We start from the raw sequence: 71,507 nt of genomic DNA on the forward strand, positions 1-71,507 counted from the left end.
AAATGTTATTAAAAAAGAGAGAGTGTGAATGCTTCTGAGCATGTGCAAGATTCATATCCCTCCCTGGTCATTACCAACTCAAGACTTTGGGGGGTGATCAGTGACGTGGGTTTTCCAGGAAATTTTCTGATGCAAATTACTTTGAAAGTTTCCGAAGCCACAGAGAGGGATCCAATCTGTCATGTGTTGTTTACTTGTATTTAGTAAACATCCCTTAAAAACATTGGAACTGATAAGCTTGCCTGGTATTTATTTGCAATTGACATCCGCAATGAACTTATGGAATGGATTCTTTTTTTCCCTCACAGAAAAAAAAAAGCACTTTGGAATATTTTCCACCCCACATTCCTGGGGGATTGAAGGCAAGAAAGCTTTCTGTTCTGTCTGATTTCCGGGCAAATGTTGTTCTGGAGAGGTCACATCCAAGCAAGATAATTTGTGTGGCCTCAGTTTTAGAAGCAGGAACCTCTGTGCAACTCTTTCTCCTAAACAGTATTGCTGACATCCAGTGTGTGGAAAACCTGTTCTTCTCCTTCTCTGTCCAACCAGCTTCTCTCTTTTGCCTCATCCTTTTACTCTCACACCATGCCTAGTTCGTGGCTCCAGCTTTACCCTTCCTACCCTTCTCCAGGGGCATATGACTTGACTCACTTGCTCGAGTCCTTTGGAGCTATTTATTCATTAGATTTCTTTCCCACCCTTCCCCCCAAAGGAGTCCAGGGCAGCAAACAGCAACGTCATAAAACAATGCATTTTAAATTAAAACACAACATATTATGAAAGATCTAAGAACATCAAGAACAAGTAAAAACATGTAAAAGCGCCAGCCTCTGTCTCATCTGAGAAGTAGACTCAAGGTTTCTTTCCTCCAGCCCTTTTCTGTTTAATTAGGGTTTTAAAACCCTAATTAAATAGTAGCCCCATCCCTAAACTTAATTACAACTGGATCTGAGGCAGGGGCAAGGTGGGGGCGGTCACCAGGTTATTACACTGTGAGCAAACTAAGACCCCTTGAGTCAGAGCCATGGGGCAGATTGGGCAAATGTCTACACATGCTTATTTAACAATTTGATTCCTCATTGTGTACTTTATTTGTAGCCTGTTTCACGACTTGGACGCACAACTTATACACACAATTTTTTCCTTGTCCTATACTACAATAAATATGGATGCATGGATCTGATCATAATCCCAGGCATGCACACTGGTTGTTCAGTGGGCAGTGAGGCTGCAATTTAACAAACCGAAAGAATGTCAGTTTGCCGGCCATGCAGGTCAATGTTGCCAGCTTTACAAGTGAACTTGAACCATTTGCACTGTTGGTTTCAGCTGTTGAGTGGCAGGTAGCTGGGGAAGGGCTGTAGCTTAGTTGTAGGGCATCTGCCTTGCATGCAGAAGGTCCCAGATTCGATCCCAACCATCTCCAGATGGAGTTGTGAAAGATTCCTGCCTGTAGAACTGCTGTCAATCAGTGTAAGCAATGCATACAGATGGAGCAATGGGTTTGACCCAGTATAAGACTACTTGTTCCTAAAGCTGAGTAGACAGCCAGGGCACCTTCTCAAGTCTTGTAGCCACAACGGTTCCCTGCAGCACCTGCCCTTATATTCAGGCCTGGCCTGTTGCATGCAGCTGCATGGAAGAGGAAAGTTCACTGCAAGACTGCGAGTTTCTGCTAAAGAACTCTCTTGCAAAGAAACTTCTGGTTCTCCTCTTACGTAGCCAGAGATTGATGGAAGAACTTTCACGCGGTTCGCAGATTGATGGAGCCAGTTCCAGGAAAACAATTGCAGGTTGATGGCTCAGGCCTTCGCTCGGAGCCTTACCCTCTGGTCTCCGCAGCAAAGATTTAATTCCTCCAGCTGGCAAAGAGGGGCCAGATGGGCAGGGCCAACAACCTTTCCCTCCCTGGCTTCAGCTGGTGCAGGACCTGCCCAATCCGAGCTGCCAAGATCCGACACTTTGCCCCTTGACTTCCTCTGACAGATGGGACAGACTTTTCCAAGACTGGCATGCTACTTGCCAGAGGAGGGGGGAAGCCATTAACCCCGAGGAAGCACCAAGATTTCATTTCTCCAGATGGCAAAATGCTGCCAGCTGGGCAAAGGCAGCAACCTTTCCTCGGATTTATTGCTCTTGGGGCCAGATCTTCCTCCCCCAGCTGCCCTCTGATCCGAGCTGCCAAGATCCAATACTTTGCCCCCTTGCCTTCACATGACAGATGGGATGGCCCTTTTGGAGAACAGCATAATGTCCCTTCAGCGCATGCCAGAATCTACACATGCACGCACAGACAGAAGAGATCCTATTCATGAAATGACACTGAGATCCCTCAATCAAAGATAGAAACTCAGGATGAGCAAAGTTTGCTCAGAAGGTGAGCTTCGCCCATCTATCCCCAGGTAGACAGGGCAGAGGTAGGTTTGGATCCTGCCGTCAGGGCAGGTCATGAACTAAGATATGCAAAGGATTATGGATACAGATACACCACAGGTGGGGAGACTCAGGCTGCAGGGCCAAATAAGCCCTCCAGACCTCTCTGATCTTGCCTTCAGCACTCTCCATTGTCAGGAGTGAGCCAACAGTACAGTGGTACCTCGCAAGACAAATGCCTCGTAAGACGAAAAACTCGCAAGACAAAAGAGTTTTTCGTTTTTTGAGTTGCTTCGCAAGACGAATTTCCCTATGGGCTTGCTTCGCAAGACGAAAACGTCTTGCAAGTTTGTTTCCTTTGTCTTGCAAGTTTGTTTCCTTTTTCTTAAAACCGTGCATTCAGGGGGTGCAGTTGTGACTTGACTTTGAGGAACAACTCATAGCATGTGGTGTGGTAGCCTTTTTTGAGGTTTTTGAAGACTTTGGTGATTTTTTAAGCTTTTCCAAAATCCGTGCTTCGCAAGACGAAAAATTGCAAGACGAAAAAACTCGCAGAACGAATTAATTTCATGTTGCGAGGTACCACTGTAATTCACACCGTGCGTGTTGAAGTTAGCTCTTTATTAGCAAAAACCCCGATTTGCACAGGAGTGTCAGGCCTAATGAGCACAGCAACCCATCTCTGGTAGGTCTTGCCCCTATGAAGCAGGTGCTGAGGCTGAAGGTCCCCCCCTCTCCAGGATTCCCCCCCCCAAGCAATCGGAGACTGCATCTACGGGTCGGCAATCTCTACTCCGCACTTTTCATGCCTCATCTGGTTCTGGGAGGCAAGTGAGGAGGGAAGCTTGTCACAGGAGGGGGAAACACTCGTGACTCTTTACCAGCCTGGTCCATCTCTGCCTCTTGGCCTCTCTCCTCCCACCCTCCTGTTTCACCTTCTGCCTCTGACTGGACTTCTCTCTGCCACTGACTCTACCAGCTCACTAAGACCTGTTACCTCTTCACCTTCTGAAACCTCCTCTTCCCAGTCTTCTCCCTCTGACCACTCATTGTTGTTCTGCCACCACTCCCTGGGTTCAGAGCCTTCTTCCCCTGGGGGTTCCCTAGCTGGTTCCTGCCACCATTCCTCTGCATCCAGCCAGTCCATGACACCACTGTTCCTTCTCCCTAAGCCCTGTCCATCACTGGTCCTGCTCCACCCACTCAAGTGCTTTTGTCTGGCTGGAATCTGTTTGTAAACTTCAAGGGCCTCTTGCTTGCATGGATAGAAGGGTGGGTGGGTGTATTTGGCAAGAGGGAGAGGAGAAAGTGGGGGGGGTAGATAGAGAGGTGCACCTTGTATTTGCATGGCTGAAATGCAACCTATTTTACATATCCTTCGCTCTTCCCTCTTTTCCCTCTGGCCCTGCCCATCTCTGCCATGTGGCCCTCAGAAGGTTCCCCATGAAGGAATGTGGCCCTTGTTTCCCCATCACCCACACCACCACCCACCACCACAACAACCCTGTTGACAAGTGACAAGTGTGCTGCTGTTCAAATCTAAGCATCCCACAAGTTCTATAACGATGGTTTTCTGGGAGAATAAGTTAAGGTTTGCAATGGTACAGGTTAGATTGCCAAAGGAACAACAGGGGTTTGAGAATGGCATCAGGGGTCCAACAAAAGCTGAGATGTCTCAACAAATGGTGTAGTGTGGTGTGTCCCAGAGTTGAGTCTCCAGCTGTTGTTGGACTACAACTCCCATGATCCCTAGCTAGCAGGACCAGTGGTCAGGGATGATGGGAACTGTAGTCCAAAAACGGCTGGAGGCCCAAGTTTGGGAAACACCGGTGTAGTGGTTAGAGTATGAAACTAGGACCTGGAAAACCAGGGTTCAAATCCCTGTTTGACCCTGGGCTCAGCCTAACCCACCTCACAGGGCTGTTGTGAGCATAATATGGAGAAGGGGAGAGCCACCTTGTGTGCCATCTTGGAGGAAAGGTGGGGTGTGGATGTAATGACAAAATAATAAATAACCTTTTCTACTCAGAAATAAGTCCCACTGAATTCAATGGGGCTTCCAGGTAAAGGAGTTAGGCTTGTAGGCAATTGTGTTTAAGGTTGCGACCCGAGAGCCTGAAAACCTTTTGAGGATGTGCAATGCGGGCTGGCAGGAACTCAGTACGCAGGAAATAAAAACTGTGTCTCTTGTGATACCAGCCCAGGAGATCCTGGAGGCAAAAGCTGGACTTCCGCCCTTCCAGTGGAGGCTGAGGAGCAGTGTGATTAAGCAAGCCACTGACTGGATAATTGTGGACTGTGCATGGTGGAGCTCTCCATGTTGCTCGTTCAGCTGCAGCAGAGAGCCATTACCCGCCAGAGCGGCTCTGCAATAACACACCAAATCCCGAGGACAACAGCCACCATGTGCAGCCTGCAATTATCCAGTCAGTGGCTTGCTTAATCACCGGCTGCCCAAACAACATGGGGAGAACCAGGAGGCACAGAAGGACTCTGGAGTTCCAGAAAGGTGGCTCCTAACAAGAAATGAAAATTCCCCAAGCAGAGCCTAGTGAAGGCATTGAATTCCACGCTGATGGCAGCGAGCGAGGGCTCAGCTTGCATGTCCTAGTCTCAGGTTCTGTGCTCCTGGTTGGGAGCACCAAAATAATCAAGGCACCTCTCAGACTGATGAGACATATCGTCATAATGTGAATAGCAACTGTCAAGTTTGGTCTTGGATGGCTTTGAAAATGGGTTGGACAAATTCACAGAAAACAAGGGTGGCTACGACCCACAATGAATATAATGTCTCTGAATAGGAGTTGCTGGAAACCATAGGAGGGGAGCGTACTGTTGTGCTCATATCCTTGTGAGCTTCCCACTGGCATTTCTAATGAGAGGTTGGATCTGTCATAAATGCATTAGTTGAGATTCCTGCCTTGCAGGGGGTTGGGCTAGATGACCATCAGACCCGCTTCCAGCTCTACAGTTCTATGTTTCAGTGATCTGGTTGGTCACTGTGAAAACAGAATGCAGGGCCAGATGGCCCACTGGCCTGGTCTTATGTTTCTTATGGTCCTGTGAACATTTCGACTGGGTACACCTGACATTTTATTCTAGCATCAGTAGAGACTGAGTATTTAGGTTTGTTGTTGTTGTTTTATGTAGTCTGCACCCAATTTAGATCTACTGCATATTTTTTGCCCCCGAAAAGCACTTACAGTGGTACCTCAGGTTACATACGCTTCAGGTTACAGACTCCGCTAACCCAGAAATATTACCTCGGGTTAAGAACTTTGCTTCAGGATGAGAACAGAAATCGTGCTCCGGAGGCAGTGGGAGGCCCCATTAGCTAAAGTGATGCTTCAGGTTAAGAACAGTTCCAGGTTAAGAACGGACCTCCGGAACGAATTAGGTACTTAACCCGAGGTACCACTGTACATGTTTACTACCTGCAGCTCCACCTCCGGAACAAATTAAGTACCGTGTTTTTCACTCTATAGGATGCACCTGACCATAAGATGCCCCTAGTTTTAGAGGGGGAGAACAAGGGGGGGGGGGAAATCACTCCCTCTCTGCACAGCGCCCCTTCAGCAAAGCAGCAGGAGAAACTGAGCCCCTTCCATTTCTTCTCCCGCTTCGCTGAAGGGGCGCTGCGCAGAGAGGGAAAACTGCGCAGCGCCTCTCCAGTGAAGCAAAGCCAGGAGAGCAAGAGGGGTCGGTGCGCACCGACCCCTCTTGCTTTCCTGGCTTCAGGGATAGCCGCCTGCTGTACTCCGGAGGCTTCGCATTGCTTTCGCTGAAGCCATGGAGCCTGCATTCGCTCCATAAGATGCACACACATTTCCCCTTAATTTTTGGAGGGGGAAAAGTGCATCTTATAGAGCGAAAAATACGGTACTTAACCTGAGGTACCACTGTATTGAGAAACTGGCTCCATTCCAAAAGTAAAAACTCAATTTGAAAACAGATGTAGGTGGCCCTAGCAATGGGTGAGGGGCTATATCTAATAATAATAATAATAATAATAATAATAATAATAATAATAATAATAATTTATTATTTATACCCCGCCCATCTGGCTGGGCCTCCCCAGCCACTCTGGGCGGCTTCCATGGAAACCAAAAATACAGTAAAATATCACACGTTAAAAACTTCCCTGAACAGGGCTGCCTTAAGATGTCTTCTGAATGTCAGGTAGTTGTTTATCGCTTTGACATCTGCTGGAAGGGCGTTCCACAGGGCGGGTGCCACTACCGAGAAGGCCCTCTGCCTGGTACCCTGTAGCTTTGCTTCTCGCAATGAGGGAACCGCCAGAAGGCCCTCGGCGCTGGACCTCAGCGTCCGGGCAGAATGATGGGGGTGGAGACGCTCCTTCAGGTATACTGGGCCGAGGCCGTTTAGGGCTTTAAAGGTCAGCACCAACACTTTGAATTGTGCTCGGAAACGTACTGGGAGCCAATGTAGGTCTTTCAAGACCGGTGTTATATGGTCTCGGCAGCCGCCCCCAGTCACCAGTCTAGCTGCCGCATTCTGGATTAGTTGTAGTTTCCGAGTCACCTTCAAAGGTAGCCCCACGTAGAGTGCATTGCAGTAGTCCAAGCGGGAGATAACCAGAGCATGCACCACTCTGGTGAGACAGTCCGCAGGCAGACCTGTCCAATAACATTGTGGGTGGGCATATAGCAAGATCACAATCCCCACTTCCTACTTCATTCGTCTGAGATGTGCGTAGGGAAGAAAAAGGTGTGGGTAACCTAATCGAGGCGTGGGGAGATTTTCAAATGCTATCAAATGGCCCTACCCACCCAGAGGCGTACCTAGACGGTGACCCCCACAAAGGGCACAAAAATCACACCTCTCCACTCTGGTTAGACATCTGCCCACCCGTCCAAGTGTTCCCTGGGCCACTCCTCTGATGCCCTGGGTGGCTGGGCAAAACACACAGGTGCCTCAATACGCCTCTGGTCACTGGTAGAGTTTCTCATCCATGGTCTCTCCTGGCTTCAGAGCCACCGATACATCTTGCCAAGGGTGCAAGAGAGGCTAGATATGCCTCTGTCCTCACTCTTGCAGAAAGCAGGATCTAGAATCAATCTAGATTGAAATCAGCATGTTGAGGATGCAGGTGAACCATTTCAGACTGAGGAAAAACTACGTTTTTGCACTGCAAATGGGTTAGTGTGTATGCAGGCTGACTTTGAAGGATGTGCTTCTGAGTTCATCATGTACAACAAGGATGGGGAGGGGCATCCATTGACCATGTTGATGGGAGCTGAAGTCCAGCAACAACATCTGAGGAGGACAAATGATAGCTATCTTCAAATATCTCAAGGGCTGTCAGATGGAGGGTAGGACTCAAACACCAATGGCTTCAAGTTACAATGAAGGAGATTCCAATTAAACATACAGAAAAACTTCTGTTTGATAGTGGAATGGTCTCCCTCTGGAGGTTGTGGACTCTCCTTCCTTGGAGGTTTTTAAGCAGAGTTGATGGACAGCTGTCATAGATGCTTCAGTTGAGATTCCTGCATTGAAGGGGGGGTTGAACTTGATGGCCCTTGCGGTCCCTTCCAATTCTACAATTCTATGATTTCACAAAGAGCCACTTGTTCCCTACCTCTGGCCCAAGGTTATGACCATCAGTAGATTTGACTGTTCTGGGAGTCGGCTCAACTGAATTCAGTGGGACTTACTTCTGAGCAATACATGTATGAGAGTACGTTTCTCAGTTATTTTATATCTCAGGTCCAGAGTGGTTCAGTTTCTACTGTGGGACTGCATAATGTCCTTTTCAGAATCATTATCTGGACTCCCTCCCCAATCCCTGCTGAAAGCAGAGTCAATACATCTGTGTCAAATAATTTGGTTCATCCGTATCATCCTATTGAAGAGCTATTAAAAGCTAAACCACTCTCCTGTTGTCATATTTTATTTAGCGGTTTGTTTGTTTTGATTTATATTCCACTCAGGGCAGCAGATCTGAATTGTACAGCAGTGTCCACATCCTTAAAGGACTCTCAATAAATAAAATGTCCCCATAAATATATGCAGGAGTAGAGAACACAAGGGGGTGGTAACAGGAGCAGGGGAGGGAAAGAGAATTTTGTAATGTTGATTTCAGAAAAGGAAAAAGATTTCCAACACACAAAGCAGTTAGCAGCAGCAACCAAAAAATAGATTTTTACCCCACTGTGCTTATTAATCTATGACAAGTTGGGCACATTTTTCTCTAAAGCTTATGTTAATTCAACTGCAGAAATGTTGGGACTCAACTTCAAGGAGTCCTGCTTTGATCTAGCAGCTCAGTTCTTGCAAAGCTTCCTTTTGGGCTGCCACCACTAATGTCTTTGAATAGAATCAAAGAATTGTAGAGTTGGAAGGGATCCTGAGGATCATCTTGTGTGGGAAATGTCAATGAAGAAGTAGCATAGCGTGGTTTGCTGGAGCCCGGGGCAGGTGCACAGGCACCGGGGGTGGAGAGTGAACATGCCCACAACGCTAGCCCAGCCCTTGACGCTGACACCGCAAAGAGGCTCAGGGCTGGCAGAGCAGCATGAGCAGTGCCACCCACAAAAATATGTCCTGGGCCATCGCCCTGGCAGTCCCCATCACCACGCTATGCCCCTGCATTGAAGGAATAAATACCTGTTGAGAATAAGTCAAAACAAAACAAATTCCTTCCAGTAGCACCTTAAAGACCAACTAAGTCAGTTCTTGGTATGAGCTTTCGTGTGCATGCACACTTCTTCAGATACGATGACGACAGCTCCACCTTTGTCCGCTTCTTTAATTATAATGTCTGGGTTGTTTCTGAGATTATCTATGGCTCTCCTTTCAGCATGGTTTAGATTTTGTTGTAAGCGATGGTGTTTTCTGGTCACATCTGTTTGGATTCTGTGGCGGAAGCAGTCAATGTACAAGTCCAGTGTGGTATTGCGTCCATCAGGAGGGGTCCATGTGGAGTCCCTTTTTGTGTAACACTTTTTCGGTGGTAGTTGGTGGTCAGTGTTCTGTTGGGAGGGTGGTTGTTGTTCTCCAGTGGGTTGAGAGGTGTTGTGTTGTGAAGCTGTTGCTTGTTCTGCTTTGTCTGGTTGTGTGTGTTGAAAATACTCCTTCAGGCGTAAACGGCGAAAAAATGCTTCCAAGTCCCCGCAGAACTGGATCATGTGTGGGGATTTGGCAGGGCAGAATGACAGTCCACGTGAAAGGACTGATTCCTCAGCTGGGCTGAGTGCTTGCTGTGAGAGATTGACAATATTGTTGATCTTGTTTTGATTTGTAGCCTGTAGGTTGGAAAGGTTAGAGAGTTTCTTGTTTTTCTGTTTTTTCAGTAGCTCCAGTTGAGAGTGGTAAATGTTTTGTTTTTCCTTTTGGAACTCTTGCCAAGCTTGGTGGTTCCTGATAGAGTTGTCCAATACAAGAAGTTCCTCCTTTATTAGCTTCTGTTTAGAGTAGAGAACGCTGATCAGATGTTTGAGCAGCTTCTTAGAGAAAGTGTTGCATAGTTTTCTTGCATATTCAGTGGGATACGTGGATTGTAGAGGGTTCTTAATTCTAAGACCCTTGGGTATAATGTCCAGGTTCTTGCATTTAGTAAGAAAGAAGATATCAGTCTGTACCTGTGCAAGTTTCTTGGTGAGGTTGATGGACTTCCATTTCATGCGGCTCAATGTGGTGCCTTCCATAGTTCCACAGATACTGAAGAAGTGTGCATGCACACGAAAGCTCATACCAAGAACTGACTTAGTTGGTCTTTAAGGTGCTACTGGAAGGAATTTGTTTTGTTTTGACTATGGCAGACCAACACGGCTACCTATCTGTTGAGAATAAGGTTACTTTGAAGAAGTTTGGGTGTACAGTGGTACCTTGGTTTAAGAACAGCTTAGTTTATGAACAACTTGGAGTAAGAACGCTGCAAACCCGGAAGTAGGTGTTTTGGTTTGTGAACTTTGCCTTGGAAGCAGAACATGTTCCACTTCCTGTTGAGTGTGTTCCATTTGTAAATTGAGTCCCCCGCTCTTATGGGAAAGCACACCTTGGTTTAAGAAAGCTTTGGTTTAAGAACAGACTTCTGGAATGGATTAAGTTCGTAAACCAAGGTACCACTGTAACGGGCTACAAAATATTAGATGAAGGTGGCCTTTGCTAGAGAGAACACCAGTCTGCTGCCCAGTAAATATCAGGTCACACCTATCCTCTCAGTACAATAATCGTGGCTGATCCCACCTGTTGCCATGATTTGCGGTGAGAGCTCGGAGGAAGAAATGGGTCTCAAAACTCTCTGCACTCCACATGACCACAATATTATCTCATTTGAGTGTTAAGGTGAAAGGGTCCATCTGCTGCACAGATGCACTCTCCCTGACACCTCGGGGAAGGTGAACTGGCCTGTAGTTTGATGGAATCTGTAACTTCGTACAAGAAGGAGCTTGTGAAGATGTGCAGCCATCGCCAGCAAGCCCTTGCACTGCAGTAAAGCCTGGCTCACTGTGGCATGGGTCCCATCTGGCTTTCGCCACACTCACACACAGCCTGGCCAAACAGGGCCGTCTGCTCAGACCAGCTGGCCCCAAACAAGGAGGTGCCAGCAATGTGGCAGCGTGATGGAGCCTTTTGAATCCCCCCCCCATAGATGCGTTCAGTGATACCAGCCAAGCATCCATGTAGGCAATGCGCATGGTGAGGTTCAGATGGAAAATAGCTACCATGTGGCCTAGCCATACTTTCTCTGGGCAAGTCACTCGGGTAGGAGATCACAGGGTAAATTGGTGTTCAGACTAAGTTGCATGTTTGAATGCTCCTGTGTCGGGAAGGGGGAACCCTGCATTGAGAAAACTACTGTTTTAGGGAGAAGGCTCAGCCAGAACTTTGATTCCTAACATCCAGTGCAGGGAGATTAGTTGCAGACCCTCCACGTGACCCTAGTTTCCAGGGACACTCCTGGATTTACAGATGCCATCCCAGTTTCTGATTTGATCCCGGAATGTCCCGCCAGTGGCGTAGCGTGGGGGGTGCAGGGGGGGCCGGCCGCACCGGGCGCAACATCTGGGGGTTAGGGTGTCAAATCCACAGGTTAGGGGGCGCAAATCCATGGGTTAGGGGGCGCAAATTACTTGCCTTGCCCCGGGTGCTGACAACCCACGCTACGCCACTGTGTCCCGCTTCCCCTATTTTCATTGGAGAAATGTTGGAGAGTATGGTTATGCAATCCCTGAGCCAAGGAGATAAGTAACTATACAACCTTTTGACAACAGCTGAAGACAGCCCTGTAAAGGGAAGCTTTTTTGTGGTTTGATGTTTTAGTATGTTGGCGCTGTGGTGTAAACCACTGAACCTTAGGTTTGCTGATTGGAAGGTCGGCGGTTTGAAGCCCCACGACAGGGTGAGCTCCCGTTGTTTGGTCCTAACTCATGCCAACCTAGCAGTTAGAAAGCATGTCAAAGTGCTAGTAGATAAAAAGGTACCGCTCTGGCAGGGAGGTAAACGGCGTTTCCGTGCATTGCTCTGGTTTCGTTTAGCGGCTTAGTCATGCTGGCTACGTGACCCAGAAAAAACTGTCTGCAGACAAACGTCGGCTCCCTCAGCCAATAAAGCAAGATGAGCGCCGCAACCCCAGAGTCGTTCACGACTGGACTGGACTTAACTGTCAGGGGTCCGTTACCTTTTTATGTTTTTATATATGCTGGAAGCCACCCAGAGTGGTTGGGGCAACCCGGTCAGATTGATGGGGTATTATCATTATTATTATTAATATTATTATTATTATTGACGTGTCCCTATTTTCATTGGAGAAATGTTGGAGGGTATGTAGATGGGCATTAAGTCATGTGAGCCCCTTAACTCTGAAGTAGTACCAGCCCTCATTCTCAGATTTAAATCCCCTACTGTTAAATGGGAGCACTGGTAACCTTTCTCACAGGGCCGCTCTGAAAGTCTGCTTTTAACTGGAGCCTCTATGTGGGCTATCAGTCAGAGCAAACAAACATAAGCGCCCATTTTAAACTTTCGGGCACAGCCAAAAAAGAAGGCCCACCGCTGCTTCAGTGGCCCAGTTTATACAGTCAACAGTGTCAGTGATCCAGTAACATGAGCCATGGTTTACTATGGCTTAGTTGCTGTGGTTTAGCACATGGGCCAGCAACCTTTTTGGGGACTGGGGGAAACATTTGGAATTCTGAGGAAGTGCCATGGGTGCCAGTCACAAAGTGGCCATGACACAAAATGGCCATCAAAGCTAAAAGAGCAGAGAAACAGAAAGGACCACAAAATAGTGTGGGCATGACCCCCCAGCCCTGAGCAGCTACACCATCAATTGGGGGGGGAGCACCTACATCAGCCACCACCACACTTGCTCCCTTGCTCTTTGCACCTCTCCCCTGTTCAGGACAGGTGAGCATCCTGATCTTGCCATTCAATGAATTCTGTTCAGTGTAGGAGAGACTGAGCCAATGCAAACAGGAACTGAGCAGGAAGAGCAATCAGTCATAGGAGGTAGTGGTGTGCATATTGGTGCCTGCAGGCGGAGTCGTCTTTCCCATAGGGCTTAGTGGTTCGTTGCGCCAGGGTGCCAGCCTCTCAGGGGCGCCCTAGCAAGTGGGGGAGCTGCGCGGCCTCCACTTTCCCTGAACACCCGCCAGCTGCGCCTCACCAACCATATAACTGGCGAGCGCACAGCTTGCCTTCCAAGCCTCCGCGGGAAGAGCGCGATCCCTGCAGAGGCTTAGGATAGAAGCTGCACCCCGCCAACTATATGGCTGTTGGGTGTGCAGTTTCCTTCCCAAGCCTCCCTCCCTCCCTTACCCCCAGTCTTCCCTCCATGAAAGTAGCATTTATTACTACTCGGGAGGAGGAGGTGGCAGCAGCAAGATGAATATTTGGGGGCACTAGGCGGATCTTTGCACCCCGGCGCCACATATGCTAAAGACGGCCTTGCCTGCAGGTGTGGTGAGCCCCGGTTTCCCATTATCTGTCAATCTAGTGGCTTAACTATGGTTCATTTACTGCCAACAAACCACAATCTGAAACCATGGTTTGTTGTTGACTTATGAACCTTGGTTTTAAGTATATGGCTTCCAGGAATTCCCAGAGTTCCCCGTGAAGAGGGATTGATTGTTAAGCCACTCTGAGTGTTGCAGCTCTGTGACAGGAATAAAGGTAAATGTAAAGGTACCCCTGCCCGTATGGGCCAGTTGTGACCGACTCTAGGGTTGCGCGCCCATCTCGCTTAAGAGGCCGGGGGCCAGCGCTGTCCGAGGACACTTCCGGGTCACGTGGCCAGCGTGACAAAGCTGCTCTGGCGAGCCTGCACCAGCGCAGCACACGGAAACGCTGTTTACCTTCCCGCAATAAAGCGGTACCTATTTATCTACTTGCACTTGAGGGTGCTTTCGAATTGCTAGGTGGGCAGGAGCTGGGACCGAACGACAGGAGCTCACCCCGCCGCGTGGATTTGAACCGCCGACCATACGATCGGCAAGTCCTAGGCACTGAGGTTTTACCCACAGCGCCACCCGCGTCCTGTGACAGGAATAGGGGTCTACTATCAGTTCTCAGCGCCCTTAGCAAACTATAGCTCCCAGAACAGATCTCTAGTCCCAAGGAGTTTATAGTAACAAAGGAAGAGAAGAAGAAGAAGAGTTTGGATTTGATATCCCACTTTATCACTACCCTAAGGAGTCTCAAAGCAGCTAACAATCTCCTTTTCCCTTCCTGCCCCACAACAAACACTCTGTGAGGGGAGTGAGGCTGAGAGACTTCAGAGAAGTGTGACTAGCCCAAGGTCACCCAGCAGCTGCAGGTGGAGGAGCGAGGAATCGAACCCGGTTCACCAGAGTATGAGTCCACTGCTCTTAACCACTACACCGCACTGGGAGGCAAGTGTGATGGGATGAATGTGAGCAAGACCCAACCTTAAATACATACATTAATCCCACAACTTAAGTGGGGGTTATGTTCCAGGGACCACGCCTAAAGCCAAAATCATATATAGTCAAAGCCCATTGAGTTCAATGGCGAGTGAGATCGCCAAAGTCATTTTTCCCCAGAACCCTGTACACTTTTTTAAAAAAAAAATTGCCACGCATGTGAAGCTAAACATGCACAAATTAAATGCACATAAGTTGCGGGCTAACTGTATATATTTGAGATGGGGGTGCAGGACTCGGGTAGCATCATCATTCTTATTAGTTCAGTTTAAATATCAGGGTTGCATTTCCAGGCTTCCTCGTTCTGTATGACATGAAGAACGAGAAAAACAGTAAATCAAATCCTTTAACTCGCCTCAGTAACAAATTGAAGGCAGGCAGAGATGATAGATAGATATAGATGATAGATAGATGATAGATAGATAGATAGATAGATAGATAGATAGATAGATAGATGATAGATAGATGGATGATAGATAGATAGATAGATAGATAGATAGATAGATAGATAGATGATAGATAGATAGAGATAGATATAGATAGGTAGATGATATAGTTAGTTAGTTAGTTAGTTAGTTAGATAGATGATAGATAGATAGATGATAGATAGATAGATATGATAGATGATATAGATAGATAGATAGATAGATGATAGATAGATAGATATAGATAGATAGATATAGATGATAGATGGATGGATGGATAGATAGATATAGATGATAGATAGATAGATGGATAGATAGATAGATAGATAGATAGATAGATAGATAGATAGATAGATGATAGAGATAGATAGATAGATAGATAGATAGATAGAGAGAGAGAGAGAGATGATATAGATAGATAGAGAGAGAGAGAGAGAGAGAGAGAGAGAGAGAGAGAGATGATAGATAGATGATAGATAGATAGATGATAGATAGATAGATAGATAGATAGATAGATAGATAGATAGATAGAGAGAGATGATAGATAGATAGATGATAGATAGATAGATAGATAGATAGATAGATAGATAGATAGATAGATAGATAGATAGATGATAGATAGATAGATGATAGATAGATGATAGATTAAACAGATAGATAGATATAGACAGACAGACAGATAGATGATAGATAGATGCTGGATGAATACTGCACTGCCAAATGTTCTTCTGATGAGCATTTTCACTTTAAGCCCAGTGACTGGCAGGCTAGAGGAGGATAGGAGCAGCCTGGCGAGACGAGGCGAGCTGGCACTCAGTGCGGGGCTGGCCACAGAATGCTGAGCCAACAACCCCTTCTGTTCACTTTAGTGCCAGGCCTGGCATCAGAGGCACTAATGAGAGGCAGATGAGCCAGCCGGATCGAAGACTTAATTAGGTCCCTATCAAGCCGTGGTCTCTGTTTTTTAGCACTGTGCCGCGTCATCATCCTCCATGCTGGGGCTCAGAAAAACATTTTTTATGTCCAAGTTACGACGCCCTCAGCCTACCCACCAGTGCATAGACGCACACACTCATGCACTCTCAGCACACATCCATGCGCTCCATGCTAGCCTGAAAGCTGCTGACATGGGGCTCTGCGGGATCTTAAAGCACTCTCTCAAGATACTCCAACTCCTGCTTAAAACCCAACAAGACTCTTGTTGCTTTTTACGGCATGAGGCCCCAAGCAGCTATAACAAGCAAAGGCTTATAGCGGCAGATATTTCTTGCTGTATCTTCGCTTCCGCTGAGCGAAACCTGTGCAGTGCACCGTCAGAATTAACTCTGGCCAAAGCACATAAGCAGGGGTGTGTCCTCTGGGGGTCAGGCTTATGGGTCCAAAATGGTAGGCCTCTCTGCCAGCGCCCACAAGGGTAGCAGAAGTTTGAAACTCCCATTGTTCTAGGTGCATTTTGCAGCAGGGAATTTCATTAGCGCCAGTAGTTTCTGAGCTCTGGGCACAGTGCCGCGCCTGAGATTTCAGATTAAAACTGCAGTGTGGAAGGAAAGGGGGGCCCTTTTCTGCCTCTCCACTTCCAGCCACTCTCTGAAGAATGGAGAAGAGACCATCTTAAAAATATGAGGGGGCTGGGCAGGGGAAGCATGGCTTTGGTGGTTGTTGTTGTTTTGTTGTTTTTTGAAGTCTTCAGATGAAGACTAAACCATGTGAAAAAGGAACTTTTAGCTGCAGTTCATTCATTTTCAGCTTTGTATTCTTGTACAGTGGACGCTCGGGTTGTGAATGCGATCCATGCGGGATGCACGTTCGCAACCCGCAGCATTTGCAACCCGTGTCTGCATGTCTGCGGGTTGCGATTTGGTGCTTCTGCGCATGTGCAAAGCACGATTTAGCGCTTCTGCGCATGCGCGACTGCCGAAACCCGGAAGTAACCCATTCCGGTACTTCCGGGTTTTGGCAGTCCGCAACGCGAAAAAATGCAACCTGAAGTGGACACAACATGAGGTATGACTGAGGAGATTTCACCCCTCCCATATCCAAGAATCTCCTGATGAGTCTGCTGATTCTCCAGAGAGGAGGAGCAGTGTTCTGCTTTCTACTTATTCAGCCCCAGCAGCAAGTCAGTCAGTCAGTCAGTGTGTCGGGGGGGGGGGGGGAGAGAGAGAGAGACTGAGTGTTAGAGATCGTGTGTAGAGATAAGGTTGCTGCTAAGAGCAGCTGCAGACACTCAGTGCAGCATTCATTTATGCTTAGACCTATTTAGCTCTGTATATAGTTTTGTATTATAGTTATAGTTATAGAATAAAAGAAGATATTCTACAGAGCTGCTCTCCGAGTCGTGTATACACTGCCAGACTCTGCTATACTCTGCTGTGCGACGACTGTATTGTGGAAGTGAATCCGGTGCTCACAACTCTAAGCTGTGAGTCCGCAGCACTTCGACCTGTTCCTGTTTAAAAGGTGGTCTCTGGAAGTGCTACCCAGCTCGCCTAGCCCAGTCAGGGTTGAAGTGCATGAGTCCAGTTGGTGACACTGGCTCAAGGGCGATGCTGACAATGACTGTACTAAAAAAGTGTGCCTAGACACACAGATTGTTGTACCCATAACCTAGGTTTAAGGTGCCATTTAGCTCCTAGCTTTCATATCTCAGTTTCTAACACTGGGTAGCAGCTCCTGTGCAATCATCTAGTCTGGATGCTTCTTCCAAGCAGTTCTGAAACAACAGGAGTGCTGTTTTTGTGCTGCCATTTCTGTTTAAAGCTGCAGGATGCTTCATCAGCCCATCTGCCTGACAGGAACCAGCAGGGTACTCATATGCCCCAGCATGGGCATGGCTGAGATTTATGTTAGAGGGACAGGACGACACCCACCCGTTATCATCCTCTGTCTGGCTCTGTCCAGCAGATTCAGAATGAAATGTCTCAACAACAGTTGCTTTAGATTACTTTCTTTTGACCCCAAGCGCTCAGAAAAATCTGTCAAAGTCTTTCTACAATTCCTACTTTTAGTTAAGTGTTTTTATTTGTTTACTTGATGGGGGGCGGCTCCCACCCCCCTACCCAGCTACATCCATGTAGCCCAGTGAGATTCAGGACAGAGTGCACGGCACACCGGTTGTGTACTGAATTCTAACAACAAACGAAGACCCAAATTCTGCATCAAGGTTCGCGTAAGCAGCAACATCCAAACACATTCTGCAATCTGCATAAATTCAGCCAATTAAACAGATTTGTGTTCGTTCCCTTTATTTTGTATGATTCTGCCATTGTTTTGCACATTATTCTGTTTTGGAGAGAAGTAAGGGATGCGGGTGGCGCTGTGGTCTAAACCACAGAGCCTAGGGCTTACCAATCAGAAGGTCGGCGGTTCGAATCCCCGCGATGGGGTGAGCTCCCATTGCTCGGTCCCTGCTCCTGCCAACCTAGCAGTTTGAAAGCACGTCAAAGTGCAAGTAGATAAATAGGTACCACTCCGGCAGGAAGGTAAACAGCGTTTCCATGCACTGCTCTGGTTTGCCATGCTGGCCACATGACTCGGAAGCTGTACGCCGGCTCCCTCGGCCAATAAAGCGAGATGAGCGCAGCACCCCAGAGTCGGCCACAACTGAACTTAATGGTCAGAGGTCCCTTTACCTTTACCTTTAAGGGAGCCTCAGATGGATGGAAATCATATACAAGCAGCTACTTCTTGAGCTTTTAAGATTTCACCAGACATTACACACATGGACCACGCATACTTTTAAGTATATATTTGCAGCCATAAGGACTAGAAACTTGTTTTGTTTTTGTTTTTAAGCAATGAAACCTGAGATCCCTGCAGTCAGTTAGTCTCATGGTTTATGGTATTTCTGCATTTCCACAAAATCACAGCATGAATAAGCTGGCGCAGGAGTGTTAGCAGGGAGGAAAACAAGCACCTAGGAGGACTGAAAAACCTGTCACCTTAAGTGCAGGCAGAATCATCTCTCTATCCCTTTGCACCCTCTAAATTTATGTGTGTGATGCCGGCCACAGCATGAGACAAACAGTCTGGGGATGCCTCACGGAAAAGTCCTTGCAGAGCCACTTCTTTCAAGGATGTAGCTGACAAGGCCTCCCTCTCGCCCCCACCTAGCAGTGCCGCCAATGTTTAGATTGGCTCTGCTTTCCTGCTTTAGTCAGCAGCCTATCTCACTGACATTTTCCAGATGACATTTTTCCTGGCATGGAAGCTTAATGTTCGCCCTATCTTTTGTCAGGCTTCTATTAGGCAAAGGAGCATGGGTGACCTCGCTTCCTCCTCCTCCTCTCACTGTTGCTGGATTGGTAGCAATGGTGGTAGCTCCCCTTCACAATAGCCAGAGAAAAGCGGGAGGAGAAGGAAATGAACCCATCCAGTAGGGTTTGGCTAATAGAATGAGTATCAAACACTGATGCTGGGAGTCGGGTTGCTGTCACTCATGATAAGGATGGAAGGGACATCCTATATGGCTCACATTTAAAGGTTAATCTACCTGTTTGGCACTTTCTGAAACACAACGTGAACGGAAGTGCAGCTATCTTTCAAAATTCACACTTTTTCGAATTTTGCAATGCACTGCAAGTAACGTGCACCAAAATATACCAAGGTGACATGTGCCTAGAATATGTATTAGTGGAAATAACTTTAAAACCATGTGTTATATCAGGGGAAATATAAATCTTGGGGGAAATCCACTTTGCAAAAAAACGTGTACATTGGGGGAAAATGTATACAAATATGTACGTATTAGGAGAAACACGCGTTAAATCGCTGAAGAATTTTCATGAGGACTTTTCGAAACAGAATTTGCAAACTGATGTGGAAATGAGGACAACTGAATTGAAGATTAGAAAACTGAGAAAATATGAGAAACTGTAAAGGACAGATTCATCTGTCCCTAATCATAGATACTCTCCCTTAATTCTTATCATGCTAATAATAATAGCAAAAACACCAATAATATAAATCCTGCAAACCTGAAGTCTTTCCAACTCTCTCTTTGTGTGCATGTGTGAATGTTGTTGTGTTCTAGTCAACATCCATCTTGTAGGAGTACAAAACCCTGCTTTCACCTTGAAATCCTTATCCCCTAGCTTCTAGCTAATTCTGGTGACTTTCCCCGTCATTGAAGTTGTGTCAAGACCTGGTCTTGCCAAATCAAAGCAGTACCATGCAAGAGCTCAGCTCCTCCACAAGTGAACTGAGCTTTGCAAAAACCCAAGTTGCCACATTCAGCAATAGGTCCTGGGACATCCTGAGCCCTTTAGCAAGTTAATTTAGATAAATGTGGGCAAATTGCAGGACTTCCCAGGGCTGGGGGCACAAAGTTGCAATGCTTGGAGCATAGATCAGAAATGTCTAGGGTACCAAACCCCTGCCGTTCCTAAAGCTACACCAGGCCAGGAGGAGAAAGAACTTGAAAGCCAGGAATTCCAAGGAACAGGGAACAGGAAAACCAGAGACCTGAAAATGGAGAAGGGAACAGAAAGCAGAAAGGGCAGGGGAAACTTGTCTGAGGCTTTGAAGGCAGGCAACAGCTTTTGCATGAAACACCCAGAGCTTTGCATTGCATACCGCCCATCTTTTCCTATCAATTACACTAGAACAGGTGCACTGTTTGGCTCTGGCGATGACTCATCACACATGGCACCGACTTCCTGTGCACGATTTCGCTCTATGCGGGTTTTGCACGGTATATGAGAATGCCTCTCTAGAGAGTTTCGCACACCTGCGGGTGCACGCGCATTTGTTTCTGCTTATTTGTGGAGGCGGCTGCAAACCAGCTACTCCCTTTTATCTCTGACTGCTTGGATAAACTCACCACTCAGTGGATTTGTAACTGGCTGACTGACCGAACCCAAAGGGTGCTCATCAATGGTTCCTCTTCATCCTGGAGAAGAGTGACTAGTGGGGTGCCACAGGGTTCTGTCTTGGGCCCGGTCTTATTCAACATCTTTATCAACGACTTGGATGATGGACTCAAGGGCATCCTGATCAAATTTGCAGATGACACCAAACTGGGAGGGGTGGCTAACACCCCAGAGGACAGGATCACACTTCAAAACGACCTTGACAGATTAGAGAACTGGACCAAAACAAACAAGATGAATTTTAACAGGGAGAAATGTAAAGTATTGCACTTGGGCAAAAAAAATGAGAGGCACAAATACAAGATGGGTGACACCTGGCTTGAGAGCAGTACATGTGAAAAGGATCTAGGAGTCTTGGTTGACCACAAACTTGACATGAGCCAACAGTGTGACGCGGCAGCTAAAAAAGCTAATGCAATTCTGGGCTGCATCAATAGGAGTATAGCATCTAGATCAAGAGAAGTAATAGTGCCACTGTATTCTGCTCTGGTCAGACCTCACCTGGAGTACTGTGTCCAGTTCTGGGCACCACAGTTCAAGAAGGACACTGACAAACTGGAACGTGTCCAGAGGAGGGCAACCAAAATGGTCAAAGGCCTGGAAACGATGCCTTATGAGGAACGGCTAAGGGAGCTGGGCATGTTTAGCCTGGAGAAGAGGAGGTTAAGGGGTGATATGATAGCCATGTTCAAATATATAAAAGGATGTCACATAGAGGAGGGAGAAAGGTTGTTTTCTGCTGCTCCAGAGAAGCGGACACGGAGCAATGGTTCCAAACTACAAGAAAGAAGATTCCACCTAAACATTAGGAAGAACTTCCTGACAGTAAGAGCTGTTCGACAGTGGAATTTGCTGCCAAGGAGTGTGGTGGAGTCTCCTTCTTTGGAGGTCTTTAAGCAGAGGCTTGACAACCATATGTCAGGAGTGCTCTGATGGTGTTTCCTGCTTGGCAGGGGGTTGGACTCAATGGCCCTTGTGGTATCTTCCAACTCTATGATTCTATGATTCTATGTGCATGTCGGGGGGTGTATGTGTGCGTGTGCATGGAGCTGCACATTTTTGCACGCCTTCCTCCGCTTATTCCTTCCTATTTGTCTGTGCTCCATCGTTGTGCTTCCACGTCTCTTTTCCATCCGTGCAATTTGCCCCCCACGAACCCGCGTGTAAACGGCTTGCAATGTTCTTAAAGCACCCAGGCCAGAAGCGGGGCCCCTTACTCCACAAAACCTTCTCAGGATTCCTCTCTTGGGCAACTTGAGCCCCCTTCTGCATTATCTCCTTCCAGCAAACTGCGCCCGTGCCCCCCCAGCCGATGCTGCTCCCTGGAACTTGGAGTCCCCGGGGCCCCATCCTCCCCTTGTTTCCCCGAGCCTTGGGACTACGAAGCCCACAATCCTTAGCGGTCTCCCCTGCCTCGCGCGGCTCTTTGGGAGATGTAGTCTCTGCGCTGCGCTCCTGCCCATTTACGAGCAGGCGGAGAGGACTACAATTCCCAGCAGCGCTGCGAGCCCAGCCTGCCTCCGCCTCCCCAGCTGGCTTGAAGGCTGTTATTGTTGTTGCTAAAAGGTTAGTGGAACAGCTGGTCGCTCTCTGGGTAAGATACGTCTTCGGGGTTGGGGAGGGGGACGTGGCTACTTTCTCTCCTCCTCGCCTTTCTTGGCTGCTCGGAAAGCGGATGGCTCAAACGGACTCGGGGTGCAGTGGGGCGCAATCCTCTATTCCAGGAGCTTTTTAATCCCCCCCCCACTTCCTGCGAATGCTGTGAGCAAAACAATATGTAAGCAAAGAGGGGGAGTGACTTGCCTCCCCCGCAGTCAAAGGAGTCGTTTGCATTGATTTCCACTCCTTCGTCGCTGAAATGAATCTGGGGAGGGCTGGGGAAGGCAAGAAAAGCTCCAACGGGCCTTTAATCCTGAGCTTGCGGCACAAAGGGTTGAGGTGGTGATGGGGGAAAAAGATCAAGGGAATCTCTGAAGCCCTGTCCCAAATGCTAAGGTCTTTCCTGGCTACTTTTACTTTTCTTTCTTTCTTTCTTTCTTTCTTTCTTTCTTTCTTTCTTTCACCCCCCTCTTTGCACACACAAGCCTCCAGAATCTGTCAGTTTGGAGACAGCCCAAGCCCTCCTGCCTCCATACTTAATAGGCCTGGGATATTCTATGCCTGCCATTCCTCCCTCCCCTCTGTTCTTATTATTACTCTCTCTCTCTCTGTCTTGGATGATATTCCTGTCCTGGGGCCTCCCAGAAAATGTATTAACTGCAAATGAGATGCGAGGTCCGCTGCGCGAGAGGCTTGTGTTTATTTGAAGACAGCCTGGGACTTCTGGTTTCTTGAAAACAAAGTTTCCCTTTGTTTGGCTTCCAGCCGCAGGACTCCCAGCCCTGACGCCTGCTAGGAGGACGCTTTTACAGGAGAGTCATAATAGCCTTTCCCAAAACAAGGTGGGGATTGAGGACTCCAAATGGCAAGCCATTTCACCATCCCCTTGTAAAGGAGGAGGATGGGCTTCTCTTGCGTAAGCCTTGCGGCAGGCCAGCCAGGTCCTCAAGGCTTCTCCTTGAGCCTTCCCACGCTTCTGCCTGTTAGATGGAGAGATCTGATTGCTGGTTTGTTTTGCTGTACCCTGCACAGACATGTCTGGGCTCTCTGCTGGGCTCTGATTGGTGTTCCTCTTGCAGAAGCACCACCCAGATGCTCCGGGAGAAGGGAATTTGGCCAAAAGTGCTGGGAGCTGCCAGGCGTTCATTACCCATGTGGTTTGGCCGGGACTCTGCCTGGGTCATGGGGCATATTGGGATAAGCTTGTTGCCTTGACTTGTTGTGCAGATCCGAAAGCATCTCGTGTGACAAGGTTTCATCACAGGCTTCCCCTACTAAGAAAGGTTGGAAGGCCTATTTAGAATCGATCTGAGAAAAAGTGGACTGGTGAGGTTGATCAAATTATGTATGGTGTGTGGCAAGTATACAGGGAAAATGTCCCCCCCCCCTCCATTCTCTCTCTCTCTCTAATGTACAAAGGGACACGGGTGGTGCTGTGGGTTAAACCACAGAGCCTAGGACTTGCCGATCAGAAGGTCGGCAGTTCGAATCCCCGCGACGGGGTGAGCTTCCATTGCTCGGTCCCTGCTCCTGCCAACCTAGCAGTTCGAAAGCACATCAAAGTGCAAGTAGATAAATAGTTACCGCTCCGGCAGGAAGGTAAACGGCGTTCTCGTGCATTGCTCTGGTTTGCCAGAAGCGGCTTAGTCATGCCGGCCACATGACCCGGAAGCTGTACGCCGGCTCCCTCGGGCAATAAAGCCAGATTAGTGCCACAACCCCAAAGTCACTCACAACTGGACCTAATGGTCAGGGGTCCCTTTACCTTTACTCTAATGTACACACTACCTCCAAGGAAGCTGAGAGGTGGGAAATCCAAACAAACAAAAGGATGTACTTCTTCGCATATTAATGGAGGATAACACTGGCAGTCTGGTCACGGTCATAGGGCTATTTCTCTCTTGCTCTGCTGTATGGATTTCCCATATGCCCCTGTGAGAAACGAGATGAGGAACTAGATAAGCCTTTGGTCTTTTCCAGCAGGGCTGCTCTTATGTTTCTGTACACTAAACAATATGTTTGTATGTGTTAAAGTACCGTATTTTTCACTCTATAAGACGCACCAGACCACAAGACGCACCTAGTTTTTGGAGGAGGAAAACAAGAAAAAAAAATTCTGAATCTCAGAAGCCAGAGGTGCAAGAGGGATCGCTGCGCAGTGAAAGCAGCAATCCCTCTTGCTGTTCTGGCTTCTGGGATAGCTGAGCAGCCTGCATTCGCTCCGTAAGACGCACACACATTTCCCCTTACTTTTTAGGAGGGGAAAAGTGAGTCTTATAGAGCAAAAAATACGGTAATTGTGATGGGTCCGTTTCATGCGCTTGCAAGCACCCAGCCAAGAGATCTGCGCTGTGCACTCCCATCCCTGTGCAACACGCCTGCTACTCCAGCAGCAACATAGAACTCGGTTATTTGATCCTTAAGCTACGCTAATAAGAATCTAAGAATTGCCTTGCCCTTCCTGGGTGACAGCAACGTTCATATCACTCCGCATTCCCTCTTCCATCTCATTGTGCTAGTACTAATCCTTGCGCTAGCACAACCATTCAGTTGAATATCACCCCTATTTGTGCAGAGTTTGGGGTGACAAAACCTTCCTCTTTCTAAAAAAGCTATTGTGCTACCATGAGGACTGGAAACTTTTCATTTAAAAAAAATACTCCATGCTGCAGCATGGCAAAGTGTCACACGAGACCTCTTCATTCCTAGTCTGGGCAGGCTCTAAGATTTGCAGGCGAGGGAGCAGGGAAGTATCAGATATGGTTATATCATTAGGAAACAAATCAGTTCCTTGCATTGTCTCAAGGCCCAAGTTAATAATAACTGCTGTATATGGTAAAAGCCAAGAGTGCTGGTATCTGGACTACATTCCACCGTAGATGACTGATCTTCAAATTTACGATGCTATGAGCCTGGGTCTCAGTTTAACCGCTTTGCGGCTGGTCTTTATTGTTACGTTTTGTTTTTATAAATGTATAAGTTTGAGGTTCCCAGTAAAACGTATTTTTCCTGGTGCAGCAAATTCAAAGCAAAATAAATAAACAAGACCGGTAAAGTCACAAAACTAGCAGGCCATAGCCAGATGACAAAACCCTAGAAAAGCCATCCCATTAAAGAAAGAAAAAGTTGGAATGTCTGGGCAAATAAGCAAATGTCTCATGCCCTAGTACCATCATAAGTTTGGGTACCAGACAAGCTTTTCTGGGGAAAAGGTCCCAAATATGCAACACCACAGCCAATAAAGACCTTTATCTTGTTATCTCCCACCTGCCTTTTGATGTTCATATGGTGACCCCTGAGGATGCATATAAGGGGACTCGTATAATGGCCTCTACCATGCGCTCGAAAGCACATCAAAGTGCAAGTAGATAAATAGGTACTGCTCCGGCGGGAAGGTAAATGGAGTTCCTGTGCGGAAGTGGACGCCGGCTCCCTCGGCCAATAAAGCAAGGTGATTGCCGCAGCCCCAGAGTTGGTCACGACTGGACCAAATGGTCAGGAGTCCCTTTACCTTTTTTTACCATGCGCTCAGTGCGTTCCAGCAGCTCAGTTTGTCAGTGGGCTCTGCTCCCTTGTAGGCAGAGGCCAATAGTTAACACCTGGGAAGACCACGAATGAGGGCAGGAAATGCCAGCGAAATAATCTGGGCACCCTAGGGATGCTGTGTTATTTCTGTTGCTGAAACCGGACATGAATGTTGTTTTTATTCTGAGAATCTTCTGTGAGGCTCTTTGAGAGCCTCTCAGCTCTATGATGCGGGAAATATTAGTGTTCTAAAATAAATACATATAGAACAGGCTCATATTGTAGGAGCAGTCCTTTATATATGGTGTGCTCTGGGCAAAACTAAAGAGAGTGCTGTCTGCCAGCGGCCAACAAAAGAAAGAAACCTCCAGTTCCTCGATTCTTTAGGTTAAGTCAGTGGTTTTCAAACACTCTGCAGGGAATTTTTCCTCTGTTGACTTCTGTGCTAAGGAAATCCTATACTGTACATTTGCCACAGAACCAATTAGTATTGCAATGCATTATGGGATGTGTGCCAGTTGCCCAGTAAATTTATATGCAATGCTAACTGGGCCTGTTGGGTCTAGCTGTTGCCCCACAGCAAGAGTGGCTACATGTGACAGGGGGACACAAATAGTAGTGGGTAAACTGTCTTTCAAGGAAATTTGGTCACCTCTGTTGGTGTTTTGGATGAGGAGCCCACAGTGAGCTTTTAAGGAACCCCTGAATTTCTCCTCACAACACAATTTGAATACCACTGGGTCCAATGAAATCAATGAGTGTTTGATTTCATACTCATCTCTAACTCATCTCTAACTCATTTCATACATCTCTTATGTATGTTTTAATAGATTATGTCTGAATAGGATGAGAGTGTTGGAGATACGTGCAAATGTGTATGTGAATCCGGTCTTGGGTGTTTGATTTTCGTTGTTGTGTATACTGTGTATATACGGACAATGACAATAAAATTTATCTAATCTTATCTAATCTAAGCCAAGTCTGTACGAGTTTCTAGTCTCTTGGTTTTCCCAGCTACAGTGGTGCCCCGCAAGACGAACGCCTCGCAAGACGGAAAACCCGCTAGACGAAAGGGTTTTCCGTTTTGGAGGCGCTTCGCAAAACGAATTTCCCTATGGGCTTGCTTCGCAAGACGAAAATGTCTTGCGAGTTCCTGCGGGGTTTTTTCCCCTTTCCCCCCCTTTTCCTAAGCCGTTAAGCTGCTTATCAGCTGATCCGCTAAAAGCCGCTAAACCGCTAATAGCGCTAATCCACTAAGCTGTCAATGGGCTTGCTTCGCAAGACGAAAAAACCGCTATACGAAGAGCCTCACAGAACGGATTAATTTCGTCTTGCGAGGCACCACTGTATATGCCATGGCACTGCTACCTGGGTCTGGAAATAAAACTTCATGGAGAACACCAGCAAATCATTCTCACCCACCTTGGTCACTGGTCTTTCAGTTCCAGTTATGGGCAGCACTGGCAAAACCTGAACTCTTAATTTCTTTACTCCCAAAAGCCTTTTCAGCCGTGCCCCACCCACTCCTGACAATGGAAGTGCAGCAAATCTATGTGAAGCAGTGGAGACTTATCTTACTATTACATAATATTATATAGCATTTTTGTAAGATGAAATGGAGCGTTTGAGCAAAACAAGCAGGCCAGCAGCTCCAGTGAGCAGAGGAAACTAATGAGTGGGCAGGTGGGTGGCCCAGGATGGCTTTCTCGTGTTCCCTTGGTTGTTGCCGCCTCCACCCGCATTAATAATAATAATAATAATAATAATAATAATAATAATAATAATAATAATAATGCCCCGTCCATCTGACTGGGTTGTCCCAGCCACTCTGGGCAGCTTCCAACATACAGTACAGTGGTATCTCGGGTGAAGAACTTAATTCATTCTGGAGGTCTGTTCTGAACCTGAAACTGTTCTTAACTTGAGGTACCACTTTAGCTAATGGGGCCTCCCGCTGCCGCTGCGTCGCCAAAGCATGATTTCTGTTCTCATCCTGAAGCGCTTAACCCGAGGTAATATTTCTGGGTTACCGGAGTCTGTAACCTGAAGCGTCTATAACCTGAAGCATCTGTAACCCAAGGTACCACTGTACAGTCATACGTTGGGTTACAGACGCTTCAGGTTGCGTTTTTTCAGGTTACGGACGTGCTGAAACCTGGAAGTACTGGAACAGGTTACTTCCAGGTTTCAGCGGAAACCTGCATGTGCAGAAGCACCAAATTGCAACTCATGCAGATGTGATGCTGTGGGTTGCGAACGTGCCTCCCACACGGATCACGTTTGCAACCCGAGCGTCCACTGTATATGAAAACACAACAAAACATTACATGTTAAAAAGCTTCCCTATACAGGGGTGCCTTCAGATGTCTTATAAAGGTTATACAGTGGTACCTCGGGTTACATACACTTCAGGTTACAGACTCCGCTAACCCAGAAATAGTACCTCAGGTTAAGAACTTTGCTTCAGAATGAGAACAGAAATCGCGCAGCAGCGGCAGCAGAAGGCCCCATTAGCTAAAGTGGTGCTTCAGGTTAAGAACAGTTTCAGGTTAAGAACGGACCTCCAGAACGAGTTAAGTACATAACCAGAGGTACCACTGTAGTTACTCATCTCCTTGACATCTGATGGGAGGGCGTTCTGTACTTGTTTGCACGCAAGCACAGCAAGGTGAGGGAAGTCTGGGGTCCAAGAAATCAGGCAGCCCAGCTGAGCGAGCGAGCAGGCAGGTATTGTTGTCACCAAGGCGGGGGGAGTGTTTTCCCAGTTTGAGAGCCAGTGTGGTGTAGTGGTTAAGAGCGGTAGTCTCGTAATCTGGGGAACCGGGTTCGCGTCTCCGCTCCTCCACATGCAGCTGCTGGGTGACCTTGGGCTAAGCACACTTCTCTGAAGTCTCTCAGCCCCACTCACCTCACAGAGTGTTTGTTGTGGGGGAGGAAGGGAAAGGAAAATGTTAGCCGCTTTGAGACTCCTTAAAGGGAGTGAAAGGCGGGATATCAAATCCAAACTCTTCTTCTTCTTCTTCTTCTTTCCCGCTTTGTCTGCCACCAGCACCATCAGAAGGAAGCATGCATTTCAAAATGCACCCTTCCATATGTCGGGATCAGCACAGGGCGAAGGAGAGAAAGACTTTCTCTTCGTTCCCTTCTCCATGAGTGGTGTCAGCAGTGGGATCCTGGGAATGGGCAAGTTGTGAGGGGATGGGGGATTTGGAAGAGGGTAGGGGATAGGCGGGGTTGGTGAGCAACACATACAGGGGCGCTAGCCCCTCATAAGAACACAATACAAACCCTGCTAGATCAGGCTAATGGCCTATCTATTCCAGCAGCCCGTCCTCACAATGGCCAGTCTGTGGGCAGCCTACGCGCTGGACCTCAATACATCAGCACTTCCGCATTTCTCGGCAATTGGTATTCAGAAGTCTATTTCCTCTGACAGCAAAGGGAGCTGTCGTGGAAGATCCTGCTTCAAATCTCTGCTCATTCAGTAATGAAACTTGCTGCGTGGCTCGGAGGCAATGTCTCCCTCAGCCTATCCTCCTCCTATCATATTGGTTGTGTGAATCAAATATTTGGATTCAGCCATGTGCCCTTTCCACTGAAGGTGCCAGCAGTGGCGTAGCGTGGGTTGTCAGCACCCGGGGCAAGGCAAGTCATTTGCACCCCCTAACAAGTGGATTTGCGCCCCCTAACCCTAACCCCCAGATGTTGCGCCCGGTGCGGCCGCCCCCCCCCCCTGCACCCCCCACGCTACGCCACTGGGTGCCAGAGAAATTGTTACACTCAATTATAATAATGCCAAACGAACACCGATAAAGGTGGCCAACCTGTCTGGGTGTGGCTGTTCACTCCCTCCTACAACTCTGCATTGCACAGTTGTTGTCATTTGTTTTCAGGAAAGGAGCATGACCTGGTTGTGTCATTTCCTGTAACCAACATTGGTCTACCTCTGTGATTTTACAGAGGACGGAATCCAATCTCATGCTAAGAAGTCTCTTCTTCTGCTGGTGCGAGGATTTCTCCTTACCCGACAGGGCATTAACCCCTCTCTCCTCTCCCCCAGTCTAAATCTGCTGTAGGGCTTACCTCAACCCTCTAAAGCAAATTTGGGGAGGGTGTGGCGTGCACGATTGGGGGGGGGGGCGGGTTGGCATTTGTGCTGCACAAGCAAAAATCCTTGCATTGGCAAGGCGCAGTTGGTGAAGAATCCTGAATCTCATGCAAAAAGTGGATTCCAGGCGTGTTCGTTTTCTAAATCCCTCGCTCGCAGAATATCAACACATTATCGCCTCTCTCTTTCTCCCACCAAATTCCCCACTGCCACCACCCCTTGAAGCCTCTTAGCTGCATATTTCTGCACTGATTTTTAGGGTCCCTTCCAACTCTATGATTCTTCTGCCATGTCCTTAACTTAACCCGTTAGCCCTACTGAAACAACACCTTATACGCAATAGCGCTGAATCACATTCATTAAGTCTTTATCCTTGCCTCTCCTCTCCCTCTGTTGACTTTCCTCATTGTCTCAGTGTGGACTGTAAGCTCCTTGGAGCAGAGACTTGCCCCCCCCCCACTGCAATGCAATGGTATAAATCAGTCGTGACACTTCATAATGAATAGGTCCTCGTAGTTGTGGAAATACAATCTGCAAAAGATCAAGGGGGTGATATTTCTGTGTCCTGCGTAGCTCTGACCTTTCCTCGTGATCTCTATCAACGCTGCTCTGCAAATGCACCCCCCACTGCCCATTGCATCCTTACATTTCCCCTGCCTGCCTGAAGGCAACATTTTGCCGAAAGTTTCCTAGTTGTGCAGAACAAAAACACAAAACGCAGTTATTGGATTGGGAATGAAATGCGTCAAGGGTGGGGGATCTCAGGCCTGGGCCCAGAATGTGGCTCTCCAGGGTTCGCTTTCTGGCCCTTAAAACTCTCACCAGGCCATGCTTCACAACTTCCTTGAGTGCTTTGACTGCCGGAATGTCTTCTTGCTTGCCTGGGTGGGAGGTTAGAGAGAGATGTGCAGAATCTAGCCTACTTTACAAAGGTGAAATTCGTGTTTGTTCCTCACCTGCTTTTGCATACTCTCCAATATTTATCTGATGAAAGTAGGGATATCCTATTCCATCGTTATCATCATTTTACTATTTATACCCCACCCATCTGCCTGGGTTGCCCCGGCCACTCTGGGCAGCTTCCAAAATATATACAGACATAATATAACATTAAGCATATTTTTTTTAACTTCCCTATACAGGGCTGCCTTCAGATATCTTCTAAAAGTTGTATAGTTTCTTCTTGGCTTGGGGGTCACATAACTCCAGACCCTCCAACATTTCTCTGATGGAAATAGGGACATCCTTAGGAAAAGCGGGACATTCCGGGATCGAATTGGAAACCAGGACGGCTTCTGTAAATCTGGGACTGTCCCTGGAAAATAGGGACACGGGTCTTTTTTGCCTCCCATCAGTGGCATTTGGCCCTTGAAAGATTGCCCAGAATGTGGTCCTCAGGCAGGAAATGGTTCCCCACCTCTGAAGTACATGGGATTAAGTACACATGCATAATATGCAGATAATTGCACTGCAGTCTTATTTTGATCCACGGAATTTGTAATTTGTTGGGGTAAGGGAGGATAACAAGGTCAGGCCAGAGCTGCATGCCTGATGCAATCACATCATCCAGATGTGGAAACCGAAACTGTGCTGAGAAGTTTGCATCTGAAGAATCAGCATAGTGCAATCCTGTTTATTATTACAACCGTACCTCGGATGTTGAATGGAAATCCGTTCCGGAAGTTGGGTTGACTTCCAAAACGTTCGGACACCAAGACGCGGCTTCTGATTGGCTGCAGGGAGCTGCAGCCAATTGGATGTTGCTTTGGACATTGAGGTTCCAAAGAACGTTCAGAAACTGGAACACTCACTTCTGGGTTTGTGGCATTCAGGAGCCAAAACAGTTTTTCCGGGTCATGTGGCCAGCATGTGTGAACCAGAGCAGTGCATGGAAATGCCGTTTACCTTCCCGCCAGAGCACTACCTATATATCTACTTGCACTTTGACATGCTTTCAGACTGCTAGGTTGGCAGGAGCTGAGACTGAACAACAGGAGCTCACCCCGTCATGGGAATTTGAACCACCGACCTTCCGATTGGCAAGTGGTTTGGACCACAGCGCCACCCGTGTCTCAGGAATAAATTCCATATTATTCAATGCAGCGTACTCCCATAAGGGTTGTGGCTTCGGTGTCCCCTGCCCCCCACCCCAGCCTGGGCAGATATTTCTGTCGTGGAAGACAACATTCCAGCCCACCCCCCTAAAAGAGAGAGAGATACTGGTCCCTGCCCCACTGAGCTTACAACCTCGATTTCAACAGTGGGGAAGAGAAGCCAGATGAAATGTTCAGATGTTTGGTGGGTGGGGTGTCCATGCCTATGGAGCTAGTTCAGATTCCTGCCTTTCAGGGGGTTGGACCAGATGACCCATGGGGTCCCCTCCAACTGTACAATTCTTTGGCCTTCCTTGCCCCACTAACCACCCTCGTTTGCCTCACAGCCGCCAAGATGGAAGAAGTTCAGTCCCAACCCGGCGTGGCTTTCCTGAATGTGACCTCGAGCTACGTGCCCCACACCAAGGTGGAGTGTCACTATAGCCTGCCGCCTGGCATGAAGCCGTCCGCCAGAGACTGGATTGGGATATTTAAGGTATTTCAGCTGGGGAGTGGGGGGAGGGAAAGTGGGACACACTACAGTGTTAGAAACTCAGATATATAAGCTAGGCTCCAAATGGCTCCTTAAACCTAGGTTACAGTCACTAAAACGGAAAGTCTAGTTGCCCTTTGGGGGCAAGATGGCTCTAAAGTCTTGTTTTTTCAAATGATGGGCTGACTGTGATTGAGTCTCAGTTAAACATCTGGCTAATTCAGATGACAAACTTGAGCTAAGTTAAGAGCTTTGAGAACTTAAAGAAAAGGCACTTGATCCAGGAATAGTCCAAATATTTATTGGCCTATTCCGACCTCTTTTTCTTAATGGAGACATAATGTAGGAATATTCTCCACAACTGTGAGCTGGGCTGTGAGGTGGGGTAAGCTAAGACAAGCTGCAACATTTTTTTTTTATTTTTTGAAATAATTTTGATTTTATTTTACAAGTGTAAAATTATAACAATACAAAATACATATCCATATATCCACCCTAACCCTAACCCTCCATGGGTCCTATTGTCAACCTTTTCAACTGCATACTATTTCATGATCCATATTTTATATTTCTCCATTTTATCCATAATATTTACTACGTTACAAGTGTTATTGCAATCTTGCTAATGTTTTCATCTGCTTACATTGGTCTGTCAGGTCAATTGTAATTTCCCCCCATTCTTTATTAAAGTTTTGGTCTTCTTGGTTCCTGAGCTACCCAGTCAGTTTTGTCATTTCAGCATAATCCAACAGCTTAGTTTGCCATTCTTCTCTGGTGGGGACTTTGTCTTCTTTCCATCTCTGGACTAGTAACATCCGTGCAGCTGTTGTCGCGTACATAAAAAGTCTTTTCTGCTCCCTAGGAATATCAATACCTATAATTCCTAATAGAAAAGCTACTGGTTTTTTTTTCAATTCATTATAGATCATTTCCCAGAATGCTCTTATTACCTTACAGGTCCACCACACATTTCCAGCTGATATTTGTACTTGTCTTATACATTTTTGCTGACATACAGACTGCAACAGTTGTTCACTGCTCCTGCTCAGGCTGCACAGGAAAGAAGCATTTTTGATCCAGAAATTCATTCTGATTGTGCAGATAAAATATAACAGATAGAATTATACAGGATGGGGTATTAGCGTGTGAAAACAGTCCAGATTCAATGATCCCCAGGCATGCACCTCCAGACGGTGGAGGTGTCAGGCATCTTTACTTGGTCACAAGTTGTTGGAAGCCAGGTGTGAAATGTGCCCAGCACCTGACTAATTTCGAACACAGGACACATACCGTATTTTTCGCTCCATAAGACACACTTTTTCCCTCCTAAAAAGTAAGGGGAAATGTGTGTGCGTCTTATGGAGCGGATGCAGGCGAGAGGCTCTGCTCAGCGCTCCCTTTAAAGAGCCGCATGGACAGTGGCGTAGCGTGGGGGGGTGCAGGGGGGGCCAGCCGCACCGGGCGCAACATTTGGGGGGGGCGCGCTCGCACTCGCAGCTCTCTGCCCCTACCTGGCTCACTCACTCTCTCTCACTGCAGTGCTGGCTGTGCGAATCCGATCCGAGCTGCCAGGTCGCTGCCCACTGTGAGGGGGAGGGTGCCAGGCGTGCGTTGCAGTGTGGAGCGGAGAGAGAGCGAGGGAGGGACTATCTGGGGGAGGGACAGTGCAGCGGCCACCCAGCGCAGCGCTGAGCGTGGGAGAGAACCACACCCAACCAGCCCAGGCAGCAGCAAGAAGAAGCTGGCAGCGGCGGCAGGTTAGGGGTTAGGGGCGCAAATTACTTGCCTTGCCCCGGGTGCTGACAACCCACGCTACACCACTGCGCGTGGAGCATGTGTGCGGCTCTTGGGGGCCGCCCTTCTCCCTCCTTGGGGAAAAAGCCCCCAAGAGCCACACACACGCTCCACACGCTCTTTAAAGGGAGTGCGGCTCTTCGGGGAGCCTTCCTCCCGCTGCCCGGGAGAGGCTGCGCGCGGTTATCCCATAAGCCAGGACAGCAAGAGGCTATCCTAGAAGCCAGATCCCTCTTGCTGTTCTGGCTTCTGGAATTCAGAATATTTTTTTTCTTGTTTTCCTCCTCCAAAAACTTATGGTCTGGTACGTCTTATAGAGCGAAAAATACGGTGTGTTGTCATTTCCCTCAGCTGTTGCTTTATTGCCTTTATATATGCCCCCCTTTTCTCCAAAGAGCTTGAGGCGGCATATCTTGCTCTCCCACACCCCATCCCCACAACAACCCTGCGAGGTGAACTAGCCTGATAGGCTGTCATTGACCCAAGGTCACCCAGTGAGCTTTATGGCTAGGTAAGGAATCGAAGAACTCAAAGAGGGCCTTGACTGCACTGTTGATGCACACAATTGCCAATTCTGGTCGGCACAAAGAGCAGAATGAGATGGGAGAGTCCTGAAGGCGGAGAGTGGGCTATACCACTTCAGACTGCCAGTGACGAGGGTGTCTCATTTTCGCGGTGCTCTTCCCCATTTCATTTTTTTTAGGGAGCTTTGTAAATAGAACGCCAACACAGTAGGAGGTTGATGTTCTCCTTCTCCCGCTTTGAGGCTGCTGTTACAGGATGTTCTATATACAGGGGAGCGTTAAAAATGCCATTCCTTCCCTTCCACTCTGCTCCATGTCTAAGACCCAGCATCCATCCAGTGTGGTCCTTGGGGGAAGGGGAAGGGAGGAGAAAGAGAATGAGGAACACAGTCCCTTTGTTCAGCACAGTGGAGGGCTGTTTATGCAGGCGCAGGCTGCCGGTTTCCTTTTCTGTCCCGCTCTCATTAGAAATTGAAATTCAGGGACCCAAGTCAGTATGCTTCCTTCCTTCCTGCCCCCAACAGTACTGGAGAAATGACCTTCCAACTCAAAGTGAATTTGGCGGGGGGGGGGCAGGGAAAGCCTGGGATAGATAGATAGATAGATAGATAGATAGATAGATAGATTATTACGGTCAAAGACCAGCTCGCATAACACAATAAAAACAGCGTTCATAAAGATAAAATATACAATCAGAGCAGATTGCAGCAATAGCTCATGAGTTAAAATTGAGATACTGTGGTACCTCAGGTTAAGTACTTAATTCGTTCCGGAGGTCCATACTTAACCTGAAACTGTTCTTAACCTGAAGCACCATTTTAGCTAATGGGGCCTCCTGCTGCCACGCCGCCGGAACCCGATTTCTGTTCTCATCCTGAAGCAAAGTTCTTAACCTGAAGCACTATTTCTGGGGTAGCGGAGTCTGTAACCTGAAGCACATGTAACCTGAAGCGTATGTAACCTGAGGTACCACTGTATATACATACACACGTACAACTGAGATTTGGGCTACCATAAAAGTTGAACCTGAAGCTCCCCAAAGGGCGACCTCAGCTTTTCCCTAGTGTTAAGTTGTGGGTTAACATAGCAGACGACACAGCGATTTCTCCAAAGCAGCTCTTTATTTTGTAAGCTGGAACAGAACTAAGCTGAGGAGCTCAGTCACCCTTCTTATATAGAGCTCCAGAACAATGTAACTGTTGCCATTTTCTAAAACTATCCAATCACTGAATGTCACTTTTCGATCCTTCATTTGCATAACTATCTACAGTATCCCCCTGCTGGCCCAGGATGAGAACTTCAGTACATAACACCTAGTAAGCTATTTTATTCTAGAGGATGATCTGTGCCTACAAATCTGGGTGCATGATCTGGCTACGAGCCAGGTCGTCTTGTGATCTTTGCCCAAGAGGAGAGAATTAAGTTTAGACTTGTCTAAAAGATTGGCGAGCCTCTTCAGCAAAGGATCAATGGTGTCTCTACGAATCTCAGCGTAAAAAGGACATCTAAAAAATATATGTTCAGTGCTTCCTATTTCCACTAATGGGCAGTCGCAAAGTCTCTGTACGTACGGGACTCTTCTATAGGAGCCTTCCAGAACCATGAGGGCAAGGCTGAGCTTCTAGCAAGAGTGAAAGCCCTTCTTGGGTTTCTGGATGCGAGGAAATAGTTGTTGCTGGAGCGGCTACATATCTCCCGTTTTCTCTTATTTTATAATCGGGGACCCTTGTACAGTCCTGTTGTCTATGTCCATGATTCTTTGCCTAACCACGGAAGCCCAGGTTTGCTTTGAGACTCAGGACATGAGAAATTCCTCCTCCATCCCGAAGGTGCCGAACTGTGGTTGTTTAGTCCCGTTGCTGCTGGTGTTAAGGGTGAAATGTACCTGCAGTTGTCACTGAGACAGTTCAGAAGGAGGCAGAAGATTCACAGAAGGTTAGAGCCAGGATGGACCTCTGAGCTCATCTGCTCTGCTGTATCCAAAGAACCTCTGGCTCCTACCTCGTTTTGAGGATGGGGAGGGACAAAAGGTAGCCCAAGCCAGATTCAAAAGTGAATGAGTCTGTAATATTCCCTGAACCTCTTGTGCGTCCCTCATCCTGTATAATAATGTGCTGATCTAAGCAACATGCCCTAGGGGAAGCTCTAGAGACATGGGCTACTCTTCCCATTCCCTTTCCCAGGTGGAGTCCTCTTCATATTCCCCCCCCCCAAAAAAAATTATTCATTTTATAACACAGCTAAACAACACAAAAAACAACAACAATACAAACAAATTCTTGTCTTATCCTTATTGTTTCTAAACATTGTTAGGTGGGCTTCCCCAAGTCCCCCCTATCTGATTTTCATTTTACCTCATCTTTAGCTGTTTACAGTGGTACCTCAGCTTAAGTACTTAATTCGTTTCGGAAGTCTGTTCTTAACCTGAAACTGTTCTTAACCCAAAGCACCACTTTAGCTAATGGGGCCTCCTGCTGCCGCCGCCCCGCCGGAGCACAATTTCTGTTCTCATCCTGAAGCAAAGTTCTTAACCCGAGGTAATATTTCTGGGTTAGCGGAGTCTGTAACCTGAAGCGTATGTAACCTGAAGCGTATGAAACCCGAGGTATCACTGTACATATATCGTAATTTTTATCCATTTTTTTTATCACACTTACTTTTACCATAAAAATCTTCACATTTTATCACTAGGTGGAGTCCTCTTCAGTGCGTGATTATTATACCTTTGTGTGGTGCACAGTTCCAGATGGAGGAGCTTCTGCAGGAGCCCTTCTTCACTGTAACGTTCAATTCCAAGGTGGGTGTTAGGAGGTCCGATGGTCCGCAGCAGGTTACACATGGCTAGAGATGTCAAAGCAATACTTAAATTGTGCTTTTCTAAAACAAGGCGGGTGGCGCTGTGGTCTAAACCACAGAGCCTAGGGCTTGCCGATCAGAAGGTCGGCGGTTCGAATCCGCGCCATGGGGTGAGCTCCCATTGCTCAGTCCCTGCTCCTGACCACCTAGCAGTTCGAAAGCACACCAGTGCAAGTAGATAAATAGGTACCGCTGCGGTGGGAAGGTAAATGGCGTTTCCGTGCACTACTCTGGTTCACCATGCTGGCCACATGACCCGGAAGCTGTCTGCAGACAAACACTGCCTTCCTCGGCCTATAGAGCGAGATGAGTGCGCAACCCCAGAGTCGTCCACGACTGGACCTAACGGTCAGTGGTACCTTTACCTTAACCAAGGCAGAAAGGTGACTCAGGAATCATAGAAGGGGACAGGTGGCGACCATGGGACCCTGCTGCATTTGGTTTGAGCAACGTTTTTTGACTTGTCCTTTTTTTTTCAAAACCCATGCATAAGTTCAAAAGCACGCACGTATGTGGATGGGAGTCAGCTAATGAATTTCATCAGTGGAAACCCTCCGCAAGAACGGCAGCTTGCCCAAGGGGGCTTTCCCCCACTCTTCTCCCCCCCCCCCATGTGTCCCCTGTCCCCTGAAATTGATTCTTGGAGGAATTGGGAGAACCCCTGGAATAGCATATGGGAATGGAAAGGGGGGAATTCTTCCATCTGGCAAGCCAAAATATTTGCCCTGACAAAATGATTTTCTTAGTGTGATGTTGAATTCCTCCCATACTAGGCTTTGCCTTTTTGAAAAAAATGGTTCTCTCCATAGCCATTCGCTCAGCTGCTGTGGCATCACAGAATGCTCATAAGCATTCTAACCAATGAAGGAGTGCTACCATATATTTTTTACTACTACTGTTACACAACTGTTAAATTTATATAAAGCCTCTTTATAAAATAAATTCAGAGCAGCTTTGATCGAATACAGTTTTCACGAAATACAAACAAGAGAGGGAGCCAACCAACCTCAAGAGCAGGCATAGGCAAACTTGGCCCTCCAGATGTTTTGGGACTACAACTCCGATCATCCCTAGCTAACAAGACCAGTGGTCAGGGATGATGGGAGTTGTAGTCCTAAAACATCTGGAGGGCCAAGTTTGAGGGCCGATTTTGGCTCTGCCTCCTCAAGAGCATGGGTCGGCAAACTAAGGTCTGCGGGCCGGATCAGGCCCAATTGCCTTATGGATCTGGCCCACAGACGGTCTGAGAATCACCGTGTGGATCGCCAGTGCTCGCGTTCTTTCCCTCTCCCTAACACGGTGGCGGCACCTCCTCCCTCCCTCCTCCTGGCTTCTCCCTGCCCTGCCTAGAGGAGGAAGGGGGCTGGGCTTTGTTGGTGCCAGCAGCAGCAGCAGCGCTTGAGCGGCCGCCATTTTAAGCAGCCCCTCTCCGGAGCCTTTTCGCATGCCGCTCATCGTCCCTCTGCCATAAACCCCTGCCGCTCGCAAGACACAGGTAAGCAGCCACCAGGGCTCATGGTGCTCTTGCATCATTATTATTTTTTCCAAAATATAGTCCAGCCCCCCACAAGGTCTGAGGGGCAGTGGACCGGCCCCCTGCTGAAAAAGTTTGCTGACCCCTGCTTAAGAGCCTCATTTCTTTCCTTTGCTGCGGTGTCAACCATTTTGCTTTCTTCAGACTGTACGTAACACAGATCAGTAAACAAACCAATTTGTTGTGTTTACAGCCAGCTACCTGCCTAAGCCAGGCCCCCAGCAGTACCAGTTCCGCTATGTGGATCGCCGTGGGGAGGTGCGTGGTCAAAGCTCCCCTTTCCAGTTCAGCGAGCCGCGGCCCATGGATGAGCTCGTCACTCTGGAGGAGGCGGGCGATGACGGTGGGGGCACCGACATGTTGCTGGTGGTTCCCAAGGCTGCCCTGCTGGAGGTAACGTACTCCCAAGCAACACCCTGAATTTCAGAAGCCCCCTGACCGTTCAGCCTGGCGGATAATTTGCCCAACAATGCCCATCATCCCTAGCCCTTGGTTGTACCATTCAATGCTGATGGGAGCTGGGAGCCCAGTAAAATCCACACAGGTTTCCCAACACTAAAATAATGACTTGGCCTCGAAAGCAACATGGTACGGTCTTTCCCAAACTGTACCACATCAGTCTGCAGGAGGGGAATTGCATCTTTGAATTCTCCCTGTGGAAGCAGTCTTCCTGTAGATGGAAAGCTAATTTGTCTAGTAAAAGACTACGCTAATCTTCTTCTCTCTGATTTCCATGTCCAGCAGTGGCGTGTGTCTCTTTTAATAAATTTAGAGTACTCACATATCTTCCACTTCAAGTCTATTTTTCCCATTTCATTTCACTTTTAATTTCTATACCGCCTTTCTAAATTACTGTATTCAAGGCGGTTTACAAGCTCTGGAAACAACAAAAGAGACAGCAAAGATCACACACCTAACAACAACCTGATCTGATACAAAAAAAAGCCATGATAAAAGCATAACTTTAAAATAAACATCCTGTATCAAATAAAAGCAATATGCAACAATCCATTAGAATGTAATTGTAAATAGTAAAATGAAATATCGGCAAATAATAATTAAACAGTTTACACTGGACCATTACAATAATCACTAAAAACAAGTCACAATGCATAAAACACCACAAAACCATACAAAAGAATCAAATTGAGGGGGAAAGGACACACAGCGTATAAATATATACAGTGGATGCTTGGGCTGCGAACGTGATCCGTGCAGGAGGCACGTTCACAACCTGCAGCGTTCGCAACCCGCAGTGTTGTTGTTCCGGTACTTCCAGGTTTTCGGCGTGTCCGTAACGCAAAAAAACACAACCTGAAGCATCTGTAACCCAATGTATGACTGTGTGTGTGTGTGTGTGTGTGTGTGTGTGTAAAAATCCCTGAGCTTCTCTCTTCCCAGCTCCTTCTGCTGTCCTCAAAGTCATGGTCTAGGACAGTGTTTCCCAACCTTGGGCCTCCAGCTGTTTTTGGACTACAACTCCCATCATCCCTAGCTAGCAAGACCAGTGGTCAGGGATGATGGGAATTGTAGTTCAAAAACAGCTGGAGGCCCAAGGTTGGGAAACACTGGTCTAGGAAAGGCTCCAGGGCTGGAGGGTGGGGCAAGGCAGGTGGAAAAAGGCCTTTCCTGACAACCAGCAGAAAGTTTCTTTCCGCTCATCAGTTAACAGCCCAGAGGGGCTCTGTCATGCTGTTTCTTCTGAGCCACCTCTCAATTCCAACCCTGTGTGATAGCAACACAGGGATGGTGACTTTAAGGTAGCGGCTTAAGCAAGTCTGCTAAACGTGTTCCCTGGCCTCCAATGAAGCCTCGCGGTTGTCTCTCCTTATATCCTTCACAGACACAGTTGGAAGAGAGCCGGCAGGAGCAAGGAGCCCTGCTGCAGGAGTCGTGCCGCCTGAAGGATGAGGTTCAAGAGCTGAGAAGCCGTGTGGCGGAGCTGGAAGCAGTCCTGGGCACACTTCGGGATGAACACACCAAGCTGGCTGCACAGTACAAGGCAAGAGAGGAAGCCCAGCGATCTGGGAATTCTCAATCTCTCCAGGTCCCCAAAGCTACTCAGGGCCAGAGGGGAATTGTGCCCTGTTCTCCTGCCCTGAGGTTCATTTCAAGGCAGGTCAAAGAACCTTCAGCTGAAATTTGCTAAGTTTTCAGAAGGGTCTGCCTGTCATAGCCCCTTTGTTAGACACGGGTAACTCCTCACAGTGTCACCGTCTGTCTCCCAGTGGAATGGCTCGTGCGATTCATTCCTTCATTCGTTTAAGATTTATGCACTGCCCTTCAAGCACTTTGAACATTAAAATGTTTTAAATGCCATGAAGTACCTAATACACAAAATGAAAGCATCTGATCTGTGAAAATAACACCAAACTAGTCCAAGTAAAATGAATCAACGGACGTTATAAAGCCTGAAAAAAATGAAAAAGTTATTTGATCTAAAGACATCAGAGTAGTTATTGCTCTTCAGATAGCTGGGGCAGTTGTGTAGCGGGGGGGGGGGGCACGAGGGACTGTTGTCCAGGTGCAAAATTGTGGGGAGGGCGCACGCCACAAATTTCAAAAGAAAAACAAACCACTTTGAGGGGTATGTTTAGCAACCAAGTGGTGTAAAAATGTCAAGAAATTATTATTATTATTAATAACAATAATAAAATGGCTGCCTCAGCTGTCCCCTCCCCAGCTTCCCTCTCCCTGCTGGGAACACCCTTCCCCACCACCATGACCAACACTGCCCCAGCCCTGACAGGAACCGCGGGTTAGTAGGTGTAATACTTGCCTTGCCCTGGGAGCCAGCAACCCACGCTACACCACTGATATGATAGATTATGATAGTCTTTTTAAAAAAATAGAAGCTGCCCATCTAGTTCCACTCTGATCCATTCATCTTCCCCATTCATCTTGGCATCACTGTCATGCTAGCTCCTGATTCTTTTTCTTTTTGGGGCTGATCCCATCCAGTCAGGGATTCAGAGTGGACAGAATGGTGTCACAATGCCACCTAGCCAGACACCACCTAACCAATCAGCTTTAGTTGCACAGTGATGTCACTGTAGACAAGAAATAGCAAAGAGGAGTAGCAGCAACCTGAAGAAATGAGCAAATAAATAAATGGAAATGTGCTGAGAAGCCACTGAAAAGGGAGGTATAGATTTCAGGGTGTAGAAAAGAAGTGATGGTTGCCTTGTGCTCAGATACTACCCATGCCTGTAGGCTGTGTTTCCTTCCTTGGAACTACCAGGTTTTCTGCCACACACACATTATCAGAAGTATTGTGTTATGTCTCAAGCATCCACGAATGTTGCTCACTCCTCCATCTCCCCATGCTACCAGGAATTATCGAATTCTTTTGCGGAAGTATCCGAGCAGAGAGATACACTAAGCCTCCAAGAAGCTGAGCACGTGGCCCGAATCCGAGAGCTAGAGGGTGACATCCAGGCCATGGGTGAGAAGATGCTGCAAAGAGAGACGGAGTTAGACAGGTGAGGGTCATGGCTCAATGTCTGGTGCCATATGGCCTAGTTGCCATGGTACTATAATAATAATAATAATAATAATAATAATTTATTATTTATACCCCGCCCATCTGGCTGAGTTTCCCCAGCCGCTCTGGGCGGCTCCCAATCAAGTGTTAAAAACAGTACAGCGTTAAATATTAAAAACTTCCCTGAACAGGGCTGCCTTAAGATATCTTCTGAATGTCAGGTAGTTGTTTATCTCTTTGACATCTGATGGGAGGGCGTTCCACAGGGCGGACACCACTACCAAGAAGGCCCTCAGAGCTGTACCTCAGTGTCCGGGCTGAACGATGGGGGTGGAGATGCTTCTTCAGGTATACTGGGCCGAGGCCGTTTAGGGCTTTCAAGGTCAGCACCAACACTTTGAATCATGCTCGGAAACATACTGGGAGCCAATGCAGATCTCTCAGGACCGGTGTTACGTAGTCCCGGCGGCCGCTCCCAGTCACCAGTCTGGCTGCCGCATTCTGGATTAATTGCAGTTTCCGGGTCACCTTCACCTTACCATGTAATTCCCTAAGCTTACCTGCCCACCACCACAGTTGGCGGCCTCCACTATGGCTTACAAACTGAGCTGAGTCCTTCAGAGGGTGCTAATTCTTTTTTCAGCCTGGTTCATACTCTGGCCCACAAGCTGAGTAGGTCCACTGCTTCTCACCCCACCCTCTCCTTTCTCCTTTTGGGCCCCAGAATGAAAGATACTGTCAAGTCTCTGCTGCGTGAACAGGAGCAGATTCACAACCAGCTCAAAGAGGAGAATGCGGAGAAGGAGCAATACCAGGTGAGTGCTAAATCTCAGGTGTGTGGGCCAAATGTGGCCCCGGGGCCTCTCTGCCTGGCCCCCAGAGCTCCCTCCAAGCCACACCCCTCGCTGGCCCTTGAGTGTTTCTGCCTGGCTAGAATGCATCCTTCTTCCCTGAATGGAGGACAGAGTGGGGTGCTAGCCTACTAGGTAAAAGGTAAAATTTGTGTCAGTTGTTCTTTGCCTCTGGACCTGCCCACTAGGGCTGGGCGATATATCGAGATATCATCCAAAACCGATTTGAACTCCATATTGATATATTGGTTTCATAGTTTTTGACCTGGCAATATATCGCAAATCAGGATCTGTGTTAGGGCTGACCAATATAACATCCAAAACTGGTTACAAGTCCATATAATGATATTGGTTTCATAATTTTTGATCTGGCAATACATGATGTTTGTGTGTGCTATGCAAAAATCACAACGTGGGAAAACTGTGAAGCCAGCCCATGCCTCTACATAGCTCCATCTTTATTTCAGACATTGTAATATATCAGTATATCGTGATGTTTAGTTGGTGATATATCACAAAGTTGAAAACCAGCTCCATCCTTTTTCCAGACATTGTTAAAAATGAGTCTATTGCGATGTTTAACGAATTTGGAAACCAAATATCACCCAGCCCTACTGTTCGCGTCTACATAGCTCCATTCTTATTTTAGACAACATGATATATTGGTATGTTTAGCTGGTGATAAATCACAGTGTTGAAAACTAGATCTCACCAAGCCCTATTGCCGTTGGGATGTGGACCCCAAAAGGCTTCCCAGAAGGGAATGAGGTCCTTGAGTAGACCAAATCGGAGAGTAGGAACTCTGAGTCAGTGGAAGGGCAAGTATCGCAGCCTCAACATTGTGACTATGACCTCCTTTCTCCTTCTCAGGTAAAGCTGCAGGCCTCAGAAGAGGAGAGCCGCAGCCTGGCCTCTGATCTTCAGGAAGCGAAGACCCTCCATGGGGAGAAGGTCTCGCAGACTCTGGGGCTGCAGGAGGACATCAGCAAATTGCAGCAGAAGCTGACGGCTGCTAATCGCCGCACCGTAAGTGCCGGACAGCAGAATATTCTGAACCACAGCAAGGCACTCTGTCTTCAAGGCAGTGGTGTTTACAGTGTTGGGCTTGGGAGACCAGGGCTTCAGTCCCCAATCAGACATGAAGCTAGGCTGGGTGACCTTGGGCCAGGGACTGTCTCTCAGCCCAACATATCTCGCTGGGTTGTTGTGAGGATAAATGGAGCGGGAGAGGACCGCATATGTAGCTTTGAGCTCCTTGCAGGAAAAGGCAGGATCTGAATGTAACCATGGAATAAAGCAGTGGGCACTCAAATTTTCCCCTCCCACCGCCATTCTAAAGGTAAAGGGACCCCTGACCATTAAGTCCAGTCGTGGCCGACTCTGGGGTTGCGGCACTCATCTTGCTTTATTGGCCGAGGGAGCCGGCGTACAGCTTCCAGGTCATGTGGCCAGCATGACTAAGCTGCTTCTGGCGAACCAGAGCAGCGCACGGAAACGCCGTTTACCTTCCTACTGGAGCGGTACCTATTTATCTACTTGCACTTTGACGTGCTCCTTTGCACTTTGACGTGCACTTTGACGTGGTCCCAGCTCCTGCCCACCTAGCAGTTCAAAAGCACGTCAAAGTGCAAGTAGATAAATAGGTACCCCTCCAGTGGGAAGGTAAGCAGCATTTCCATGCACTGCTCTGGTTCGCCAGAAGCGGCTTAGTCCTGCTGGCCACATGACCCGGAAAAACTGTCAGTGGACAAACGTCAGCTCCCTCGGCCAGTAAAGCGAGATAAGCGCTGCAACCCCATAGTTGTTCGCGACTGAACTTAACTGTCAGGGTTCCTTTACCTTTTTTTATAGACAGCATGGTACCCTCCAGATATTCTTGGAGTCCAGCTCCCATCATCCCTGACCACTGGCCATGCTGGCTGGGGGCTGATGGGAGTTGGAGCCCAACAACACCTGGAGGGATAGCATATTGGCTCTCGCTGGATTAGGTTGCATATTGATTAGCGCCACTGGTGGTTGCAAGGGGTTTGGGTCACTTGCTATTATACCACAGTTCCCACGAGCCCTCGCTACAGGCAAGACATCCCATAATAGGGTATGGCTGATTTATTGCCAAAAGAGAGAAAACTTCTGACAGGTTTTTTATTATTATTATTTTTCATGCTGCTCCAAACTAGTGGCAGAACGCCAATCCTTCCCTAGAGAATGTTTCGCAAAATGGCCTCCATAATTTCACCATATATTTTGGCAGCAACTGTGTTTTAATAATCATTCAGTATTATTTTAATAGTGTTGAAGGAAGCGATAAGCTTGGCCCCCTGCTCCTTCCAGTCCTATCTCTCTTTGCCCACTTCACCCACCAATGGAAACCAACTGTAAACAGTTCCATTCAACATGAAGTGAGTCCAACTTTGTCAGAAGAGAAGATTCATGGAAAGCCTGTTGGAGAACTTCACCTCCCCACTCCATCAAACTCCAAATCCACAAGCCTACACATCAGTTATACTGGCAGCAGCTCTTGAGGTTTTGAGATGGGATATGATCCAAGCCCTACCTGGAGATTGAATCTGGCACCTTCTGCTTGCAGAGCGAATACTGTTCCACTGAGCTGCCACCCTTCCCAAAAGTAGCATGGAGAATTCTGGGAGGTCATATGGGCTCGCCCCTACCCATGCATCCCCTCGTTGCCTCCCTTGCCCCACTCATGCCCCATCCTGTCTCTTCTCAGGTGCAGATGGACTCTCTGTGCGAACAGCTGCGCTCCACGCAGGACGTTCTGGCTGCCAGCCAGCAGAAAGTGGCTCTCTTGGGGGAAGAGTTGGCCAGCGTGGCCTCCATCCGGGACCGCACCATCTCCGATCTGCACAAGAGCCGCCTGGAGGCAGCCGAGATCAACATCAAGCTGGCTGACATGACTCTCAAGTGGAAAGAGGGCAAAGGGCAGTGGTGGAAGGAAAAGGCCACACTGCTGCAGAGCATGGAGGTTTGTTTGAGCCACCCCAGGTTCCCCAGTCGTGCTTAGTAACTGATGGTAAACCCTATCACTTTGGCTTCCCGGGAGGGAGACGAGGGAGGATGAAGGTCAGCGCAGTGCAAACTCACCCTTGGAAGTTCTGAGTTGGTTCCCCGGTGCATCTGCACCATGTTGACATCTCCCTTTTCCATCTCAGTAAGTTGCAGCGACACTGGTGATCAGGGGCGCTGCGTCCCATTTTGCCACCTGAGGCAAAGAGGGGAGCTGCCGCTACCCCACCCTGCTGCCGCTACCCCACGCCTGCTGAAGCCTCCCTTACCTGGGTTGCGCGGTGGCACCTGCAAAGCAGCAGTGACCACGACAGGTTCCAGTGAGATCTCGCAGAGTGCATGAGATCTTGTGAGATTTTGGCGAGAGCCTCAGCCTGTCCCTTGCCAGGGATGGGAGGTCAGGGAAGCATCCTTGGCCCAAGAGCTGCTACCTGCTTCAAGCACGCATTCAGCATTGTCTTCTGTTTTTAGTGGGAAAAGGGGTAAAGTGCCATGGATGAAGTGGAACGTAGCATACACAGATTCAATCATAGAATTGTAGACTTGGAAGGGACCCCAGGGGTCATCTAGTCCAACCCCCTGCAATGCAGGAATCTCAACTAAAGCATCCATTACAGATGGCCATCCAACCTCTGCTTTTAAACCTCCAAGGAAGGGGAGTCCACAGCCTCCGTGTCAGGAGCTCGGCCTACACACGAGTAGGACCCTGGTAGAGACACATGCCCGACTGGCATGTTCCCTCCCTCCTGGTCGATCATTCGGGAGCTTCAAAAGCTTTCTTCTGCCTAAACATCACAGCGACCGATGCCAACCAACACTGGCACACTTAGGGATCCGCAGAGTTTGCGCAGTTGCGTAACAGACCTCAGCAACTCAGCATTTTGGCTAATCTACTTTATTTACATATAAACACACACGGAGCACTGCAACATGGCTCCCTCTCTCTCTAGCATCAGACAGCAAAGAGAGAGAACAAAGGACAATAGTCCCACTTCATGGAACACAGTAACACAAACATCCTGTCTCCATCACTTCCCACTCTGTGGAGTCAAAACATATACCATCATGTGAAAGACAAAAATCCCATGACTGCAGTCAGGAAGTAGGAATTCTAACAGACTGTTCCCCTGTCGAACAACTCTTACTGTCAGAAGGCTTTTCCTAATGTTTAGTCGGAATCACCTTTCTTGGAACTTAAAGCCATTGGTTCGAGTCTTATCCTTCAGAGCAGGAGGAAACAAGCTTATTCCCTCTTCCATGTGACAGTCCTTGAGGTATTTGAAGATGGGAGTCAGTCATTCTTTGTACAGGGATTCTGATGGCAAGCCAATGTTCAGGGTGGAGGTAGGGAATCAGGAAACTCGGCGTTCTGTGTTTTCAAACATGAAATATTCCCCCAAGTTACTTCTTCCCTATAAGGCATACGGAGATGTGAATAAACATTTCCAAGTATGCTGCACTAGACAATATGATTTGCAAACTAAAGCTACGTTTTAAATGCAGGGAATGAATGGGAGGGACATTCTGTCATCTCCCGTGTTACTTGTAGAAATTACGTTTTTGAAATAATAATAATAATAATAATAATAATAATAATAATAATAATAATAATAATAATAAATAATTTATATCCTGCCCATCTGGCTGGGCTTCCCCAGCCACTCTGGGCGGCTTCCAACAGAATATTAAAATACAATAGTCAGTTAAACATTAAAAGCTTCCCTAAACAGGACTGCCTTCAGATGTCTTCTAAAAGTCTGGTAGTTGTTCTTCTCTTTGACGTCTGATGGGAGGGCGTTCCACAGGGCGGGTGCCACTACCGAGAAGGCCCTCTGCCTGGTTCCCTGTAACTTGGCTTCTTGCAGTGAGGGAACCGCCAGAAGGCCCTCAGTGCTGGACCTCAGTGTCCAGGTAAAACGATGGGGGTGGAGACGCTCCTTCAGATATACTGGACTTTTTAACTGTGTGTATATATATTTGACTTTGGAAATTGTGTGTTTTAAATGTCGGCACGATTTCCCCTCCGATTTGTGGATTCCATCCACACGCACCCCCAATATGATTCCAAAACTACTGCATGATTAGTTTGCTGCGTTGAGGTATGGGCATGGGGTGGGGAGGAGTCCCATCCAGCCCCTCCCCACCCATTCAGTGCAACCCTGTGGTCTCGGCAGGCAGAGAAGGACAAGATCCTGAAGCTGAGCGCCGAAGTGCTGCGCCTGGAGAAGAGCCTGCAAGAAGAGCGGGCACAGCGCCAGGTGTTGCGTTTGGAGTTGGCACAGGAACGTGACTCCAGTCTGGTAAATTGGGGCCCTGAGGGAGTTGGGGGGGTCCCCATTGCCCTGGGCAGGAGAAAAATAATAATTCCTTTGAGTTCTGATGGTTTCATTATACAGCACCTAACACCCGCCAGTAGAAACTACTTGCCCTTGTTTATTGTTAGTGTCACCAACTCAGGTCCATTAATTTCCGTGTGTGTTTTCTTAGTCAAGGTTGGTTCAATACAATGCAGTGTCCTTACCAATTTGCAAAGCCCACATCAGATACATTATACAGTGGTACCTTGGGTTACAGACGCTTCAGGTTACAGACGCTTCAGGTGACAGACTCCGCTAACCCAGAAATAGTATCTCAGGTTAAGAACTTTACCTCAGGATGAGAACAGATATTGTGCGGCAGTGGGAGGCCCCATTAGCTAAAGTGGTACCTCAGGTTAAGAATGGTTTCAGGTTAAGAACGGACCTCCGGAATGAATTACAGTGGTACCTCGGGTTAAGAACTTAATTCGTTCTGGAGGTCCGTTCTTAACCTGAAACTGTCCTTAACCTGAGGTACCACTTTAGCTAATGGGGCCTCCCGCTGCACCGCCGGAGCACAATTTCTGTCCTCATCCTGAAGCAAAGTTCTTAACCCAAGGTACTATTTCTGGGTTAGCGGAGTCTGTAACCTGAAGCATTTGTAACCTGAAGTGTTTGTAACCCGAGGTACCACTGTAAGTTCTGAACCTGAGGTACCACTGTACTCTTTTGGGAAGCTTTTCTTGCCTTCCCCTTTAGGGGTTTTTGAATTTAAAAACAAAACAAAAAACCATTGTACTTCTACAAGCCTTGGGGTCCCCATCACCCAAGTTTGCTGGCGCCTCCCTCTTTTGTGTGGATGCTGTCGTTTTGGCTCCAAAGGGATTGACACTCGCTCCCGAACATTTGAAATCTAAGGAAAGAGGGTCAGATCCCAATAGGAGGAACGTAACAGCAGGTATTTAGGGGGCATTTGTTGGAGAGGGGTGAGGTCTGGCTCATAGTTGAAAACAGCCGAAGCCTTAGGGATGCATAAGACTCTGCAGATTGGATATTTGGCTCCACAGCCAGTTCCCTGGCTCACCACCTGCCCTGCCCTGCATCCCACCCGTTGCCTTAATATTCTGGGATGTGCAGGCAGATGAAGATGATGGACTTTATGGAGCTCGCTGGTCTCACTGGGAGAATCCGCGACCAGAAAGAAGAGGAATATCAAGAAGACTGGAAGAAATTCAAAGATTATTTGAAGAAATATTGTAACATTAAAGATTAGTAATTACTTGAAAAAACTAAATAGGCCTAGGATTAAATTAGGATTAAATAAATAAATGACAAATAGAACAATAAGAAAAGTTAAGAAATTTGATTATAACCGATATAATGATATTGCAAAACTGCTACATTCAATTCAGATGGAAGAGATTAGAGGAAGTCAAGTAATATGTTTATGAAGTTGGAACTTAACTAACTACCGTATTTTTCGCTCTGTAAGACGCACCAGACCACAAGACGCACCTAGTTTTTGGAGGAGGAAAACAAGAAAAAAAATATTCTGAATCTCATGGGCAGTGAAAGCAGCAATCCCTCTTGCTGTTCTGGCTTCTGGGATAGCTGCGCAGCCTGCATTCGCTCCATAAGACGCACACACATTTCCCCTTTTTAGGAGGGGAAAAGTGAGTCTTATAGAGCAAAAAATACGGTAATCAAGTTTTATTGTATTTGTGTATGTGGCTGTATTCTTGGTTATTATTTGCTAGGTTTGTATTATTTCACTTTTTTCTTTTACTATTATTTTTCTTATTTTTGTTTTATTGAAGTAATGTGTTTGTATGAAATTCAATAAATATTATTGGGGTGTGGAATAATATTCTGGAATGTGCAAACTCTCACTTTTGCCCCATCAGGTGCAGGTCTCTGAAAGCCGCCGGGAACTGCGAGAGCTAAGAGCTGCACTGCAGGTTGCCCAGAAGGAGAAAGAGCAGCTCCAAGCCGAAAAGCAGGTTGGTGAGAGGCCATCTCGGAAAGCTTGCAGAAGAGGGGGAAAGAAACCAGAAAGCACGAGTTTGAGAAAGAGGGGAAAGGAAACCGTGGGTTGCGTCCAGCCTAGCACGACATCGTGGCCCCCATCTGCATGAGGGTTTACTCTTGTGCAGGGGGACTCCCTGCCCTCACACACCCCCTAAATCTGTTCTAGGGGAGGGCATGGGATGAGTGGGGGGGGGGAGGAGAGGGGAAAGTCCCGTTGTGCAAGTGGAAATGCTTGCGCTGACGGGTCACATTTGCTGGATGCTGCCCACAGCCCATGGCTAGAACTTGAACACAGAACTTGATTTGGGGACATGTCCACCAGCCCTACCTCTCTTTTAAATCAGAACCAGTGAAGGCGGTGAAGGTCCTGTGTGAGTGTCTGGAGGCGGTTGGAGGATGGATGGTGGCTAACAGATTGAGGTTGAATCCTGCCAAGACAGAAGTACTGTTTCGGGGGGACAGGAGGCGGGTGGGTGTGGAGGACTCCCTGGTCCTGAATGGGGTAACTGTGCCCCTGAAGGACCAGGTGCGCAGCCTGGGAGTCATTTTGGACTCACAGCTGTCCATGGAGGTGCAGGTCAATTCTGTGTCCAGGGCAGCTGTTTACCAGCTCCACCTCGTACACAGGCTGAGACCTTACCTGCCCACGGACTGTCTTGCCAGGGTGGTGCATGCTCTGGTTATCTCCCGCTTGGACTACTGCAATGCACTCTAGGTGGGGCTACCTTTGAAGGTGACCCGGAAACTACAACTAATCCAGAATGCGGCAGCTAGACTGGTGACTGGGAGCGGCCGCTGAAACCACATAACACCGGTCTTGAAAGACCTACACTGACTCCCAGTACGTTTCCGAGCACAATTCAAAGTGTTGGTGCTGACCTTTAAAGCCCAAATGGCCTCGGTCCAGTATATCGGAAGGAGCGTCTCCACCTCCATCGTTCTGCCCGGACAGTGAGGTCCAACATCGAGGGCCTTCTGGTGGTTCCCTCACTGTGAGAAGCCAAGTTACAGGGAACCAGGCAGAGGGCCTTCTTGGTAGTGGCACCCGCCCTGTGGAACGCCCTCCCACCAGATGTCAAAGAGAACAACAACTACCAAAGTTTTAGAAGACATCTGAAGGCAGCCCTGTTTAGGGAAGCTTTTAATGTTTAATAGGTTATTGTATTTCAGTGTTTTGTTGGAAGCCGCCCAGAGTGGCTGGGGAAATCCAGCCAGATGGGCGGGGTATAAATAATAAATTATTATTAATAATAATAATATGATGATGATGTGGAATAAGGTTCCTTCATTTTGTTTCCATCTCCCAACACATATTGCTGTTATTGTCATCCAAGTTAGCAAAAATAAATAAAAAGAACAGCAATATGTGTTGGAGATGTAAACAAAACGAAGGAACCTTATTCCACATGTGGTGGACATGTCCCTTAATAAATTTTTGAGACATGATCTATGAGGAACTAAAAAGAATACTAAAACACACATTTTAAAGAAACCTGAAGCTTTCCTATTAGGAATTCTAACAATTAGCATCCCAAATGAAAATAAAAGAGTGTTTCTTCATGCGACAACAGCGTCCAGAATGCTAATAGCAAAATAGTGGAACAGTGAGTTAATACCAACAAAAGACGAGTGGCAATTAAAGTTATGCGAGTACCTCAAACTAGCCAAAATGACAGAATTAATAAGAGATCACTCAGGTGACAAGGTAAAAAAGGAATGGGATTGCTTTAAAAACTACCTGACAAAATATGGTTCCAAAAGCAATATTTGGTTGTGCTTAGATTAATTTCACAGATATAATAGGGAAAACTGGTTTTAATCCACGAATACAGAATATTTGTCACTTAAGAGAAGTGTTGAAGCCACAAAGAGATAGAGGGAAGTCAACTAATATAGCAGGGATTCAAACTAGTTTTCTGGAACAGAAAGTGACTGTAAAGATAGAATGGAAAGAAGGATTTAAAATGTATTTTTTTCTATTCAAATTAGTGTTTGTATCCTTTGAACAATTTTGTGTTCTTGACTAATTCTTTTTCATTTTTTATTGTTTATCAATTTTCTTTCCCCCTCCTTTTTTCTTTTTTCTTTTTATTTTCTTTCTATATTTTTTCTTTTCTTTTGTATTTTTTTCTTTTTCTTTTTGGATATCTGGATGTAATGCTTAATTTATGCTTTCTCTGTAATTTTTAAAAAATGCAATAAAGATAATAATAATAATAATAATAATAATAATAATAATAATAATAATAATAATGTAGAACTTGAACCTAGAATGTGGGAGGTGTATGGGAAGGGTCTTTAACAGAAGGTGGGTGGAGTGACGCCTCCTACCCGGTTTCTTTCTGGAAGTTGGTGCTGACCTTTTCCCGATTCCCTGCCCCTCAGGAGCTGCTGGTATACATACGACGCCTTGAAGAGCGTCTGGAGAAAGTGGCCGACGAGAAATGGAGTGAATCTATTCTCTGCGATGAAGAGGAGGCACCGCCAGAGACTCCTGGTCAGTCTCCCCGCCACCCTGCCTTGCTTTGCATGCCCAGTTATACGTACCAATCCCCATCTCCACTCAGTGTCGTGGCAAAAAAAAAAAATGTATTTAATTTTCTTTTTACAACTTGAAAGCTCTTTAGATCCTAGAAACCCAAACATCTATTAGCTCAGCATTCCCGAGTGCCAAACCACCACCGCCCTGCCCCCAAATCCCAAGGGCCCAAGTAGGGGCCCCAGACTCTAAGCTTTTCTCCTTATTTTTTTAAGGAAATCTCTAGCCCCCCTAGAATTGAAGTAGAACATGTGGATACCCTTCTAAGCAGTTTCTATGAAATGAATAAGCTTGGCTGCTCCTGCCGATTGGTTTATTTAGCCAATAGTGAAGTCACAGCTATGATTGATGAATAAATTGTTTGGCCACCAGCCAGTAGGAATCTCTAGGGTCCTAAAGAGCTGGTGTTTTCCCCTCCCATTTAATGCACTTTTGCTGCTTCTCTCTTAATTTTAAGAAAGAAATTCAACAAGTTAAGCCTTTTCTCATATGGAAGTACAATTACGGAAAAGGCTTCTCTAATTTTGTGTTATGCGTTGCCCGTGGCAACCATGTTGCATTATGCAACAGCTTCTCATAGCAGCCATTTTGTGACTGGTGCCTCCAGCTGCTCAGAATTCAAAATGTGCCCCCTGGTCCAAAAAGGTTGGGTGACCCCTCCCCTAAAGCAGGCACCCCCAAATTCGGCCCTCCAGATGTTTTGGGACTACAACTCCCATCATCCCTAGCTAACAGGACTAGTGGTCAGGGATGATGGGATTTTAGTCCCAAAACATCTGGAGGGCCGAGTTTGGGGATGCCTGCCCTAAAGGTTTTCCTGAGGGCTAGCATCTAATCTTTTGGCGTCTAAGCAACCCAGCACCTGAGATTTTTCCACATGTGCCTGAAGTGGCCTGGTCTAAAATAAATTATTTGAGAGAGAGACGGATTTGCTTCTGGAGCCACAACCTCGCATCAATCGCACCATTGTTCTCTAGGAAAATTACCGTATTTTTCACTCTATAGGATGCACTTTTCCCCCTCCAAAAATTAAGGGGAAATGTGTGTGCATCCTATGGAGTGAATGCAGGCCCCTTGGCTTCAGCGATAGCAACGTGAAGCCTCCGAAGCGCAGAGGGAGTGCTCCCTCCGCGCTCCGGAGGCTACGCGTTGCTTTTTTTGAGAGCCAGTGTGGTGTAGTGGTTAAGAGCGGTAGTCTCGTAATTAGGGGAACCGGGTTCGCGTCTCCGCTCCTCCACATGCAGCTGCTGGGTGACCTTGGGCTAGTCACACTTCTTTGAAGTCTCTCAGCCCCACTCACCTCACAGAGTGTTTGTTGTGGGGGAGGAAGGGAAAAGGAGATTGTTAGCCGCTTTGAGACTCCTTAAAGGGAGTGAAAGGCGGGATATCAAATCCAAACTCCTCCTCCTCCTCCTCCTCCTCCTCTTCTTCTTCTTCTTCTTCTTCTTCTTCCGTTCTCCAGGCTTCAGGGATAGCCGCCTGAAGCCTTTGGAGCACAGTGGGAACTCGTGCTGCACTCCGAAGGCTTTGGGTTCCTTTTGCTGAAGCCGGGAGAGCAAGACTCTCTTGGCTTCAGCAGAGAGGGAGAGCTGCGCCGCACCACTTCAGCGAAGCAGGAGGAGAAATGGAAGGGGCTCCGTTTCTCCTGCCACTTCGCTGAAGGGGCGCTGAGCAGAGAGGGGGAGATTATTATTTTTTCTTGTTCTCCCCCTCTAAAACAAGGTGCATCCTACGGTCGGGTGCGTCCTATAAAGCGAAAAATACGGTAACTCTCTCTCACACACACTTTCTCCCTTGACCGTGTGTTTTTGTTCTCCTGTCCCTTCTCCTACACACCTCCCAGGCTCCCTGGACTCGCCGCTGTCCGACTCTGAGGATGAGTGTCCCGAGGACATGCGCTTGCCTGCGCAGCTCGGGTCCTACAGTTTGTGTGACAACCGGGCAGCTACTACCACTCCGCCTTGTGCCCGGGGACCCGCTCACACCGTGGTGATCAGCCAGCCGGCACCCATTGCCAATCAGATCAAGCAGCCGCCCGAGGATTCCAGTTCCGACTCGGTGAGGCCCTGGGAGGCAGAGAAGGGTGCAAATCAGCTGATGGGAGGTCATGGATCTGGCCAAACCTAAGAACTGAAGAATTTCCTTGCTGGTTGTGGCCAAAACTCCATCTAGCTAGTGTGTTGTGTTAATCATCGGCCAGTTAGATGCTCCTGGGAGGCTCTCAAGCAGGGCATGTTAGAGAATGCAGAAGTTCCCATTTTAGCTAGCGCAAGTGGAACCTGAAATAAACTGTTTCAGTGCAGACTGCTCTTGTTCACTGCCAGCCAGCAAGCAATGCCCTTCACCACAACACCACAACACAACACCATCCCTCCTCCCACTTGCTTTTCCTCCCCACTAGGGCTAGGCGGTATATTGATACAGTGGTACCTTGGTTTGCAACCGTTTTGGATGACAGTGGTACCTCGGATTAAGTACTTAATTCGTTCCGGAGGTCCGTTCTTAACCTGAAACTGTTCTTAACCTGAAGCACCACTTTAGCTAATGGGGCCTCCTGCTGCTGTTGGAGTACGATTTCTGTTCTCATCCTGAAGCAAAGTTCTTAACCCGAGGTACTATTTCTGGGTTAGCGGAGTCTGTAACTTGAAGCGTCTGTAACCTGAAGTGTATGAAACGTGAGGTACCACTGTACAACCGTTTTTGATTATAACCACGTCAAACCCTGAAGTGTGTGTCCCTTTCTTGGATTACAACCCATTATTATTATTATTATTATTATTATTATTATTATTATTATTACTACAACCCTTTTTTTGGGGGGGGAGGCCCCATTGGTGAAAGCATGCCTTGGGTTACAACCTGTTTTGGTTTACAACTGGACCTCCGGAACGGATTATGGTTGTAAACCAAGGTATCAATGTATATCATCTGAAACCGGTTTGAAGTCCATATGGTGATAATCCATTTCATAATTTTTGACGTGACAATATATCTTGAATCATGATGTGTCTTAAGGGCTGGGCAGTATATCATCCCAAAAGGATTTGAAGTCCATATCGTGATAGCAGTTTCATAATTATTGACCTGGCAATATATTGTGAATCATGATACATGTGTGTGCTACGCAAAAATTGTGATGCAGGAGAAACTGTGAAGCCAGCCAATGCCTCTACCTAGCACCATCCTTATTTCGGACATTCCGATATATCGGTATATCGCGATGCTTAGCTAGTGATATGTCACGATGTTGCAAACCAGATATCACCCAAACCTACTCTCCACCCCCCACCCCCAATAGTCAGTCATCACTCTTTAGCCACTGAGCATGCTCAGTCCTCAGTGGTCTGTTTTATGGGAGGTGGGCAAAGGGGTATTTAACCTCCCTAGTTTTTCTGTTTTCCAAGTATATATTTGTAATGCTGCAAACCTTAGGGTTCCCCACCTTGCCCACGGCCCAGCCTGCTTATATACCTCCGTTTTATGTGCGGCTAGCGGGTGTCGCTGTGGTCTAAACCACTGAGCCTTGGGCTTGCCGATCGGAAGGTTGGCGGTTCGAATCCCCGCGACAGGGTGAACTCCTGTTGTTCGGTCCCACCTCCTGTTCGAAAGCATGCCAGTGCAAGTAGATAAATAGGTACTGCTCCAGCGGGAAGGTAAACGTTTTTTCCGTGCGCTGCTCTGGTTTGCCAGAAGCGGCTTAGTCGTGCTGGCCACATGACCCGGAAGCTGTACACCGGCTCCCCTGGCCAATAAAGCGAGATGAGCGTCGCAACCCCAGAGTCAGTCATGACTGGACCTAACGGTCAGGGGTCCCTTTACCTTTAGTGGCTTCTCATTTGCTTACATATGCAAGAGAGAACCTAGGACAGCTTCCCGTGCCAACCTAGGCATGCCATCATCTGTTTCCCCTCAGTGATGGGCAAAGGATGTTGGGGGCTGAGCTGCGTTGGGTTGGCAGAAGCCAGGCCTGCTTGTACCGCTTCTTACTTTTGCATTCTGTATTTAGGAGGCTGAGGACGAGAAGGCAGTGCTGATGGCAGCTGCCCAGAGCGGTGGCGAAGAAACCAACCTGCTCCTTCCAGAGCTGGGCAGCGGCTTCTATGAAGTGGCCAGGTAACAGAAGCTAGGATGCTCCCGAGTCTATTTTGACTACAGTTCCCCCTTTTCAAAGAGAGGACTGTACACCAGTGGTGGGGGACCTGTGGCTCTGCAGATGCTATGGAGCTCCAGTTCAGGGATGTTGGGAGATGTAATCTTAACAACATCTGGAGGTCCACAGGTTTCCCAGACCCGCTTGTACAGGCTCTTAGTGTGTTAGCACCTTGAGATAGGGTGTGTGCATGCATATGTCTTAAAATGGGACTGTACCTAACATGACGGCCCCATCAGCATCTCCAGGAGTCATGCACCTTGTCTGCTATTGCAGCAAGCTACAAGACTCTTTACTCTACCATGGGTTTGCATGGCGTAGTCCAGGGTTTCCCAAACTTGTGCCTCCAGCTGTTTTTGGACTACAACACCCATCATCCCTAGCTAGCAGGACTAGCGGTTAGGGATGGTGGGAACTGTAGTCCAAAAACCGCTGGAGGCCTAAGATTGCGAAACCCTGTTGTAGCCCCATGCCACCTCCACTCCAAACCCAGCCAGGACATCATTTTGCCAGATTTCCAGTTCCATGACGTAGAAGAAGAAGAAGAAGAGTTTGGATTTGATATCCCGCCTTTCACTCCCTTTAAGGAGTCTCAAAGCGGTTAACATTCTCCTTTCCCTTCCTCCCCCACAACAAACACTCTGTGAGGTGAGTGAGGCTGAGAGACTTCAAAGAAGTGTGACTGGCCCAAGGTCACCCAGCAGCTGCATGTGGAGGAGCGGGGAAGCGAACCCGGTTCACCAGATTACGAGTCTGTCACTCTTAACCACTACACCACACTGGCTCTCGTAGTAGCACTTCACCAGCTCATTTTGCACTGTTTCCTCTTTCTCCCTCCCTCTGTTTGCAGTGGCCTGACAGGGCGGCAGATGTCGGAGCCGGGGGCTTGCGGCATGGGGGTCTCTCCCTTAGACCTGCCCTCACCGGCCCATTGGAAGGAGTGCCCCATCTGCCACGAGCGCTTCCCGCCCGAGAGCGACAAGGAAACGTTGGATACACATGTTGACGGGCACTTCTTTTTCAGCACCCATGACCCCTTCACCTTTGAGTAACGGTTTCTCCCCTCCCCCGAACCCCCTTCCTCCCAACCACCACCATGCCCCTTCTGTTTTCCCCTCTCTCTTCCATGGGATCCAGGCTGGGGATATAGTCCCTTCCTTCTCCCTTGATAGTGAGATTGCTATGAGGAATGCTTTGCCCCAGGACGCCCTGGGACGCCCTCTCCACGGTCAGAGTCAACTTGCATTAGGAGCAGCAAAGTTAGTTATGTACACACACACACACACACACACACACACACACACCCCTATATGTGCACACATTCAGCCAAGCTGAGTGTCAGTGACTGAGAGCTCAGAAGTTAAGAGCATGTCTTCATGACACCCAGGGTAGGCACATGGGTGCAGGGGGGGGGCAGAATGCGCCAGCCTCGTCGCCAATGCAACGCCAGCCCCGATGATCCCAGCCTTGCAGAGCGGCTCAGGGAGGGTGGCGTGAGAAAGACACCACAGCCTTGCACCTCTTGATCCCAGGCTCACCCTCGCTTTGCAAGGCTGGGACCCAAGAGCACATGGCTGTTGTGTCCTTCCCATGCCACCCTGCCGGTGCGGGCTGGAGGGGCAGCGTGAGGAGGGCACAGCAGGGCAGGCAGGCGCCCTTTGGTCCATGCCCATTGTGCCCTCCTGATGCCCTGCCAACCCTCTGCTGTTTTGTGAGGCTGGGATACGGGATCAGAGCCACAAAGCAGCACAGGGCTGGCAGGGGCGGTGTGAGGAGCAAATTGTGCCCTCGGAAAAACTGCACACACACAAACACACACCCGCTACACCTCATGAGACCCTGTTTACTCACAGCCAGTTATCCTGCAATGGCAAGCAAGTTTGAAAAAGGGGCCGTCAATCCCTGGCAAACTCAGAGGCCTCTTGACTCTTCTCCTCTTGCTCATCCTGGTGAAACAATAACAAAGGGGTAGTTCACATGGCATTGTCCATTGGACTCCAACTCCCATCAGCCCCGGCCAGCCTGGCCAGTGATGAGGGGTGATGGGAATTACAGTAACAGCGATAGCTGGAAGGCACCACATTGGTTGCCCCCACCCAAAACAGGCCTTGCGAATGGTTGTCACCTTTTGGTGGGCTGAGCTCTCTGTTCAGCGGAGGTCCACTGCAACCTCAGCGAAAGGGTGTCCTGTGATTCTTTGTTCGTGCAACATGGGTTGCTTGTTTTTTTAACCACAGAACACTCTTAAAATGGTAAGCACAGCCTCATAGTGTTGGGCAGTTCAGACATGAAACGCCCTTTCATCCTGCGGACAGAAGAGTCACTGGGACACGTGGCATTTCAGTATTCCACTCTGAGCACCAGAATGCCAAAAGGTTCACGCAATCATGCATGGTGACACACACACACACGGGTGGGTTTCTCACTCAAAGTCCGTTCGCTCCAGCTGCTGGCCCTGATAGCGTAGGAAACAACACGGGTCAAGTTGTTCAGGAAAACCCAAAACACATTTTAAGAATTATTGAACTGCTAAGCCCCATGGGCGCCATGACTGCGATCCCTGCACTGATAAGCTTAGAACTGGCTTTGGCCATGAGTTTGAAGCATACTGTAGACATGGTGGTAAAGGGATTCATATCACACATAACATGCACCCGTCTTAAGACCCTTGATGGAGTCTGGACCTGTAACATCCTTCCCACATACTTGAGATCTCAGTCAGAGGCCCTCTTGGGGAGTCCACACCCTCGGTCTGTGAGCTGTGTCCCCCCCCCCAAAGGAAGGGAGTCTCCTCTGTAGCAGCTTCATGCCTTTGGAACTCCCTCCCACTAGAACTGTGGCATGCCGCAGGGTTTTCAGAAGGCCTTTGAACCTGTTTTGCATTGGCCAGCCTTCCCCGAGTAATGTTGCCCCCTTTTGTTGGATCAAAGCTGGAATGTTACGGAGGTTTTGAGTGTGCTTTATCTTTTTTTTTGTTTTTGTAACACTGGTTATATATAAATATATATAGTTGCAGTTATGTTCTTTATTGTTCTAAGCCGCATTAGACGTGCTTGACATAGGATAATTTTCAAATAAATAATGAGGGAGTGGGAAGGATATATCTTCACAAGGAGAGGGGCTTTGGGGAGAAGCAAATGAGCAGGAACCCCCCTCCCCCCCCCCACACTGAATAGCAGCATCCCAGACTACAGGTTGAATGATTTGAGCGCTTTCCTCCCATAGAATGCCCCCTACATGTACAACATTTACATGTCAGGAATATAGGAAGTCGTCTTAAACAGAGTCTGCCCATTGGTCCACGTAGCTCAGTACTGGCTGCACGGACTGACAGCAGCTCGTCAGGGGTTCAGGCAGGGTTTTTCCCGAGGGATTGAACCTGGGATTTTATGAATGCAAAGCAAGATGTCCTACCACTCGACTGTAGCCCTTCCCAAAAGTAGCTGGACCCAACTCCACAACACACACACACCTGAGGCCATAGGAAGCTGTCGTTTACTGAGTTGTCAGACAATTGGTCCATCTCACTCAGAAATGTTTACTCTGACTGGCAGGTTTCAGACAGCATCTCTCTCTTTCCCCCTCACCCCTTTCCTAGAGATGTCTAGGACCATGGGTAGGCAAACTAAGGCCCGGGGGCCACATCCGGCCCAATCGCCTTCTCAGTCCGGCCCACTGACGGTCCGGGAATCAGCATGTTTTTATATGAGTAGAATGTGTCCTTTTATTTAAAATGCATCTCTGGGTTATTTGTGGGGCCTGCCTGGTGTTTTTACATGAGTAGGATGTCTGCTTTTATTTAAAATGCATCTCTGGGTTATTTGTGGGGCACAGGAATTCGTTTATTCCCCCCCCCAAAAAAAATATATATAGTCCAGCCCCCTGCTGAAAAAGTTTACTGACCCCTGCCTAGGACTGAACCTTCTACGTAAAGAGTTGGTGGTCCCCGGCTGATTTACAACTAGTGTTTCCCTAGCGAGGATGGCATTTCCCTGGTCAGAGTATATATTCCCCACTCTTCCCCGCAGTCTGAAAAGGGCCAGCCCAGCCACAGATGCCTAGTGAGGCTTCTGTTCACCTAACTTTTAATTCTTGAGTGTGCATGAGCAGAAAGCAAACAGATGGATGCAAATGAACGAAAGTGTGTATTTATCGTTCTAGCTATATCCCATACTCCAGCAATACCCAAAAGATTTTATTGCTTGCGTTTATATGGTATATGGCATTGTGTGTGTGTTGTTTTGTTTTAAATAACAACTAAAGCAACCAGGGTAGTAGACACATAAATTAGAATAAAGCAGAGAAAGACTTCTAATAAAAACCTTCTGTATGCCTCAACACCGCCAGGGAAAGAAATTATATAAATTCCAGGCAGTTCCCCTCCCACTTTAAACATGATCAATACATTTCCTAAATGTAGCTGCTGCCTTTGCATAAGTAGCTAAACACTAAGGTTATTTATTCCATGATAATTCAAGCTCAGAAAATAATCCAGCAATATTATTTAAACTTTTGGGGGGGAACAGGAGCGCTAGAGTGATGCGAGGTAAAAGCCATTCCTTTCTTAGCAAGGAATAAAAAGTAGAGAAGTTCACTCACAAGGGGTATTTTTAAATTAAGGATGAGTCCACATGCTGTTGATCAGGGTGGTGCTTAAATTGGGCAAATTATGCACATTTGCACAAGCAGCAAAGTAATTCTGCATCCACAATAAAGAACAGCAAATATTTATATTTCAGAATCAAAGGCCGGATTGGGCTACTACAGGAAAGACAGTGCAGCAACTAATTTATTGTAGGGTGCAATAATAAGAGCTAAAAACATGGGCAGCATTTGGGGTTTGCTTTAAAAAAGAAATTAAGGAAGCTGCATTTTGTAGGGTGCAGAATTAGAGCTGGGGACTAGGCATCTCAGTCCTGATTATCAGAGTTGTGTTTCCTACTCAGCCCATACCCCTACATTCTTCCCCCAAAAAATAAATTAGGCAAAGTATGAATATTTTTGCACCATGTTGGCACAAATTCTTCCAGAATAAAGGATAGCAAATGGGGTTAAATTTCAGAAGAGAAGCAAGAAAAGGAGACTACAGGAGAGGGAGAGGCCAGTAGCACCTTAAATCATATACTGATTTATTGAAGCATGCATTTTAATAGGGAAGAGCCCGCATCGTCAGAAACAGTACCAAACCACTGTAGGATCTTTTCGAGAGAATGAGAAGGGCAGAGAAGAGCATGGAGACTGATGCCCGCAGCAGAGGGGTGTTAGTCAAGAGTAGCCACAGAGGAAAGTTGTGGAGGAAGGATGCCAACCTATGAAAGGGAGGGCATACCTGGGAAACCAGAATCACATTCATCAGCCTATCTTTGCCATCCTAAGTGCATGAAACGAGGAGAGCTTTTGGGTTTTTCTGAGCTGGGAACCATTGATTTGCAGAATACACATGGAATGGCTGTGATGATCCCCATTTTAACATGGAGGAAACCCAGTTTCTTTAAGAAAAAACACGTTTGGCATGTTTGGGCTATTGTGCAGCAGGAAGATAATGATCGTGTGTGTGTGTGTGTGTGTGTGTGTGTGTGTGTGTTTGCTTGCCAGTACACACAGGTTTGGGACGCTGGTGGCTGGCGCTGTGGGTTAAACCACAGAGCCTAGGACTTGCCGATCAGGAGGTCGGCGGTTCGAATCCCCGCCACGGGGTGAGCTCCTGTTGCTCGGTCCCTGCTCCTGCCAACCTAGCAGTTCGAAAGCACGTCAAAGTGCAAGTAGATAAATAGGCACTGCTCTGGCAGGAAGGTGAACGGTGTTTCCATGTGCTGCTCTGGTCCGCCAGAAGCAGCTTAGTCATGCTGGCCACATGACCCAGAAGCTGTACGCCGGCTCCCTCGGCCAATAAAGCAAGATGAGCGCCGCAACCCCAGAGTCGGTCACGACTGGACCTAATGGTCAGGGGTCCCTTTACCTTTACCTTACACACAGGTTTGACATGGGCAGGAAATGTGGGGTTTCTTTTATGCCCAACTTCCACAAAATAGGCATCTCCACTACGGTCACAGTTAGGTGTGTTATTGGTGCCATGGGGAGCAGCCCGGAGGAAAGGTTGACCCTGACATACCATTTCTGGTTGAGCAGTAATTCCCTAAGATCTTCCTGCCTCTGTTGAAACAGGAGCAAAACCCACATCTAGCTGCAGTGATAGTCAAAGCTAGTTAAGGAATAGTAGTCTGCCCCCCCCAACCGGACGACCTTGTCGTCTCCCAGCCTGGTTCCCATTGTTGGGCAGTTGTCTGACAGCCTATCTACATGTGTGGCCGGCCTGTACCATTTAAACTGTAGTAGGGGAATTATACTTTTGAACTCCCTGCTCACTGAAAGCTAGTGTGGCAGGGAGAACGGTTCAGTTGGAGCCTCCCTCGCTTTCTGCTAGTTTCTCTAGTTTTTTGAGGGGAGAGCATTTTGAACACTTCAGCGGCCTGAAGTGATACCTTAAAGCAGTGTTTCCCAGACTTGGCTCTCTGGCTGTTTTTGGACTACAGTTCCCATCGTCCCTTACCGCTGGTCCTGCTAGCTAGGGCTGATGGGAGTTGTAGTCCAAAAACAGTTGGAGACCTAAGTTTGGGAAACAGTGCCTTATGGGGAAAGTTGCATGCTCCGATTCTGCTGGATGTTTCAACGGGCTCTGAGACCGGTTTGGAGGCAGACCGGTTTGGAGGCCAGGGTCCCTGATGGCTCATCACATGGTGGTTGATGATAGCAGATTCACACCTTGGAATTGTACTCTGTGAGAACTGCCAGAAGCAGAGAAGGGATGAATGAAGAGGTGACCCTCCTCCCCAGTCATAATTCCTTAAGTAGACTTGGTTCCCTGCCCTTTTTCCTTCCTGTTTTGTTGTTTTTAAGAAGCCCTTTCTCATTGGTGCCCTGCCACTTGCCTCTCCAAACTACCTACTGGCTGCTGCTACTGCATGCATCTCCCTTCCAGTACATTTGCACCCCTTGCTGGGGTCCCATTGTGTTTGGTTTATTAGTTTCCCTCCCTTTTGATCCCTCCCCCCACATCCCTGTAAATATACCCTCTGGCTCCCCCCTGTTAGTTGAGCTTTGCACTGGCTTTCTGCTAATTTTTGGTTGCAAATCCTTCATTTTATTCTGCCTGTTCTTCCTGGCGTCTGTGCCAGGCCCTGAGAAGAAGGATGCAAGGCTTGTATGCAGCTGGAGAGAAAGGTCGCATCCGTGCCACTCATTTAAAGCACTCATATGCCGCCTCCTCCCCCCGCCAAAAAAAAAAAAGAACGATGGGAACTGTAGTTAAGAGTGCTGACCTCACGGAACTACAATTCCCAGAACCCTTAAACTACAGTTCCCAGGATTCCCCATTAAAGTGGTGTAGGAGGGCTTTAAATGCATGGCGTGGACATGACCAGAGATGGCGACTCTCTAGTGACTGTGCCTTTTGGGGAGGCTGTGACGCCTCTGTTCGCTTGCGCGGGAACCTTTTGATTGTGTGACGCATTTGTGGCTGTGAGCTCTTCTCACCTGCTTTTTCCCCACCCAGTGGTTTGTTTGTTTTTTACTGAATATAATAGTCAATGGCGAAAAGTTCAAAGCAATAACCCCTCCCTCCCCTCCCTCAACATCTTGACATACCCCCAAGTCTATGTATAGGGTGTACATATATATATTTATATTTATATTTATATGACATGTTGCAGCTATTCTAATAAAATGCGGCCTCTCTGCAACAACCTGCCTATCTTGTCTGTTGAATATTGTGGTTCCTGGGGGGAAACACACACATCACACACACACACACACACACACACACACAATGTTCCTTGGCTCCTCTTTCTGTCATCAGTCCTGGCCAGCTTGCTTCCAGCACCCGGAAATGACATCAACCATGGATGCCAGCAGGCCACAAGTTTTGCTGAGTGGGAAAAGCAAACACAGTGGTGCCCCACAAGACGAATGCCTCGCAAGACGAAAAACCCGCTAGACGAAAGGGTTTTCCGTTTTTGAGGCGCTTCGCAAGACGAATTTCCCTATGGGCTTGCTTCGCAAGACGAAAACGTCTTGCGAGTCTTGCGACTCTTGCGATTTTTTTCACTTTTTTCTCCCTTTTTCTAAGCCGCTAATAGTCGCTAAGCTGCTAATAGGGTTGCTTTGCAAGACGAAAAAACCGCTAGACGAAGAAACTCGCGGAACGGATTCTTTTCGTCTTGCGAGGCACCACTGTATTGATAAAAAGTGATGGGGATGTGGTCGGTTTTCATATGGTCAAGATCAACACAATGGGCACTCGGGTTGCGAACGTGATCTGTGCAGGATGCATGTTCGCAACCCACAGCATTCGCAACCCTCAGCTGCGCATTGGCGCTTCTGCACATGCGCAACCGGCAATACCCGGAAGTGACCCGTTCCAGTACTTCCAGGTTTCGGCGGTCCGCAAGCCGAAAAAATGCAGCCTTAAGCATCTGTAGCCCGAGGTATGACTGTGCCTAGGCGAAAATTTTCCATTACCAATTCCCATACCCATAGCTGTGGAAATGTATTGACTAACTGAGCTTGGATCTAGCCTCCCCTGCCCTCTGAAAATGTTATTATTATGGAAACTCTGAAAATGATCAGGAACATGTTTAGTCGCTTAGTCATAGAATCATAGAAATCATAGAGTTGGAAGAGACCACAAGGGCCATCGAGTCTAACCCCCTGCCAAGCAGGAAACACCATCAGAGCACTCCTGACATATGGTTGTCAAGCCTCTGCTTAAAGACCTCCAAAGAAGGAGACTCCACCACACTCCTTGGCAGCAAATTCCACTGTCGAACAGCTCTTACTGTGTCTTCGTGTCTTCCACTGTCTCCCACAGTTTGGTCGGACTCATGCTGGTAGCTTCAAGAACACTATCCAACCATCTCGTCCTCTGTCGTCCCCTTCTCCTTGTGCCCTCCATCTTTCCCAACATCTGGGTCTTTTCCAGGGAGTCTTCTCTTCTCATGAGGTGGCCAAAGTATTGGAGCCTCAGCTTCACGATCTGTCCTTCCAGTGAGCACTTGGGGCTGATTTCCTTAAGAAAAGATAGGTTTGTTCTTCTTGCAGTCCATGGGACTCTCAAGAGTCTCCTCCAGCACCATAATTCAAAAGCATCAATTCTTTGGCGATCAGCCTTCTTTATGGTCCAGCTCTCACTTCCATACATCACTACTGGGAAAACCGTAGCTTTAACTATACGGACCTTTGTCAGCAAGGTGGCACCTACACATACACACCACTTTTAATTGTTCTCCAAGACGTGGAGGGGTGGAAAAAGGAAAACTGGAACAGTCCAGGGTCAAATCAGAAACTGAGATGCCTTCTGTAATTCCGGTACTGTCCCTGGAAAATTGGGACACTTTGGAATCATCCTCCAGAAGTGCACCAAAGCAAACCAGGCTAGAGAGGGTGATGGAAACAGGCAGAAAGGGGAGATGGGCCAACAAGACAGACATGGGTGGTGGAGAAGGGGCCTAGCTCAGTGACAGAGCACATGCTTTGAATGCAAGAGATCCAAAGTCCTGTCCCTGGCATCTTGTCATAAGGAGCCTCAATGAACAGGCACCTCTCTGGTTGAGACCTAGTTGGTGGAGAACCTTGTGGTCTTCTGGATGCTGTTGAACTATGACTCCCATCATCACTGGTATCAGGGAGCTTTCTACCCTTCTAAACCAGGGTTACCAGACATCCCCAGTTCCCGGGGACAGTCCCCGGATTTGCAAACCTGTCCCTGGACAAATTCCATCCCCAGATTTGCACATCTGTCCCCGGGAAACATGGCAGCAGCAGCCTCAGCAGCCCAGAGCCAGCTTGGTAGCGCAGTTGGCTCTGGCTGGCTTCAGGAGCTGCTCGCTGCCGTGGTGCCCGCCATTTTTCCTTGCCGGAAGTCTCCATATGATGTGTCTTGTGTGCAACACATCGTATGGGGAAAAGGGGCAGGAGATCAGGGAAGGCTTGGGAGTCACAGGCGGTCAGCACACCATTGCCCAGGAGGGGCGCAAGGTGTGCGGTTTCTCTGCCAGGCAAGGTGCAAAGCCCTTCTTTCGCACCCTGTGAACGGTGCGCCACCTGCCCATGACTCCCGAGCCTCCCTCGATCTCCTGCCCCCTGCCCCCTTCATTTTGACTGATCAGGGGAGGCTCAGGAGATGCGGGCAGGCAGACGTTGCCCAGTTTTTAAAAGACTCTGCGCATTTATGTTTCACAAGGTGCGAAAGAAGGGCTTTGCACCTTGCTTGGCAGAGAAACCGTGCACCTTGCGCCCCTCCTGGGCAACGCTCCCCCGATCAGTCAAAACAAAGGGGGAAGGGGGCAGGTGATTGGGGAAGGCTCGGGAGTCATGGGTGGGCGACACGCTGTTGCCCAGTTTTTTAAAAAAACCTGTGCATTTAAGTTTCACAGGGTGCGAAAGAAAGGCTTTGCACCTTTATACAATATGCATGTGTGCTTGGGCCCAGGGTCTTTTGCCTCACCATGCCCACTACTGACTCCCTGTTGCTACTCAGCTTCCCCACCCCCCCCCAAAAAAGTGTCCCCAGAATCATAGAAATAAATCTGGTAACCATATTCTAAACGTACTTGCGACACTGAGGGGAAGGGCAGGGCCAAGGACGGGAGGTTAACATGGATCAGATCCAACCTCTGGGCTGGTGGTTCCCTATCCCATCCCTGCCCTACACCACATTGGCTCTTGCAGTAGAGAGCTAGGTTGTGCTGGAGTATGGAGGTAATGAACTTCTATCATCTCTCTCTGGTCCCATCAGTAAGCAGGAATCTGCTGCCAGCAACCCACCCCAGCGTGGCCCTTTCGATGAGATTCATGTTGGCCCAGCGCCTAGTTTCCCTTTCTGAATTCATTCCTGTTTCCAGTCTCCAGTTGCAAGGGGGTTTATAAACCCTTTGGATCATTCAGAGCTAACCATCAGTTCATTCATGAGAAGACAAGTAATGGTGGGCAGTCTGCTTAAACATCTCTCGCTGAAAAGGTGTAAAAATCACTGTCGTTGTTTGTTGTTGATGCTAAGGACATGTTTAAGATGCTCACTAGCAAAGGTGGTAAATTGATTCCCTTTGCCATCTCTGGCCAAGTGTGTCATTTCATCACAGAATCAATCAATCAATCAATCAATCAACATTTACAGTGGTACCTCTGGTTACGTACTTAATTCGTTCCGGAGGTCCGTTCTTAACCTGAAACTGTTCTTAACCTGAAGCACCACTTTAGCTAATGGGGCCTCCCACTGCTGCTGCTGCTGCCGCGCCGCCACCGCGCGATTTCTGTTCTCATCCTGAAGCAAAGTTCTTAACCTGAGGTACTATTTCTGGTCTAGTGGAGTCTGTAACCTGAAGCGTCTGTAACCTGAAGCGTATGTAACCCGAGGTACCACTGTATTGGCATACAGAGAAAACAGGAATATGTGGGTCGAAACATAAAATTGGCATCTCTTCGCAGAATCAGAATTGTTGACTTGGAAGGAACCTCAAAGGCCAACTCTAGTCCAACTCCTTACAGTGCAGGAATTGCAGCTAAAGAATGCCTGACACATGGCCATCCAGCCTCTGCTTAAAAACCTTTGATGAAGAAGTGCCCACTACCTTCCATGGGAGTCCGTCCCACGATCTGGCAGCTCGTAATATCAGCACCTTTCTTGTAATTTGAATCCCTCAGCTCCAGAACAATGCAGTGACAGTGAGTTCCGCAGTCTTAAATAGGAGGTTGGGCAGGAAAGCCATCTCGATTAGTTTGCTGACAGTGTCCTTTTCAGAGGCAACCTCTACCATGTCTGTTTGTTCGGAGTACCAGGTCCCTCATTCACTGCAGACTTCCCCACCCAGCCCAAAACCAAGCCAGGGAAACCAGCATCCCCTGGAAGGAGGGGAGCAGCGCTCTCCTTGTTCCAGCACCAGAGCAGATAACGACAAAATCAATTTTTATCACCCTTGGCTTTTATGGACCCTTTAAAATATAACAGCAAATCATTGAGGAATTCATTATTCTCTCCCCACTGCCCCCGCCACCTTCTTTCTCTCCCAGTCTGTGTACATCTCGGGTTGTCTGTGTGTGTAATTTTATTTAATTAGAAATGTAAAATACAAAAGACCTGCGGGCAGGTGAAGATGGACAGGCGGAGTGGTGCTGAGTGATGGCTCAACGAGGCCGGATTTACGGCTCTACGGATGGAGGCTTTGCCCTTGTATAGCCAATAGTAATGGAGTGTTGCAATCCAAGTCTTAAGCGCAATGGGTGACCTGGGATCTATAGATCATTAATACAACCTGACTCACGGCTGCTGCAATTATCCGGGGTGAATAAGATGGAAGCGCAGCAAAGGCGGGAGGGGCAGCCAGCTTAAAAGAGGCCAGGGGCTGAGCTGCGGAGGCTTCTCAGAGGGTGATGGAAATGGCTCAGTGATGCGAAGGGGGTGGGGAGGTAAAGAACAAGTGCATGCAAAAAGAAAAAATAAGTGGGTGTCAGATTTTTTTATTATTAAAAAAAAAATCCCCATAAATGTCTCAGCTGTATCAGCAAATAAGTCCGTGGGGGAAGCCTCGTCGCATCTCGTTTTCCATCTGTCCGTTTTATTATCTTCTCTTTTTTTTCAAAATTTTTAATTAATTTTCCAAATTTATAACAAACATATCAACAAATACAAAAAGAAAACATCAAAAAACAACAACAAGCAAGCAAACACAAATCCCAACTATAATAATTTCACTTTTGTTAACATTGTTGGGTGACTTCCTCTTATCCCCCTGGCTGAATTTCCAAATATATACCATTGTAGCAGTTTTCCAAAACTAATTTCACCTAAAATTTACTTAGTCAATTAACCTCTTTCTTTCTTTTCCTTTTAACTTTAAACATATTATTCTATAACATCACATATTTAAATCCTAGGCCAATCTGATACTTGCAAGTAATTCTGTTTCAGTTATCTTGACATATTTGGCTAAATAGTCTTTAAATTTCTTCCATTCCTCCTGGTATTCCTCCTCCTTCTGGTCGCGGACTCTTCCGGTCAGGTCGGCTAGCTCCCAAAAGTCCATCATCTTCATCTGCCATTCCTCCACTGTTGGGACTTCTTGTAATTTCCAGTTTGGGGCTAACAAAATTCTAGCTGCAGTTGTGGCATACAAAAACAATCTGACATCTTTCTTGGCCAATTCCAAACCTGTTATTCCAAGTAGAAAGGCTTCTGGTTTCTTAATAAATGTATATAGTGGTACCTAGGGTTAAGTACTTAATTCGTTCCGGAGGTCTGTTCTTAACTTGAAGCTGTTCTTAACCTGAAGCACCACTTTAGCTAATGGGGCCTCCTGTTGCCGCCACGCCGGCGGAGCACGATTTCTGTTCTTATCCTGAAGCAAAGTTCTTAACCTGAAGCACTATTTCTGGGTTAGCAGAGTCTGTAACCTGAAGCGTATGTAACCTGAAGCGTATGTAACCCGAGGTACCACTGTATTTCAACATTTTTTTTCAATTCATTATAAATCTTTTCCCAGAAGTCTTTCACCTTTGCACAGGTCCACCACGTATGATAAAATGTACCTTCTTTTATTATGTTCTACCTTAGAAACATAGGGGCTAGTATGTCGAAAACAAAAGCCAGCATTCCTGCTCAGGTGTTGGTGGTAAGCGATGCTTCTACGCTGCAAGGCTACAGCAGCTTCCCTTCTGGAGAGAGATGGGTTTGTGCAAAGGCCTCTCTCCCTCTTTCTAAGAATGCTCTTGCAATTCCTTTCTTGGACCACACATTTGTACTTTGGACAAACTAGGCTTAACCCCCGGGAGAAGCAAGGCACACCTTTTTAAAGGTGCTGCCCAAGTAAGCATAAGAAGAATAAAAACCAACTTGGAGCAATCACAGTTAAACTGAGCCATGTTTGAATGAAAACATGAAATGCTGGTCTGCCTGCAGGCTTTTATTTTCACATTTGAATGACTGCATTTGCCGGCTCAAACCGGGTAAGCAGGTCAGCAACTGGGGCTGGGTGGGAATAA

At 47.6% G+C, this 71,507-nt stretch overlaps 1 protein-coding gene across 3 annotated transcripts; it reads left to right on the forward strand.

Annotated features, from left to right (window-relative positions):
- The first annotated feature begins 22,037 nt into the window (after window positions 1-22,037).
- On the forward strand, window positions 22,038-58,848 carry CALCOCO1 (calcium binding and coiled-coil domain 1). 3 transcript variants are annotated; one of them, XM_081848932.1, is made up of 15 exons: window positions 22,038-22,143; window positions 32,250-32,398; window positions 37,405-37,510; window positions 39,297-39,496; window positions 40,947-41,105; window positions 42,437-42,585; window positions 43,312-43,402; window positions 44,309-44,464; window positions 46,167-46,421; window positions 48,637-48,762; window positions 50,664-50,759; window positions 53,173-53,284; window positions 55,170-55,384; window positions 57,333-57,439; window positions 58,327-58,848. In XM_081848932.1, exons 2-15 carry the CDS (start codon window positions 32,258-32,260, stop codon window positions 58,526-58,528), a joined length of 2,115 nt encoding a protein of 704 aa, XP_081705058.1. In that variant the 5' UTR covers window positions 22,038-22,143; window positions 32,250-32,257; the 3' UTR covers window positions 58,529-58,848. The 3 variants fall into 3 exon arrangements, with proteins under 3 accessions (XP_081705058.1, XP_081705060.1, XP_081705059.1); XM_081848934.1 differs by having other exon boundaries at window positions 22,120-22,171; XM_081848933.1 differs by lacking the exon at window positions 22,038-22,143 and adding an exon at window positions 22,196-22,354.
- Window positions 58,849-71,507: the final 12,659 nt, after the last annotated feature.

This window comes from Podarcis erhardii, assembly GCF_964252035.2.
Source record: "Podarcis erhardii genome assembly, chromosome: 2".
Lineage (NCBI taxonomy): Eukaryota > Metazoa > Chordata > Lepidosauria > Squamata > Lacertidae > Podarcis > Podarcis erhardii.

Bases quoted from the DNA above. Each gene is read 5' to 3' on its own strand.
- CALCOCO1 (XM_081848932.1), top strand. From the start codon at position 32,258: ATGGAAGAAGTTCAGTCCCAACCCGGCGTGGCTTTCCTGAATGTGACC. The intron at 32,399-37,404 runs GTATTTCAGCTG...TTTTATCACTAG, and splicing joins ACTGGATTGGGATATTTAAG to GTGGAGTCCTCTTCAGTGCG. The intron at 41,106-42,436 runs GCAAGAGAGGAA...CCATGCTACCAG, and splicing joins AGCTGGCTGCACAGTACAAG to GAATTATCGAATTCTTTTGC.